This window comes from Narcine bancroftii, chromosome 10 (genome assembly GCF_036971445.1).
Source record: "Narcine bancroftii isolate sNarBan1 chromosome 10, sNarBan1.hap1, whole genome shotgun sequence".
Taxonomy (NCBI): domain Eukaryota; kingdom Metazoa; phylum Chordata; class Chondrichthyes; order Torpediniformes; family Narcinidae; genus Narcine; species Narcine bancroftii.
The window spans coordinates 52,560,850-52,632,938 of NC_091478.1; positions in this window are offsets into that span (position 1 = coordinate 52,560,850).

Genomic DNA, 72,089 nt, shown 5'->3' on the forward strand with positions numbered 1-72,089 from the left:
CACCACACTCTCTCGCAACACATGTCCTTCCACCACACTCCCTTCATCAAACTCCTTCTCCCACACTTCCTCGCACCACACGCTCTCCTACCACACGCCCTTACATCAAACGCCCTACCCCCACACGCCATCCCACCAAACTCCCTTCACAACGTTTCTTCTCCCACACTTCCTCAGACCATACGCCTTCCCACCACACACCCTCACACCACTTTTTCTTCCCAACACTCCTTCTCTCACACTCCTCCCCACACTTCCATTCCCCAGAAGTCCTCCCACCACACCCACATCACCACAGTCCCTTCACCAGACTGCTTGTCGCACATTCCCTTGCAACACACTCCTCCCACACTCCTCCCCACACTACATTTCCCCACATTCCCTCACACCACACGGCCTCCCACAACACTCACTTCACCACATTCTTTCTCGCATAGTACCTCGCACCACATCCCCTGACACCTCACGCCCTCCCACCACAGTGTCTTCACCGCACTCCATCTCCCACACGAGCTCGCATCACACATCATCCCACCACGTGCCCTCCCACGACACTTTCTCCACCAAATCCGTCTCCCACACTCCATCACACCACATGCACTCCCACTACAGTCCTTCCCACCACACACCCTTAACCGCCCTCCTTCTCCCGCACTCCACCCCCACACTAAATAACACCATTTTTGTTCACACCACACACCCTCCCACCACACTCCCTTCATCACACACCTTCTCCCATACTCCCTCGCACCACACGCCCTCCCAACACACTCCCTTCATCACACTCCATCTCTCACACTTCCTCCCACCACACGCTTTCCCACCACACTCCATTCACTACACTCATTCTCCCAAACTTCCTCGACTCACACATCCTCCCACCACATGACCTCCCACCACACTTCCTATATTAAACTCCTTCTCGCACACTCCCTCGCACCACACGCACTCCCTTCACTGTTCCTCCCACCACAAACTATTCAACGCACTCCTTCTCCCACGCTAACTTTCACCACACTCATTCGCACCACACGCCCTCCCACCACACTCCCTTCATCACACTCCTTCTCCCACACTTCCTCAAACCACACACCCTCCTACCATATGCCCTTCCACCACATGCCCTCCCACCAAACTCCCTCCGCCACACACCTGCTCCCATACTCCCTCATACCTCACGCCCTCCCACCAAACTCCATTCATCACGCTCCTTCTCCCACACGTCCTCGCACCACATGCCCTCCCACCAAAATCCCTTCATGACATTCCTTCTCCCATCCTCCCTCACTCCACATGCCCTCCATCCGCATTCACTCCCAATGCACTCGCACCACACGCACTCCCAGCATACTCCCATCACCAGACACCTTCTCCCACACTTCCTTGCACCACACGCCCTCCCACCACACTCAGTTCACACTACTTCTCCTATACTCCCTCGCTCCACATGCCCTCCGAAAGGATGCGCTCCCACCACACTTACTGCACCACACTTCTCCTTCCACACTCACTCGCACATCATGCCCTCCCAGCACACGCCCTCCCACCAGACTCCGTTCATCACACTCCTTCTCCTAAACGCCCTCGCACCACACACCCTCCCACCACACTCCCTTCACCATACTCCTTCTCCGAAACTCACTCGCACCAGATGCCCTCCCACCACACTACCTTCACTACAATCCTTCTCCCACACTACTTCGCATTACACTTCCTCCACCAAACTGCTAATCCCACACTCCATCGCATCTATCATACTCCCGCTACAATCCCTCCCACCACACACCCTTCACCACACTGCTCCCACAGTCACATGCACCACAAGTCCTCCTAACACACGCTCTCCCACAACACTTCCTATACCAAATTCCTTCTCCCACACTCCCTCACAACATACGCATTCCCACCATAGTCCTACCTAATACACACCATTCACCGCCCTCCCACCACACTCCCTTCATCACATTTCTAATCCCACACTTACACGCACCACACACCGTCCCCCACACTCCCTGCACCACAATCCTTCTCCCATACTAACTCACACCACACTCCTACCCACCACACGTACTCCCATCACACTTCCTCCATTAAACTCCTTCTCCCACACTCCCTCGCAGCACACGCACTCCCTCCACAGTCCCTCCCACCACAGACCCTTCGCCGAACTGCTTCTCCCACACTAACATTCACCACACTCAATTGCACCACATGCCCTCGAACTGCACTCCCTTCATCACATTCCTTCTCCCACAATCCCTCGCACCACAAGCACTTCCTCCACAGTCCCTCCCACCACACACCCTTCACCGCACTCCTTCTCCCATAATCCTCCCCTTACTAACTTTCACCACCTTACCTAGCACCACACGCCCTCCTACCACACTCACATTATCACACAACTTCTCCCACACTTCCTCACACCACACGCCCTCAGAGCACACGCCCTTCAGCCACACTCACTTCACAACACTACTTTTCCCATACTCCCTCGCTCCACATGCCCTCCGACTGTACGCGATCCCACCACACTCACTGCACCATTCTACTTCTCCCACACTCACTCGCACCACATGCCCTCCCAATACACGCCCTTCCACAAGACTCCCTTCATCACACTCCTTCTCGTAAACACCCTCGCAACTCACGCCCTCCCACCACACTACCTTCACCAGACACCTTCTCCCACACACCAGCACACCACAAGCCCTCCCACCACATTCCCTCACACCACATGCACTCCCACCACAAGCGCTCCCATCACACTCCCTTCAACACAATCCATCTCCCACACTCCCACGCAACACACGCCCTCCCACCACTCTAACTCGCACCACATGCCTTCCCACCACATGCTCTCCCAGAACACACCCTCCCACCACACTCCCTTCAGCACACTCCTTCTCCAACACATTCCCACACCACACGCCCTCCCACCACACTTCATCCACAATACTTCTCCCACACTCATTCGAACCACACGCTCTCCCACCACATGCCCTCCCACCACACGCCCTCCCAACAAACTCCTTCGCCACATTCCTTCGCCCACACTCCCTCGCACCATATGCCTTCCCATTACACGCCCACGCAGCACACACCCTCCAACCACCACACTCCTTCTCCCACTCTCCTCCTCCCACACTCCTCCCACACTACCTCTCACCTCACACACTCTCAACACACGCCCTTCCACCACACTCCCTTCAGCACACTCCTTCTCCAACACATACCCGCACTACACGCAATCCCACCATACTTCATCAACAATACTTCTCTCACACTCACTCGAACCACACGCTCTCCCACCACATGCCCTCCCACCACACGCAATCCCACCACACTACCTTTACTACACTCCTTCTCTCACACTCCCTCGCACCACACACACTCACTCCACAGTCACTCCCACCACACACTCATCACCGCACTCCTTCTCCCACACAAACATTCACCAGACACATTCTTACACACTCCAGCACACCACAGTACTTCCCACCACCCTCCCTTCACCACACTCCTTCTCCCACACTGCCTCACACAACACGCACTCACACCACACTCACTCGCACCACACGCACTCCCAGCACAAGCCCTTCCATCACACTCCCTTCAACACACTCCTTCTCCCATACTCCCACGCAACACACGCCCTCCCACCACTCTAACTCGCACAACATGCCTTCCCACCACATGCCCACCCAGCACACGCCTTCCCACCACCACCCTCCTTCTCCCCATTCCTCCCAACACAACATTTCTCCACACTCGCTCGCACAACACGTTCTTGCACCAGACGCCCTCCCACCACTCCCCCTCCCACCATATGCCCTCCCATCACACTACCTCAAACCAAACTCCCTTCACCACATTCTTTCTCAGCACTCCCTCGCAGCACATGCCTTTCGACCACACACCCTCCCACCACACTCACTTCACCACACTCCTTCTCCGAAACTCTTCACTACAATCCTTCTCCCACACTCCCTCGCATGACAAATCCTCACACCTCACGCCCTCCCACCACACTTCCTCCACCAAACTCCTACTCCCACACTCCATCGCATCTATCATACTCCCACTATAGTCCCTCCCACCACACACCCTTCAACACACTCCTTCTCCCACAGTCACACGCACCACAAGTCCTCCTAACACATGCCCTCCCACAACACTTCCTACACCAAACATCTTCTCCCACACTCCCTCACACCATTTGCATTCCCACCATAGTCCTACCTAACACACACCATTCACCGCACTCCTTCTCCCACACTTTCACCACATTCCCTCCCACCACACGCCCTCCCATCACACGCCCTCCCATCACACGTGCTCCCACCACACTTCCTCCGCCAAACTCATTCTCGCACAATCCCTGGCACCTCACGCACAATCCTTCTCCCACACTCCCTCGCATGACAAATCCTCACACCTCACGCCCTCCCACCACACTTCCTCCACCAAACTCCTACTCCCACACTCCATCGCATCTATCATACTCCCACTACAGTCCCTCCCACCACACTCCCTTCTTCACACTCCTTCTCCCACACTTCCTCACACCACACACCTTCCCACCATATGCCCTCCCACCACACTTCCTCCATCAAACTCATTCTCACACACTCCCTGGCAACTCACACACTCCCACTCCAGTCCCTCCCACCACACTCCCTTCATCACACTCATCCTCCCATACTCCCTTGCTCCACATGCCCTCCAACAGTACGCGATCCCACCAGACTCACTGCACCACACTCCTTCTCCCACACTCAATCGCACCACATGCCCTCCCAGCACAAGCCCTCCCACCAGAATCTCTTCATCACACTCCTTTTCCTAAACGCCCTCGCACCACACGCCCTCCCAGCACACTCCCTACACCAGACACCTTCTCCCACACTTCCTTGCACCACACGCGCTCCCACCACACTCAATGCAGCACCCTCCTTCGTCCACACACACTCGCTCCACAGGCCCTCCCAGCATACGCCCTCCCACCAGACTCCCTTCATCACACTCCTTCTCCTAAACGACCTCGCACCACACACCCTCCCACCACACTACCTTCACTACAATCCTTCTCCCACACTCACTCGCATCACAAATCCTCGCACCACACGCCCTCCCACCACATTTCCTCCACCAAACTCCTACTCCCACACTCCATCGCATCTATCATACTCCGACTACAGTCCCTCCCATCACACACCCTTCACCACACTCCTTCTCCCACAGTCACACGCACCACAAGTCCTCCTATCACACGCCCTCCCACAACACTTCCTACACCAAACTCCTTCTCCCACACTCCCTCACACCATACACATTCCCACGTTAGTCCAGCCTAATACACACCATTCACCGCACTCCTTCTTCCACACTTTCTCCACATTCCCTTGCACCACACTCCCTTCCACCACACTCCCTTCTTCACACTACTTCTCCCACACTTCCTCGCACCACACGCCTTCACACCATACGCTCTCCCACCACATTTCCTCCACCAAACTCATTCTCACGCACTCCCTGGCAACTCACACACTCCCACTCCAGTCCCTCCCACCACACTCCCTTCATCACACTCATCGTCCCATACTCCCTTGCTCCACATGCCCTCCGACAGTATGCGATCCCACCAGACTCACTGCACCACACTCCTTCTCCTACACTCACTCGCACCACACGCCCTCCCAGCACACGCCCTCCCACCAGAATCTCTTCATCACACTCCTTTTCCTAAACGCCCTCGCACCACACTCCCTCCCACCACACACCCTTCATCACATTCCTTCTCCCACACTTACATGCACCACACACCCTCCCCCACACTCACTGCACCACAATCCTTCTCCCATACTAACTCACACCACACGCCTACCCACCACATGTACTCCAACCACACTTCCTCCACTAAACTCCTCCCACACCCCCTCGCACCACATGCTCTCCTACCACACGCCCATCCATGAAATGCCCTACCCCCACACACCATCCCACCAAACTCTCTTCACCACGTTCCTTCGCCCACACTCCCTCGGACCATACGCCTTCCCACGACACGCCCTCACACCAATTTTTCTTCCCCACAGTCCTTCTCCCACACTCCTCCCGACAATTCCATTCCCCATAAGCCCTCCCACCACACGCACATCACCACAGTCCCTTCACCAGACTCCTTGTCGCACATTCCCTTGCAACACACGCCCTCCCATCACAGTCCATTCACCACACTCCTCCCACACTCCTCCCCACACTACATTTCACCACATTCCCTCACACCACACAGCCTCCCACAACACTCACTTGACCACACTCTTTCTCGCATAGTACCTCGCACCACATCCCTTGACACCTCACACATTCCCACCACAGTGTCTTCACCACTCTCCATCTCCCACACGAGCTCGCATCACACATCATACCACCACATGCCCTCCCACCACACTTTTTCCACCAAATCCTTCTCCCACACTCCCTCACACTACACACACTACCACTACAGTCCCTCCCATCACACACACTTCACCGCCCACCTTCTCCCGCACTCCACCCCCACACTAAATAACACCACTTTCGCTCGCACCACACAACCTCCCACCACACTCCCTTCATCACACTCCTTCTCCCAAACTTACTCGCACCACAAGTCCTCCAACCACACTTCCTCCACCAAACACCTTATCCCATACTCCCTCGCACCACACGCCCTCCACCACACTCCCTTCATCACACTCCCTCTCACACTTCCTCCCAACACACGCCTTCCCACCATACTCCCTTCTTCACACTCCTTCTCCCACACTTCCTCGCACCACACACCTTCCCACCATATGCCCTCCCACCACACTTCCTCCATCAAACTCATTCTCACACACTCCCTGGCAACTCACACACTCCCACTCCAGTCCCTCCCACCACACTCCCTTCATCACACTCCTCCTCCCATACTCCCTTGCTCCACATGCCCTCCGACAGTACGCGATCCCAACAGACTCACTGCACCACACTCCTTCACCCACACTCAATCGCACCACATGCCCTCCAGCACACGCCCTCCCACCAGACTCCCTTCATCACACTCCTTTTCCTAAACGCCATCACACCACACGCCCTCCCACCACCCTCCCTTCACCACACTCCTACTCCCACACTGCCTCACACAACACGACCTCCCACCAATGCCGTCCCATCACACTCCCATCAACACACTCCCTCTCCCACACAACACACGCCCTCCCACCATTCTAACTCGCACCACATGCCTTCCCACCACATGTCCTCCCAGCACACGGCCCCCACGACCTTCTTTCCATTCCTCCTAACAACATTTCTCCACACTCGCTCGCACGACACGTTCTTGCACCAGGCGCCCTCCCACCACGCCCCCTCCCACCATATGCCCTCCCACCACACTCTCTCAAACCAAACTCCCTTCACCACATTCCTTCTCCCACACTCCCTCGCACAACACACACTTCCTCCAGTCCCTCCACCACACACCCTTCACCGAACTGCTTCTCCCACACTAACATTCACCACATTCAATCACACCACACGCCCTCGCACTACACTCCCTTCATCACACTCTTTCTCCCACACTTCCTCGCACCACACACCCTCCAACCACACTTCCTCCACCAAACTCCTTCTCCCATACTCCCTCGCACCACACGCCCTCCCACCAAACTCCCTTCATCACACTCCTTCACCTAAGTGCCCTCGCACCACACACCCTCCCACCACACTCACTTCATGACACTTCATCTCCCATCCTCCATCACTCCACACGCCCTCCGTCCGAATTCACTCCCAACGCACTCCCTTCACCACACTCCTTCTCCAAAACTCACTCGCACCAGACACCCTCCCACCACACTACAACCCTTCTCCCACACTCCCTCGCATCACAAATCATCCCACCACATGTCCTCCCACCACAAAACCTCCACCAAACTCCTACTCCCACACTCCATCGCATCTATCATACTCCCACTACAGTCCCTCCCACCACACACCCTTCACCACACTCCTTCTCCCACAGTCAAACTCACCACAAGTCCTCCTAACACATGCCCTCCCACAACACTTCCTACACCAAACTCCTTCTCCCACACTCCCTCACACCATACACATTCCCACCATAGTCCTACCTAATACACACCATTCACCGCACTCCTTCTTCCACACTTTCACCACATTCCCTTGCACCACACTCCCTCCCACCACACTCCCTTCATCACATTCCTTCTCCCACACTTACACGAACCACACTCCCTGCACCACAATACTTCTCCCATACTAAATGACACCACACGCCTATCCACCACACATACTCCCACCACACTTCCTCCACTAAACTCCTCCCATACTCCCTCGCACCAAACGCACTCCTGCCACAGACCCTCGCACCACACACCCTTCACCGCACTGCTTCTCCCACGCTAACATTCACCACACTCAATCGCACTACACGCCCTCACACTGCACTCCCTTCCTCACATTCCTTCTCCCACAAACCCTCATACCACACGCACTTCCTCCACAGTCCCTCCCACCACACACCCTTCGCCGAAGTGCTTCTCCCACACTAACATTCACCACACTCAATCACACCACACGCCCTCGCACTACACTCCCTTATCACACTCTTTCTCCCACACTTCCTCGCACCACACGCCCTCCAACCACACTTCCTCCACCAAACAAATTCTCCCATACTCCCTCACACCACACGCGCCCCCGCCACAGTCCCTCTCACCACACACCCTTCACCGCACTCCTTCTCCCATAATCCTCTCCTTACTAACTTTCACCACATTACCTCGCACCACATGCCCTCCTACCACACTCACATTATCACACAACTTCTCCCACACTTCCTCACACCACACGCTCTCATAGCACAAGCCCTCCCATCACACACCCTTCAACAAACTCCTTCTCCCACACTCCCACGCAACACACGCCCTCCCACCACTCTAACTCACACCACATGCCTTCCCACCACATGCCCTCCCAGCACACGCCCTCCCACCACCACCCTCCTACTCCCCCATTCTTCCCAACACAACATTGCTCCACACTCGCTCGCACGACGCGTTCTTGCACCAGACGCCCTCCCACAACACCCCCTCACACCATATGCCCTCCCACCACACACCCTCAAACCAAACTCCCTTCACCACATTTTTTCTCACACACTCCCTCGCACCACGTGCCTTTGCACCGCACGCCATCCCAGCACACGCCCTCCCTCCACCACCATTCGTCTCCCACAATCCTCCCCACACTACCTTTCTCCACACTTCCTCGAACGATATGCCCTCTCAACAAACGCCCTCACACCACACTCCCTTCACCACACAACTTCTGCTCACACTACATTTCACCACACTCATTCGCACCACACGCCCTCCCACCACACACCTTCCCACCACACTCCCTTCACTCCACTCCACACACACTCCTCACCACACTAACTTTCACCACACTCCCACGCACCAAATGCCCTCTCACCACAAAAACTTCATCACACTCTTCGTCCCACACTTCCTCGCACCACACACCCTCCCACCATACGCCCGCCCACCACACATCCTCCACCAAACTCATTCTCACACACTCCCTGGCACCTCACACACTCCCACTACAGTCCCTCCCACCACACCCCCTTCATCACACTCCTTCCCACATACTACCTCGCTCCACATGCCCTCCGAAAATACGCGATCCCACCAGACTCACTGCACCACATTCCTTCTCCCAGACTCACTCGCACCACACGCCCTCCCAGCACTCGCCATCCCACCAGAATCTCTTCATCACACTCCTTTTTCTAAACACTCTCGCACCACACGCCCTCTCACCACACTCCATTCCACACTCCAGCACACCACACTCCCTCCCAACACACTCCCTCACAACACACGCACACCCAGCACAAGCCGTCCCATCACACTCCCTTCAAAACACTCCTTCTCCCACACAACACATGCCCTCCCACCACTCTAACTCGCACCACATGCCTTCCCACCACATGCCCTCCCACAACACTACATTCACTACACTCAAACTCCCAAAATTCCTCGCATCACACTTCCTCCAACCACACACCCTCCCATCACACTTCCTCTACTAAACTCCTTCCCGCACACTCCACGCACCACATGCACTCCCTTCAGAGTCCCTCCCACCACACACCCTTCATCACACTCCTTCTCCCACACTCTCTCGAACAACCCGCCCTCCTACCACGTCCTTCCACCACACGCCCTCTAACCAAACTCCCTCCGCCACACACCTGCCCCCATATTCCCTCGCAGCTCACGTCCTCCAACCAAACTCCCTTCATCACGCTCCTCTCACACTTCCTCGCAACACACGCCCTCCTACCACATGTCCTTCCACCACAAACCCTCCCACCAAACTCCCTCCGCAACACACCTGTTCCCATACTCCCTCGCACCACTCTCCCTCCCATCAACCTCACTTCATCACACTCCTTCTCCTTAACGCCCTCGCACCACAGGCCCTCCCACCACACTCCCTTCACCAGACACCTTCTCCCACAATTCCTTGCACCACATGCCCTTCCACCACACTCAGTTCACAACACTACTTCTCCTATACGCCCTTGCTCCATATGCCTTCCGACAGTACGCGCTTCCACCACACTCACTGCACCACACTCCTCCTTCCACACTCACGAGCACATCATGCTGTCCCAGCACACGCCATCACACCAGACTCCCTTCATCACACTCCTTCTCCGAAACGCCCTCGCACCCCACGCCCTCCCGCTACACTCCTTTCATCAGACACCTTCTCCCACACTCCAGCACACCACACGCCCTCCCACCACGCTCCCTATACCACACTCCTACTCCTTAACGCCCTCGCACCACACGTCCTCCCACCACACTCCCTTCACCAGACACCTTCTCCCACACTTCCTTGCACCACACGCCCTCCCACCACACTCAGTTCACACCTTCCCTCACTCCACACGTCCTCCGTCCGCATTCACTCCCACCAGACTCCCTTCATCACACTCCTTCTTCTAAACGACCTCGCACCACACACCCTCCCACCACACTACCTTCACTACAATCCTTCTCCCACACTCCCTCGCATCACAAATCCTCCCACCACACGCCCTTCCACCACACTTCCTCCACCAAACTCATTCTCGGAAAATCCCTGGCACCTCACGCACTCCCACTACAGTCCCTCCCACCGCACTCCCTTCTTCACACTTTCACCACATTCCCTTGCACCACACTCCCTCCCACCACACTCCCTTCATCACATTCCTTCTCCCACACTTACACGAACCACACACCCCCCCCCACACTCCCTGCACCACAATACTTCTCCCATACTAACTTACATCACACGCCTATCCACCACACGTACTCCCACCACACTTCCTCCACTAAATTCATCCCACACTCCCTCGCGCCAAACGCACTCCCGCCACAGACCCTCGCACCACACACCCTTCATCACACTCCTTCCCACATACTACCTCGCTCCACATGCCCTCCGAAAGTACGCGATCCCACCAGACTCACTGCACCACACTCCTTCTCCCAGACTCATTCGCACCACACGCCCTCCCAGCACACGCCACCCCACCAGAATCTCTTCATCACACTCCTTTTTCTAAACACTCTCGCACCACACGCCCTCCCACCACACTCCCTTCCACACTCCAGCACACCACATTCCCTCCCAACACACTCCCTCACAACACACGCACTCCCACCACAAGCCGTCCCATCACACTCCCTTCAAAACACTCCTTCTCCCACACAACACATGCCCTCCCACCACTCTAACTCGCACCACATGCCGTTCCTCCACATGCCCTCCCACAACACTACATTCACTACACTCAAACTCCCAAAATTCCTCGCATCACACTTCCTCCAACCACACACCCTCCCATCACACTTCCTCTACTAAACTCCTTCCCGCACACTCCACGCACCACATGCACTCCCTTCAGAGTCCCTCCCACCACACACCCTTCACCGCACTCCTTCTACCACGCTAACTTTCACCACATACATTCGCTCCACACCACACACCCTTCATCACACTCCTTCTCCCACACTCTCTCGAACAACCTGCCCTCCTACCACGTCCTTCCACCACACGCCCTCTAACCAAACTCCCTCCGCCACACACCTTCCCCCATATTCCCTCGCAGCTCACGTCCTCCAACCAAACTCCCTTCATCACGCTCCTCTCACACTTCCTCGCAACACACGCCCTCCTACCACATGTCCTTCCACCACAAACCCTCCCACCAAACTCCCTCCGCAACACACCTGTTCCCATACTCCCTCGCACCACACTCCCTCCCATCAACCTCACTTCATCACACTCCTTCTCCTTAATACCCTCGCACCACACGCCCTCCCACCACACTCCCTTCACCAGACACCTTCTCCCACACTTCCTTGCACCACATGCCCTCCCACCACACTCAGTTCACAACACTACTTCTCCTATACGCCCTTGCTCCATATGCCTTCCGACAGTACGCGCTTCCACCACACTCACTGCACCAAACTCCTCCATCCACACTCACGAGCACATCATGCTGTCCCAGCACACGCCATCACACCAGACTCCCTTCATCACACTCCTTCTCCGAAACGCCCTCGCACTCCACGCCCTCCCGCTACACTCCTTTCATCAGACACCTTCTCCCACACTCCAGCACACCACACGCCCTCCCACCACGCTCCCTATACCACACTCCTTCTCCTAAACGACCTCGCACCACACACCCTCCCACCACACTCCATTCACCACTCTACTTCTCCAAAAATCAATCGCACCAGACACCCTCCCACCACACTACCTTCACTACAATCCTTCTCCCACACTCCCTCGCATCACAAATCCTCCCACCACACTTCCTCCACCAAACTCATTCTCGGAAAATCCCTGGCACCTCACGCACTCCCACTACAGTCCCTCCCACCGCACTCCATTCTTCACACTTTCACCACATTCCCTTGCACCACACTCCCTCCCACCACACTCCCTTCATCACATTCCTTCTCCCACACTTACACGAACCACACACCCTCCCCCACACTCCCTGCACCACAATACTTCTCCCATACTAACTTACATCACACGCCTATCCACCACACGTACTCCCACCACACTTCCTCCACTAAACTCCTCCCACACTCCCTCGCACCAAACGCACTCCCGCCACAGACCCTCGCACCACACACCCTTCACCGCACTGCTTCGCCCACGCTAACATTCACCACACTCAATCGCACCACACGCCCTCGCACTGCACTCCCTTCATCACATGCATTCTCCCACAATCCCTCGCACCACACGCACTTCCTCCAGAGTCCCTCCCACCACACACCCTTCACCGCACTCCTTCACCCACACTTTCACCACATTACTTCGCACCACACTCCCTCCCACCACACTCCCTTCATCACATTCCTTCTCCCACACTTACATGCACCACACACCCTCCCCCACACTCCCTGCACCACAATGCTTCTCCCATACTAACTCACACCACACGCCTACCCACCACACGTACTCCCACCACACTTCATCCACTAAACTCCTCCCACACACCCTCGCACCACACACACTCCCTCCACAGAACCTTCACCACACTCCTTCTCCCACAGTCAAACTCACCACAAGTCCTCCTAACACACGCCCTCCCACAACACTTCCTACACCAAACTCCTTCTCCCACACTCCCTCACACCATACACATTCCCACCATAGTCCTACCTAATACACACCATTCACCGCACTCCTTCTTCCACACTTTCACCACATTTCCTTGCACCACACTTCCTCCCACCACACTCCCTTCATCACATTCCTTCTACCACACTTACACGAACCACACTCCCTGCACCACAATACTTCTCCCATACTAAATGACACCACATGCCTATCCACCACACATACTCCCACCACACTTCCTCCACTAAACTCCTCCCATACTCCCTCGCACCAAATGCACTCCTGCCACAGACCCTCGCACCACACACCCTTCACCGCACTGCTTCTCCCACGCTAACATTCACCACACTCAATCGCACTACACGCCCTCACACTGCACTCCCTTCCTCACATTCCTTCTCCCACAAACCCTCATACCACACGCACTTCCTCCACAGTCCCTCCCACCACACACCCTTCGCCGAAGTGCTTCTCCCACACTAACATTCACCACACTCAATCACACCACACGCCCTCGCACTACACTCCCTTATCACACTCTTTCTCCCACACTTCCTCGCACCACACGCCCTCCAACCACACTTCCTCCACCAAACAACTTCTCCCATACTCCCTCACACCACACGCGCCCCCGCCACAGTCCCTCTCACCACACACCCTTCACTGCACTCCTTCTCCCATAATCCTCTCCTTACTAACTTTCACCACATTACCTCGCACCACATGCCCTCCTACCACACTCACATTATCACACAACTTCTCCCACACTTCCTCACACCACACGCTCTCATAGCACAAGCCCTCCCATCACACACCCTTCAACAAACTCCTTCTCCCACACTCCCACGCAACACACGCCCTCCCACCACTCTAACTCACACCACATGCCTTCCCACCACATGCCCTCCCAGCACACGCCCTCCCACCACCACCCTCCTACTCCCCCATTCTTCCCAACACAACATTGCTCCACACTCGCTCGCACGACGCGTTCTTGCACCAGACGCCCTCCCACAACACCCCCTCACACCATATGCCCTCCCACCACACACCCTCAAACCAAACTCCCTTCACCACATTTTTTCTCACACACTCCCTCGCACCACGTGCCTTTGCACCGCACGCCATCCCAGCACACGCCCTCCCTCCACCACCATTCGTCTCCCACAATCCTCCCCACACTACCTTTCTCCACACTTCCTCGAACGATATGCCCTCTCAACAAACGCCCTCACACCACACTCCCTTCACCACACAACTTCTGCTCACACTACATTTCACCACACTCATTCGCACCACACGCCCTCCCACCACACACCTTCCCACCACACTCCCTTCACTCCACTCCACACACACTCCTCACCACACTAACTTTCACCACACTCCCACGCACCAAATGCCCTCTCACCACAAAAACTTCATCACACTCTTCGTCCCACACTTCCTCGCACCACACACCCTCCCACCATACGCCCGCCCACCACACATCCTCCACCAAACTCATTCTCACACACTCCCTGGCACCTCACACACTCCCACTACAGTCCCTCCCACCACACCCCCTTCATCACACTCCTTCCCACATACTACCTCGCTCCACATGCCCTCCGAAAATACGCGATGCCACGAGACTCACTGCACCACATTCCTTCTCCCAGACTCACTCGCACCACACGCCCTCCCAGCACTCGCCATCCCACCAGAATCTCTTCATCACACTCCTTTTTCTAAACACTCTCGCACCACACGCCCTCTCACCACACTCCATTCCACACTCCAGCACACCACACTCCCTCCCAACACACTCCCTCACAACACACGCACACCCAGCACAAGCCGTCCCATCACACTCCCTTCAAAACACTCCTTCTCCCACACAACACATGCCCTCCCACCACTCTAACTCGCACCACATGCCTTCCCACCACATGCCCTCCCACAACACTACATTCACTACACTCAAACTCCCAAAATTCCTCGCATCACACTTCCTCCAACCACACACCCTCCCATCACACTTCCTCTACTAAACTCCTTCCCGCACACTCCACGCACCACATGCACTCCCTTCAGAGTCCCTCCCACCACACACCCTTCATCACACTCCTTCTCCCACACTCTCTCGAACAACCCGCCCTCCTACCACGTCCTTCCACCACACGCCCTCTAACCAAACTCCCTCCGCCACACACCTGCCCCCATATTCCCTCGCAGCTCACGTCCTCCAACCAAACTCCCTTCATCACGCTCCTCTCACACTTCCTCGCAACACACGCCCTCCTACCACATGTCCTTCCACCACAAACCCTCCCACCAAACTCCCTCCGCAACACACCTGTTCCCATACTCCCTCGCACCACTCTCCCTCCCATCAACCTCACTTCATCACACTCCTTCTCCTTAACGCCCTCGCACCACAGGCCCTCCCACCACACTCCCTTCACCAGACACCTTCTCCCACAATTCCTTGCACCACATGCCCTTCCACCACACTCAGTTCACAACACTACTTCTCCTATACGCCCTTGCTCCATATGCCTTCCGACAGTACGCGCTTCCACCACACTCACTGCACCACACTCCTCCTTCCACACTCACGAGCACATCATGCTGTCCCAGCACACGCCATCACACCAGACTCCCTTCATCACACTCCTTCTCCGAAACGCCCTCGCACCCCACGCCCTCCCGCTACACTCCTTTCATCAGACACCTTCTCCCACACTCCAGCACACCACACGCCCTCCCACCACGCTCCCTATACCACACTCCTACTCCTTAACGCCCTCGCACCACACGTCCTCCCACCACACTCCCTTCACCAGACACCTTCTCCCACACTTCCTTGCACCACACGCCCTCCCACCACACTCAGTTCACACCTTCCCTCACTCCACACGTCCTCCGTCCGCATTCACTCCCACCAGACTCCCTTCATCACACTCCTTCTTCTAAACGACCTCGCACCACACACCCTCCCACCACACTACCTTCACTACAATCCTTCTCCCACACTCCCTCGCATCACAAATCCTCCCACCACACGCCCTTCCACCACACTTCCTCCACCAAACTCATTCTCGGAAAATCCCTGGCACCTCACGCACTCCCACTACAGTCCCTCCCACCGCACTCCCTTCTTCACACTTTCACCACATTCCCTTGCACCACACTCCCTCCCACCACACTCCCTTCATCACATTCCTTCTCCCACACTTACACGAACCACACACCCCCCCCCACACTCCCTGCACCACAATACTTCTCCCATACTAACTTACATCACACGCCTATCCACCACACGTACTCCCACCACACTTCCTCCACTAAACTCATCCCACACTCCCTCGCGCCAAACGCACTCCCGCCACAGACCCTCGCACCACACACCCTTCATCACACTCCTTCCCACATACTACCTCGCTCCACATGCCCTCCGAAAGTACGCGATCCCACCAGACTCACTGCACCACACTCCTTCTCCCAGACTCATTCGCACCACACGCCCTCCCAGCACACGCCACCCCACCAGAATCTCTTCATCACACTCCTTTTTCTAAACACTCTCGCACCACACGCCCTCCCACCACACTCCCTTCCACACTCCAGCACACCACATTCCCTCCCAACACACTCCCTCACAACACACGCACTCCCACCACAAGCCGTCCCATCACACTCCCTTCAAAACACTCCTTCTCCCACACAACACATGCCCTCCCACCACTCTAACTCGCACCACATGCCGTTCCTCCACATGCCCTCCCACAACACTACATTCACTACACTCAAACTCCCAAAATTCCTCGCATCACACTTCCTCCAACCACACACCCTCCCATCACACTTCCTCTACTAAACTCCTTCCCGCACACTCCACGCACCACATGCACTCCCTTCAGAGTCCCTCCCACCACACACCCTTCACCGCACTCCTTCTACCACGCTAACTTTCACCACATACATTCGCTCCACACCACACACCCTTCATCACACTCCTTCTCCCACACTCTCTCGAACAACCTGCCCTCCTACCACGTCCTTCCACCACACGCCCTCTAACCAAACTCCCTCCGCCACACACCTTCCCCCATATTCCCTCGCAGCTCACGTCCTCCAACCAAACTCCCTTCATCACGCTCCTCTCACACTTCCTCGCAACACACGCCCTCCTACCACATGTCCTTCCACCACAAACCCTCCCACCAAACTCCCTCCGCAACACACCTGTTCCCATACTCCCTCGCACCACACTCCCTCCCATCAACCTCACTTCATCACACTCCTTCTCCTTAATACCCTCGCACCACACGCCCTCCCACCACACTCCCTTCACCAGACACCTTCTCCCACACTTCCTTGCACCACATGCCCTCCCACCACACTCAGTTCACAACACTACTTCTCCTATACGCCCTTGCTCCATATGCCTTCCGACAGTACGCGCTTCCACCACACTCACTGCACCAAACTCCTCCATCCACACTCACGAGCACATCATGCTGTCCCAGCACACGCCATCACACCAGACTCCCTTCATCACACTCCTTCTCCGAAACGCCCTCGCACTCCACGCCCTCCCGCTACACTCCTTTCATCAGACACCTTCTCCCACACTCCAGCACACCACACGCCCTCCCACCACGCTCCCTATACCACACTCCTTCTCCTAAACGACCTCGCACCACACACCCTCCCACCACACTCCATTCACCACTCTACTTCTCCAAAAATCAATCGCACCAGACACCCTCCCACCACACTACCTTCACTACAATCCTTCTCCCACACTCCCTCGCATCACAAATCCTCCCACCACACTTCCTCCACCAAACTCATTCTCGGAAAATCCCTGGCACCTCACGCACTCCCACTACAGTCCCTCCCACCGCACTCCATTCTTCACACTTTCACCACATTCCCTTGCACCACACTCCCTCCCACCACACTCCCTTCATCACATTCCTTCTCCCACACTTACACGAACCACACACCCTCCCCCACACTCCCTGCACCACAATACTTCTCCCATACTAACTTACATCACACGCCTATCCACCACACGTACTCCCACCACACTTCCTCCACTAAACTCCTCCCACACTCCCTCGCACCAAACGCACTCCCGCCACAGACCCTCGCACCACACACCCTTCACCGCACTGCTTCGCCCACGCTAACATTCACCACACTCAATCGCACCACACGCCCTCGCACTGCACTCCCTTCATCACATGCATTCTCCCACAATCCCTCGCACCACACGCACTTCCTCCAGAGTCCCTCCCACCACACACCCTTCACCGCACTCCTTCACCCACACTTTCACCACATTACTTCGCACCACACTCCCTCCCACCACACTCCCTTCATCACATTCCTTCTCCCACACTTACATGCACCACACACCCTCCCCCACACTCCCTGCACCACAATGCTTCTCCCATACTAACTCACACCACACGCCTACCCACCACACGTACTCCCACCACACTTCATCCACTAAACTCCTCCCACACACCCTCGCACCACACACACTCCCTCCACAGAACCTTCACCACACTCCTTCTCCCACAGTCAAACTCACCACAAGTCCTCCTAACACACGCCCTCCCACAACACTTCCTACACCAAACTCCTTCTCCCACACTCCCTCACACCATACACATTCCCACCATAGTCCTACCTAATACACACCATTCACCGCACTCCTTCTTCCACACTTTCACCACATTTCCTTGCACCACACTTCCTCCCACCACACTCCCTTCATCACATTCCTTCTACCACACTTACACGAACCACACTCCCTGCACCACAATACTTCTCCCATACTAAATGACACCACATGCCTATCCACCACACATACTCCCACCACACTTCCTCCACTAAACTCCTCCCATACTCCCTCGCACCAAATGCACTCCTGCCACAGACCCTCGCACCACACACCCTTCACCGCACTGCTTCTCCCACGCTAACATTCACCACACTCAATCGCACTACACGCCCTCACACTGCACTCCCTTCCTCACATTCCTTCTCCCACAAACCCTCATACCACACGCACTTCCTCCACAGTCCCTCCCACCACACACCCTTCGCCGAAGTGCTTCTCCCACACTAACATTCACCACACTCAATCACACCACACGCCCTCGCACTACACTCCCTTATCACACTCTTTCTCCCACACTTCCTCGCACCACACGCCCTCCAACCACACTTCCTCCACCAAACAACTTCTCCCATACTCCCTCACACCACACGCGCCCCCGCCACAGTCCCTCTCACCACACACCCTTCACCGCACTCCTTCTCCCATAATCCTCTCCTTACTAACTTTCACCACATTACCTCGCACCACATGCCCTCCTACCACACTCACATTATCACACAACTTCTCCCACACTTCCTCACACCACACGCTCTCATAGCACATGCCCTCCACCCACACTCACTTCACAACACTACTTCTCCCATACTCCCTCGCTCCACATGTCCTCCGACCATACGCGATCCCACCACACTCACTGCACCACACTACTTCTCCCACACTCACTCACACCACATGCCCTCCAAACACACGCCCTCACACAAGACTCCCTTCATCACACTCCTTCTCCTAATCGCTCTCGCAACACACGCCGTCCCACCACACTCCCTTCACCAGACACCTTCTCCCACACTCCAGCACACCACACGCCCTCCCACCAAACTTCCTCGCGCCACACGGCCTCCTACCACATGCCTTTCCACCACACGCACTCCCACCAAACTCCCTCTGCCACACACCTGTTCCCATACTCCTTCGCACCACACGACCTCCCACCAAACTCCCTTCATCACACTCCTTCTCCTAAACGCCCTTGCACCACACGCCCTCCCACCACACCTTCTCCCACACTCCAGCACACCACACGCCCTCCCACCACACACACTCACACCATACGCCCGCCCACCACACATCCTCCACCAAACTCATTCTCACACACTCCCTGGCACCTCACACACTCCCACTACAGTCCCTCCCACCACACCCCCTTCATGCCACTCCTTCCCACATACTACCTCGCTCCACATGCCCTCTTAAAGTACGCGATCCCACCAGACTCACTGCACCACACTCCTTCTCCCAGACTAACTCGCACCACACGCCCTCCCAGCACACGCCATCCCACCAGAATCTCTTCATCACACTCCTTTTTCTAAACACTCGCACCACACGCCCTCTCACCACACTCCATTCCACACTCCAGCACACCACACTCCCTCCCAACACACTCCCTCACAACACACGCACTCCCACCACAAGCCGTCCCATCACACTCCCTTCAAAACACTCCTTCTCCCACACAACACATGCCCTCCCACCACTCTAACTCGCACCACATGCCTTCCCACCACATGCCCTCCCACAACACTACATTCACTACACTCAAACTCCCAAAATTCCTCGCATCACACTTCCTCCAACCACACACCCTCCCATCACACTTCCTCTACTAAACTCCTTCCCGCACACTCCACGCACCACATGCACTCCCTTCAGAGTCCCTCCCACCACACACCCTTCACCGCACTCCTTCTACCACGCTAACTTTCACCACATACATTCGCTCCACACCACACACCCTTCATCACACTCCTTCTCCCACACTCTCTCGAACAACCCGCCCTCCTACCACGTCCTTCCACCACACGCCCTCTAACCAAACTCCCTCCGCCACACACCTGCCCCCATATTCCCTCGCAGCTCACGTCCTCCAACCAAACTCCCTTCATCACGCTCCTCTCACACTTCCTCGAAACACACGCCCTCCTACCACATGTCCTTCCACCACAAACCCTCCCACCAAACTCCCTCCGCAACACACCTGTTCCCATACTCCCTCGCACCACTCTCCCTCCCATCAACCTCACTTCATCACACTCCTTCTCCTTAACGCCCTCGCACCACACGCCCTCCCACCACACTCCCTTCACCAGACACCTTCTCCCACAATTCCTTGCACCACATGCCCTTCCACCACACTCAGTTCACAACACTACTTCTCCTATACGCCCTTGCTCCATATGCCTTCCGACAGTACGCGCTTCCACCACACTCACTGCACCACACTCCTCCTTCCACACTCACGAGCACATCATGCTGTCCCAGCACACGCCATCACACCAGACTCCCTTCATCACACTCCTTCTCCGAAACGCCCTCGCACCCCACGCCCTCCCGCTACACTCCTTTCATCAGACACCTTCTCCCACACTCCAGCACACCACACGCCCTCCCACCACGCTCCCTATACCACACTCCTACTCCTTAACGCCCTCGCACCACACGTCCTCCCACCACACTCCCTTCACCAGACACCTTCTCCCACACTTCCTTGCACCACACGCCCTCCCACCACACTCAGTTCACACCTTCCCTCACTCCACACGTCCTCCGTCCGCATTCACTCCCACCAGACTCCCTTCATCACACTCCTTCTTCTAAACGACCTCGCACCACACACCCTCCCACCACACTACCTTCACTACAATCCTTCTCCCACACTCCCTCGCATCACAAATCCTCCCACCACACGCCCTTCCACCACACTTCCTCCAACAAACTCATTCTCGGAAAATCCCTGGCACCTCACGCACTCCCACTACAGTCCCTCCCACCGCACTCCCTTCTTCACACTTTCACCACATTCCCTTGCACCACACTCCCTCCCACCACACTCCCTTCATCACATTCCTTCTCCCACACTTACACGAACCACACACCCTCCCCCACACTCCCTGCACCACAATACTTCTCCCATACTAACTTACATCACACGCCTATCCACCACACGTACTCCCACCACACTTCCTCCACTAAACTCCTCCCACACTCCCTCGCACCAAACGCACTCCCGCCACAGACCCTCGCACCACACACCCTTCATCACACTCCTTCCCACATACTTCCTCGCTCCACATGCCCTCCGAAAGTACGCGATCCCACCAGACTCACTGCACCACACTCCTTCTCCCAGACTCATTCGCACCACACGCCCTCCCAGCACACGCCATCCCACCAGAATCTCTTCATCACACTCCTTTTTCTAAACACTCTCGCACCACACGCCCTCCCACCACACTCCCTTCCACACTCCAGCACACCACATTCCCTCCCAACACACTCCCTCACAACACACGCACTCCCACCACAAGCCGTCCCTTCACACTCCCTTCAAAACACTCCTTCACCAACACAACACATGCCCTCCCACCACTCTAACTCGCACCACATGCCTTCCCACCACATGCCCTCCCACAACACTACATTCACTACACTCAAACTCCCAAAATTCCTCGCATCACACTTCCTCCAACCACACACCCTCCCATCACACTTCCTCTACTAAACTCCTTCCCGCACACTCCACGCACCACATGCACTCCCTTCAGAGTCCCTCCCACCACACACCCTTCACCGCACTCCTTCTACCACGCTAACTTTCACCACATACATTCGCTCCACACCACACACCCTTCATCACACTCCTTCTCCCACACTCTCTCGAACAACCTGCCCTCCTACTACGTCCTTCCACCACACGCCCTCCAACCAAACTCCCTCCGCCACACACCTGCCCCCATATTCCCTCGCAGCTCATGTCCTCCAACCAAACTCCCTTCATCACGCTCCTCTCACACTTCCTCGCAACACACGCCCTCCTACCACATGTCCTTCCACCACAAACCCTCCCACCAAACTCCACCACACTCCCTCCCAACACACTCCCTCACAACACACGCACTCCCACCACAAGCCGTCCCATCACACTCCCTTCAAAACACTCCTTCTCCCACACAACACATGCCCTCCCACCACTCTAACTCGCACCACATGCCTTCCCACCACATGCCCTCCCACAACACTACATTCACTACACTCAAACTCCCAAAATTCCTCGCATCACACTTCCTCCAACCACACACCCTCCCATCACACTTCCTCTACTAAACTCCTTCCCGCACACTCCACGCACCACATGCACTCCCTTCAGAGTCCCTCCCACCACACACCCTTCACCGCACTCCTTCTACCACGCTAACTTTCACCACATACATTCGCTCCACACCACACACCCTTCATCACACTCCTTCTCCCACACTCTCTCGAACAACCTGCCCTCCTACCACGTCCTTCCACCACACGCCCTCTAACCAAACTCCCTCCGCCACACACCTGCCCCCATATTCCCTCGCAGCTCACGTCCTCCAACCAAACTCCCTTCATCACGCTCCTCTCACACTTCCTCGCAACACACGCCCTCCTACCACATGTCCTTCCACCACAAACCCTCCCACCAAACTCCCTCCGCAACACACCTGTTCCCATACTCCCTCGCACCACACTCCCTCCCATCAACCTCACTTCATCACACTCCTTCTCCTTAATGCCCTCGCACCACACGCCCTCCCACCACACTTCCTTCACCAGACACCTTCTCCCACACTTCCTTGCACCACACACCCTCCCACCACACTCACTTCACAACACTACTTCTCCCATACTCCCTCGCACCACCTGCCCTCCGACAGTACAAGCTCCCACCACACTCACTGCACCACACTCCTCCTTCCACACTCACTCGCACATCATGCACTCCCAGCACACGCACTTCCACCAGACTCCCTTCATCACACTCGTTCTCCTAAACACCCTCACACCACACACCCTCCCAACACACTCCCTTCACCACACTCCTTCTCTGAAACTCACTCGCACCAGAGGCCCTCCCACCACACTACCTTCACTACAATCCTTCTCCCACACTCCCTCGCATCACAAATCCTCCCACCACACGCCCTCCCACCACACTTCCTCCACTAAATTCCTACTCCCACACTCCATTGCATCTATCATACTCCCACTATAGTCCCTCCCACCACACACCCTTCACCGCACTCCCTCTCCCACAGTCACACGCACCACAAATCCTCCTAACACACGCCCTCCCACAACACTTCCTACACCAAACTCCTTCTCCCACACTCCCTCACTCCATATGCATTCCCACGATAGTCCTACCTAATACACACCATTCACCGCACTCCTTCTTCCACACTTTCACCACATTCCCTTGCACCACATTCCCTCCCACCACACTCCCTTCATCACATTCCTTCTCCCACACTTACACGAACCACACACCCTCCCCCACACTCCCAGCACCACAATACTTCTCCCATACTAACTCACACCACACACCTATCCACCACACGTACTCCCACCACACTTCCTCCACTAAACTCCTCCCACACGCCCTTGCACCAAACGCACTCCCGCCACAGACCCTCGCACCACACACCCTTCGCCTAAATGCTTCTCCCACACTAACATTCACCACACTCAATCACACCACACGCCCTCGGACTACACTCCCTTCATCACACTCTTTCTCCCATACTCCCTCACACCACACGCGCCCCCACCACAGTCCCTCTCACCACACACCCTACACCGCACTCCTTCTCCCATAATCCTCTCCTTACTAACTTTCACCACATTACCTCGCACCACATACCCTCCTACCACACTCACATTATCACACAACTTCTCCCACACTTCCTCACACCACACGCTCTCATAGCACATGCCCTCCACCCACACTCACTTCACAACACTACTTCTCCCATACTCCCTCGCTCCACATGGCCTCCGACCGTATGCGATCCCACCACACTCACTGCACCACTCTACTTCTCCCACACTCACTCACACCACATGCCCTCCAAACACACGCCCTCACACCAGACTCCCTTCATCACACTCCTTCTCCTAAACGCCCTTGCACCACACGCCCTCCCACCACACCTTCTCCCACACTCCAGCACACCACACGCCCTCCCACCACACACACTCACACCACACGCACTCCCAGCACAAGCCCTCCCATCACACACCCTTCAACAAACTCCTTCTCCCACACTCCCACGCAACACACGCCCTCCCACCACTCTAACTCACACCACATGCCTTCCCACCACATGCCCTCCCAGCACACGCCCTCCCACCACCACCCTCCTACTCCCCCATTCTTCCCAACACAACATTGCTCCACACTCGCTCGCACGACGCGTTCTTGCACCAGACGCCCTCCCACAACACCCCCTCCCACCATATGCCCTCCCACCACACTCCCTCAAACCAAACTCCCTTCACCACATTTTTTCTCACACACTCCCTCGCACCACGTGCCTTTGCACCGCACGCCATCCCAGCACACGCCCTCCCTCCACCACCATCCGTCTCCCACAATCCTCCCCACACTACCTTTCTCCACACTTCCTCGAACGATATGCCCTCTCAACAAACGCCCTCACACCACACTCCCTTCACCACACAACTTCTGCTCACACTACATTTCACCACACTCATTCGCACCACACGCCCTCCCACCACACACCTTCCCACCACACTCCCTTCACTCCACTCCACACACACTCCTCACCACACTAACTTTCACCACACTCCCACGCACCAAATGCCCTCTCACCACAAAAACTTCATCACACTCTTCGTCCCACACTTCCTCGCACCACACACCCTCCCACCATACGCCCGCCCACCACACATCCTCCACCAAACTCATTCTCACACACTCCCTGGCACCTCACACACTCCCACTAAAGTCCCTCCCACCACACCCCCTTCATCACACTCCTTCCCACATACTACCTCGCTCCACATGCCCTCTTAAAGTACGCGATCCCACCAGACTCACTGCACCACACTCCTTCTCCCAGACTCACTCGCACCACACGCCCTCCCAGCACACGCCATCCCACCAGAATCTCTTCATCACACTCCTTTTTCTAAACACTCTCGCACCACACGCCCTCTCACCACACTCCCTTCCACACTCCAGCACACCACACTCCCTCCCAACACACTCCCTCACAACACACGCACTCCCACCACAAGCCGTCCCATCACACTCCCTTCAAAACACTCCTTCTCCCACACAACACATGCCCTCCCACCACTCTAACTCGCACCACATGCCTTCCCACCACATGCCCTCCCACAACACTACATTCACTACACTCAAACTCCCAAAATTCCTCGCATCACACTTCCTCCAACCACACACCCTCCCATCACACTTCCTCTACTAAACTCCTTCCCGCACACTCCACGCACCACATGCACTCCCTTCAGAGTCCCTCCCACCACATACCCTTCACCGCACTCCTTCTACCACGCTAACTTTCACCACATACATTCGCTCCACACCACACACCCTTCATCACACTCCTTCTCCCACACTCTCTCGAACAACCCGCCCTCCTATCACGTCCTTCCACCACACGCCCTCTAACCAAACTCCCTCCGCCACACACCTGCCCCCATATTCCCTCACAGCTCATGTCCTCCAACAAAACTCCCTTCATCACGCTCCTCTCACACTTCCTCGCAACACACGCCCTCCTACCACATGTCCTTCCACCACAAACCCTTCCACCAAACTCCCTCCGCAACACACCTGTTCCCATACTCCCTTGCACCACTCTCCCTCCCATCAACCTCACTTCATCACACTCCTTCTCCTTAACGCCCTCGCACCACATGCCCTCCCACCACACTCCCTTCACCAGACACCTTCTCCCACACTTCCTTGCACCACATGCCCTTCCACCACACTCAGTTCACAACACTACTTCTCCTATACGCCCTTGCTCCATATGCCTTCCCACAGTACGCGCTTCCACCACACTCACTGCACCACACTCCTCCTTCCACACTCACGAGCACATCATGCTCTCCCAGCACACGCCATCACACCAGACTCCCTTCATCACACTCCTTCTCCGAAACGCCCTCGCACCCCACGCCCTCCCGCTACTCTCCTTTCATCAGACACCTTCTCCCACACTCCAGCACACCACACGCCCTCCCACCACGCTCCCTATACCACACTCCTTCTCCTTAACGCCCTCGCACCACACGCCCTCCCACCACACTCAGTTCACACCTTCCCTCACTCCACACGTCCTCCGTCCGCATTCACTCCCAACACACTCCCTTCACCACACTCCTTCTTCTAAACGCCCTCGCACCACACACCCTCCCAGTACACTCCCTACGCCAGACACCTTCCCCCACAATTCCTTGCCCCACACGCCCTCCCACCAGACTCCCTTCATCACACTCCTTCTCCTAAACGACCTCGCACCACAAATCCTCCCACCACACGCCATTCACCACACTTCCTCCACCAAACTCATTCTCGGAAAATCCCTGGCACCTCACGCACTCCCACTACAGTCCCTCCCACCGCACTCCCTTCTTCACACTCCTTCTCCCACCGCACTCCCTTCTTCACACTCCTTCTCCCACACTTCCTCGCACCACACGCCCTCCCACCATACGCCCTCCGACCACACTTCCTCCACCAAACTCATTCTCACACACTCTGGCAACTAACAAATTCCGACTCCAATCCCTTCCACCACACTCCCTTCATCACATTCATTCTCCCATACTCCCTTGCTCCACATGCCCTACGACACTACGCGATTCCACCAGACTCACTGCACCACACTCCTTCTCCCATCCTCACTCGCAGCACACGCCCTCCCAGCACACGCCCTCCCACCAGAATCTCTACATCACACTCCGTTTCCTAAAAACCCTCGCACCACACGCCCTCCCACCACACTCCCTCACAACACATGCACTCCCACCACAAGCCGTCCCATCACACTCCCTTCAAAACACTCCTTCTCACACACAACACATGCCCTCCCACCACTCTAACTCGCACCACATGCCTTCCCACCACATGCCCTCCCACAACACTACATTCACTACACTCAAACTCCCAAAATTCCTCGCATCACACTTCCTCCAACCACACACCCTCCCATCACACTTCCTCTACTAAACTCCTTCCCGCACACTCCACGCACCACATGCACTCCCTTCAGAGTCCCTCCCACCACATACCCTTCACCGCACTCCTTCTACCACACTAACTTTCGCCACATACATTCGCTCCACACCACACACCCTTCATCACACTCCTTCTCCCACACTCTCTCGAACAACCCGCCCTCCTATCACCTCCTTCCACCACACGCCCTCTAACCAAACTCCCTCCGCCACACACCTGCCCCCATATTCCCTCACAGCTCATGTCCTCCAACAAAACTCCCTTCATCACGCTCCTCTCACACTTCCTCGCAACACACGCCCTCCTACCACATGTCCTTCCACCACAAACCCTTCCACCAAACTCCCTCCGCAACACACCTGTTCCCATACTCCCTTGCACCACTCTCCCTCCCATCAACCTCACTTCATCACACTCCTTCTCCTTAACGCCCTCGCACCACATGCCCTCCCACCACACTCCCTTCACCAGACACCTTCTCCCACACTTCCTTGCACCACATGCCCTTCCACCACACTCAGTTCACAACACTACTTCTCCTATACGCCCTTGCTCCATATGCCTTCCCACAGTACGCGCTTCCACCACACTCACTGCACCACACTCCTCCTTCCACACTCACGAGCACATCATGCTCTCCCAGCACACGCCATCACACCAGACTCCCTTCATCACACTCCTTCTCCGAAACGCCCTCGCACCCCACGCCCTCCCGCTACTCTCCTTTCATCAGACACCTTCTCCCACACTCCAGCACACCACACGCCCTCCCACCACGCTCCCTATACCACACTCCTTCTCCTTAACACCCTCGCACCACACGCCCTCCCACCACACTCAGTTCACACCTTCCCTCACTCCACACGTCCTCCGTCCGCATTCACTCCCAACACACTCCCTTCACCACACTCCTTCTTCTAAACGCCCTCGCACCACACACCCTCCCAGTACACTCCCTACGCCAGACACCTTCCCCCACAATTCCTTGCCCCACACGCCCTCCCACCAGACTCCCTTCATCACACTCCTTCTCCTAAACGACCTCGCACCACAAATCCTCCCACCACACGCCATTCACCACACTTCCTCCACCAAACTCATTCTCGGAAAATCCCTGGCACCTCACGCACTCCCACTACAGTCCCTCCCACCGCACTCCCTTCTTCACACTCCTTCTCCCACCGCACTCCCTTCTTCACACTCCTTCTCCCACACTTCCTCGCACCACACGCCCTCCCACCATACGCCCTCCGACCACACTTCCTCCACCAAACTCATTCTCACACACTCTGGCAACTAACAAATTCCGACTCCAATCCCTTCCACCACAGTCCCTTCATCACATTCATTCTCCCATACTCCCTTGCTCCACATGCCCTATGACACTACGCGATTCCACCAGACTCACTGCACCACACTCCTTCTCCCATCCTCACTCGCAGCACACGCCCTCCCAGCACACGCCCTCCCACCAGAATCTCTACATCACACTCCGTTTCCTAAAAACCCTCGCACCACACGCCCTCCCACCACACTCCCTACCCCAGACACCTTTTCCACACTCCAGCACACCACACGCCCTCCCACCACACTCCCTCATAACACATGCACTCCCACCACAAGCCGTCCCATCACACTCCCTTCAAAACACTCCTTCTCACACACAACACATGCCCTCCCACCACTCTAACTCGCACCACATTGCTTCACACCACATGCCCTCCTACAACACTACATTCACTACACTCATTCTCCCAAAATTCCTCGCATCACACATCCTCCTACCACACGCCTTCCCATCACACTTCCTCCACTTAACTCCTTCTCGCAGACTCCCTGCACCACATGCACTCCCTTCACAGTCCCTCCCACCACACACCCTTCAGCACACTCCTTCTTCCACGCTAACTTTAACCACATACATTCGCTCCACACGCCCTCCCACCACACACCCTTCATCACACTCCTTCTCCCACACTCCCTCGAACAACCCGCCCTCCTACCACATGTCCTTCCACCACACGCTCTCTCACCAAACTCCCTCCGCCACACACCTGCCCCCATATTCCCTCGCAGCCCACGCCCTCCAACCAAACTCCCTTCATCACTCTCCTCTCACACTTCCTCGCAACACACGCCCTCCTACCACATGCCCTTCTACCACAAACCCTCCCACCAAACTCCCTCCGCCACACACCTGCTCCCATTCTCCCTCACACCACACTCCATCCCATCAACCTCATTTCATCACACTCCTTCTCCTTAACGCCCTCGCACCACACGCCCTCCCACCACACTCCCTTCACCAGACACCCTCTCCCACACTTCCTTGCACCACAAGCCATCCCACTACACTCAGTTCACAATACTACTTCTCCCATCCTCCCTCACTCCACACGTCCTCTGTCTGCATTCACTACCAATGCACTCCCTTCACCACACTCCTTCTCCTAAACGCCCTCACACCACACACCCTCCCAGTACACTCCCTACGCCAGACACCTTCCCCCACAATTCCTTGCCCCACACGCGCTCCCACCACACTCACTGCACCACACTCCTTCTTCCACACTCACTCGCACCACAGGCCCTCCCAGCACACGCCCTCCCACCAGACTCCCTTCATCACACTCCTTCTCCTAAACGACCTCGCACCACACACCCTCCCACCACACTCCATTCATCACTCTCCTTCTCCAAAACTCACTCGCACCAGACGCCCTCCCAGCACATTACCTTCACTACAATCCTTCTCCCACACTCCCTTGCATCACAAATCCTCCCACCGCACGCCCTCCCTCCACACTTCCTCCACCAAACTCATTCTCGGAAAATCCCTGGCACCTCACGCACTCCCACTACAGCCCCTCCCACCACACTCCCTTCTTCACACTCCTTATGCCACACTTCCTCGCACAACACACCCTCCGACCACACGCCTTCACACCACATTTCATTTACCAAACTCATTCTCACACACTCTGGCAACTAACACACTCCCACTCCAGTCCCTCCCACAACACTCCCTTCATCACATTCGTTCTCCCATACTCTCTTGCTCCACATGCCCTTCGACAGTACGCTATCCCACCAGACTCACTGCACTACACTCCTTCTCCCACACTCACTCGCACGACACGCCCTCCCACCACACTCCCTCACACCACACGCACTCCCACCACAAGCCGTCCCATCAAACTCTGTTCAACACGTTCCTTCTCCCACACAACACACGCCCTCCCACCACTCTAACTCGCACCACATGCCTTCCCACCACACGCCCTCCCACCACACTTCCTCTACTAAACTCCTTCTCGCACACTCCCTGAACCACACGCACTCCCTTCACAGTCCCTCCCACCACAAACCCTTCACCGCACTCCTTCTCCCACGCTAACTTTCACCACACTCATTCGCACCACACGCCCTCCAACCACACACCCTTCATCACACTCCTTCTCCCACACATCCTCGAACCACACGCCCTCCTACCACATGTCCTTCCACCACACGCCCTCCCACCAAACTCCCTCCTCCATATACCTGCTCCCATACTCCCTCGCACCACACGCCCTCCCACCATATACCCATCACCAGACACCTTCTCCCATACTTCCTTGCACCACACGCCCTCCCACCACACTCAGTTCACAACACTACTTAACCCATACTCCCTCGCTCCACATGCCCTCCGACAGTATGCGCTCCCACCACACTCAATGCACCACACTCCTTCTTCCACACTCACTCACACCACATGCCCTCCCAGCACACGCCCTCCCACCAGCCTCCCTTCATCACATTCCTTCTCCTAAACACCCACACACCAGACGCCCTCCAACCACACTTCCTCCACCAAACAACTTCTCCCACACTCCCTCACACCACACGCGCCCCCACAACAGTCCCTCTCACCACACACGCTTCACCGGACTCCTTCTCCCACAATCCTCCCCTTTCTAACTTTCACCACGTTATCTCGCACTACATGCCCTCCTACCACACTCACTTTGTCACGCAACTTCACACACATTTCCTCACACCATGCCCTAATAGCACACGCCCTCCACCCACACTCACTTCACAACACTACTTCTCCCATACTCCCTCGCTCCACATGTCCTCCGACAGTACGCGATCCCACCACCCTCACTGCACCACACTACTTCTCCCACACTCACTCGCACCATATGCCCTCCCAACACACGCCCTCACACCAGACTACCTTCATCACACTCCTTCTCCAAAATGCCCTCGCACCACACGCCCTCCCACCACACTCCCTTCACCAGACACCTTCTCCCACACTGCCTCACACAACATGCCCTCACACCACACTCCCTCACACCACACGCGCTCCCAGCACAAGCCCTCCCATCACACTCCCTTCAACACACTCCTTCTGCCACACTCCCACGCAACACACGCCCTCCTACCACGCTAACTCGCACCACTTGCCTTCCCACCACATGCCCTCCCAGCACACGCCCTCCCACGACCACCCTCCTACTCCACCATTCCTCCAAACTCAACATTTCTCCACACTCGCTCGCACGACATGTTCTTGCATCAGACGCCCTCCCACCACATCCCCTCCCACCATACGCCCTCCCACCACACTCCCTCAAACCAAACTCCCTTCACCACATTCCTTCTCCCACACTCCCTCACACTACACCCACTTCCTCCACAGTCCCTCCCACCACACACCCTTCACCGAACTGCTTCTCCCACACTAACATTCACCACACTCCCTCCCACCACACTCCCTCCCACCACACTCCCTCCCACCACACTCCCTTCATCACATTCCTTCTCCTACACTTACACGCACCACACTCCCTGCCCCACACTCCCTGCACCACAATCCTTCTCCCATACTATCTCACACCACACGCCCACCCACCACACGTACTCCCAGCACACTTCCTCCACTAAACTTCTTCTCCCACACTCCCTCGCACTACACGCACTCCCTCCACAGTCCCTCGCACCACACACCCTTCACCGCACTGCTTCTCCCACACTAACATTCTCCACACTCAATCGCACCACACACCCTCGCACTACACTCCCTTCATCACATTCCTTCTCCCACACTTCCTCGCACCACACGCCCTCCAACCACACTTCCTCCACCAAACACCTTCTCCCATATTCCCTCACACCACACGCGCCCCCACCACAGTCCCTCTCACCACACACACTTCACCGCACTCCTTCTCCCACAATCCTCCCCTTACTAACTATCACCACATTACCTCGCACCACACGCCCTCCTACCACACTCACTTTATCACACAACTTCACCCACACTTCCTCACACCACACGCTCTCATAGCACACGCCCTCCGCCCACAATCACTTCACAACACTACTTCTCCCATACTCCCTCGCTCTACATGCCCTTCAACAGTACGCGATCCCACCATACTCACTGCATCACACTCCTTCTCGCACACTCACTCACCCCACATGACCTGCCACCACACTCCCTTCTCCCACACTCCAGCACACCACATGCCCCCCACCACCCTCCCTACACCACACTCTTTCTCCCACACTGCCTCATACAACACGACCTCCACCACACTCCCTCACACCACACGCACTCCCAGTAGAAGCCCGCTCATCACACTCCCTTCAACACACTCTTTCTCCCACACTCCCACGCAACACATGCCCTCCCACCACTCTAACTCGCACCACGTGCCTTCCCACCACATGCCCTCCCAGCACACGCCCTCCCACCACCACCCTCCTTCTCCCCAATCCTCCCAACACTACATTTCTCCACACTCGCTCGCACGACACGTTCTTGCACCAGACGCCCTCCCACCACATCCCCTCCCACCATACGCCCTCCCACCACACTCCCTAAAACCAAACTCCCTTCACCACATTCCTTCTCACACACTCCCTCGCACCACATGCCTTTCCACCGAGCGCCCTCCCAGCACACGCCCTCCCACCACCACCCTCCGTCTCCCACAATCCTCCCCACACTACATTTCCCCACACTCCCTCGCACGACATACCCTCTCAACATACGCCATCACACCACAGTCCCTTCACCATACAACTTCTCACACACTCCTTCCCACACTACCTTTCACCGCACTCCCTCGCACCACACACTCTCCCACCATACTCCATTCATCACACTTCTCCCACACATTCTCGGACCACACGCCCTCCCACCACACGACGTTCAGCACAATCCTTCTCCCACACTCATTTGCACCTCACGCACTCCCACCACACACCTTCCCACCACACTCCCTTCACTCCACTCCATTTATACTCCTCACCACACTAACTTTCACCACACTCCCACGCACCAAACGCCCTCTCACCACAAATATTTCATCACATTCTTTGTCCCACACTTCTTCGCACCACAAGCCCTCCCACCACACTCCCTTCTTCACACTCCTTCTCTCACACTTCCTCACACCACACGCCCTCCCACCACATGCCCTTCCACTACACTTCCTCCACCAAACTCATTCTTGCACACTCCCTGGCACCTCACGCACTCCCACTACAGTCCCTCCTACCACACTCCCTTCATCACACTCCTTCTGCCACACTTCCTCACACAACACACCTTCCCACCACACGCCTTCACACCACGTTTCATTCACCACACTCCTTCTTCCACACTCTTCCCCAACTTCCATTCCCCACAAGCCCTCCCACCACAAGCCCTCCCACCACACACCCTCCACCACACTCCCTTCACCACACTCCTTGTCCTACATTCCCTTGCACCACACCCCCTCCCACCACACGCCCTCCCACCACAGTCCCTCCACCACACTCCATCTCCCACACTCGCCCGCATCACATATCCTCCCACCACATGCACTTCCACAACACTTCCTCCAACACATTCCTTCTACCACACTCCCTCGCAGCACACTCCGTTCCACCGCACTCCCTTCAACACACCCCTTCTCCCACACTCACTCGCACCACACATCCTCCCAAAACACGGTCTCCCAAAACACGGCCTCCCACCACACTTCCTCCACAAAACCCCTTCTCCCACACTCCCTCACACCACACGCATTCCCACCACACAGCCTTCATCACATTCCTTCTCCCACAGCAACTCAGACCAAACGCCCATCCACCACACGCCCTCCCACCACACATGCTTCACTACACTCCTTCTCCCAAAATCCCTCACATCACACATCCTCCCACCACACTCACTTCATCACACACCTTCTCACACACTTCCTCGCCCCACACGCCCCCCCATCACACTTCCTCCACCAAACTCCTTCTCCCACACTCACACAAACCACACGCACTCACACCACAGTGTCTCCAACCATACGCCCTCGCACCACACGCCCTCCCACCACACTCCCTTCACCAGACACCTTCTCCCACACTGCCTCACACAACATGCCCTCACACCACACTCCCTCACACCACACGCGCTCCCAGCACAAGCCCTCCCATCACACTCCCTTCAACACACTCCTTCTGCCACACTCCCACGCAACACACGCCCTCCTACCACGCTAACTCGCACCACTTGCCTTCCCACCACATGCCCTCCCAGCACACGCCCTCCCACGACCACCCTCCTACTCCACCATTCCTCCAAACTCAACATTTCTCCACACTCGCTCGCACGACATGTTCTTGCATCAGACGCCCTCCCACCACATCCCCTCCCACCATACGCCCTCCCACCACACTCCCTCAAACCAAACTCCCTTCACCACATTCCTTCTCCCACACTCCCTCACACTACACCCACTTCCTCCACAGTCCCTCCCACCACACACCCTTCACCGAACTGCTTCTCCCACACTAACATTCACCACACTCCCTCCCACCACACTCCCTCCCACCACACTCCCTCCCACCACACTCCCTTCATCACATTCCTTCTCCTACACTTACACGCACCACACTCCCTGCCCCACACTCCCTGCACCACAATCCTTCTCCCATACTATCTCACACCACACGCCCACCCACCACACGTACTCCCAGCACACTTCCTCCACTAAACTTCTTCTCCCACACTCCCTCGCACTACACGCACTCCCTCCACAGTCCCTCGCACCACACACCCTTCACCGCACTGCTTCTCCCACACTAACATTCTCCACACTCAATCGCACCACACACCCTCGCACTACACTCCCTTCATCACATTCCTTCTCCCACACTTCCTCGCACCACACGCCCTCCAACCACACTTCCTCCACCAAACACCTTCTCCCATATTCCCTCACACCACACGCGCCCCCACCACAGTCCCTCTCACCACACACACTTCACCGCACTCCTTCTCCCACAATCCTCCCCTTACTAACTATCACCACATTACCTCGCACCACACGCCCTCCTACCACACTCACTTTATCACACAACTTCACCCACACTTCCTCACACCACACGCTCTCATAGCACACGCCCTCCGCCCACAATCACTTCACAACACTACTTCTCCCATACTCCCTCGCTCTACATGCCCTTCAACAGTACGCGATCCCACCATACTCACTGCATCACACTCCTTCTCGCACACTCACTCACCCCACATGACCTGCCACCACACTCCCTTCTCCCACACTCCAGCACACCACATGCCCCCCACCACCCTCCCTACACCACACTCTTTCTCCCACACTGCCTCATACAACACGACCTCCACCACACTCCCTCACACCACACGCACTCCCAGTAGAAGCCCGCTCATCACACTCCCTTCAACACACTCTTTCTCCCACACTCCCACGCAACACATGCCCTCCCACCACTCTAACTCGCACCACGTGCCTTCCCACCACATGCCCTCCCAGCACACGCCCTCCCACCACCACCCTCCTTCTCCCCAATCCTCCCAACACTACATTTCTCCACACTCGCTCGCACGACACGTTCTTGCACCAGACGCCCTCCCACCACATCCCCTCCCACCATACGCCCTCCCACCACACTCCCTAAAACCAAACTCCCTTCACCACATTCCTTCTCACACACTCCCTCGCACCACATGCCTTTCCACCGAGCGCCCTCCCAGCACACGCCCTCCCACCACCACCCTCCGTCTCCCACAATCCTCCCCACACTACATTTCCCCACACTCCCTCGCACGACATACCCTCTCAACATACGCCATCACACCACAGTCCCTTCACCATACAACTTCTCACACACTCCTTCCCACACTACCTTTCACCGCACTCCCTCGCACCACACACTCTCCCACCATACTCCATTCATCACACTTCTCCCACACATTCTCGGACCACACGCCCTCCCACCACACGACGTTCAGCACAATCCTTCTCCCACACTCATTTGCACCTCACGCACTCCCACCACACACCTTCCCACCACACTCCCTTCACTCCACTCCATTTATACTCCTCACCACACTAACTTTCACCACACTCCCACGCACCAAACGCCCTCTCACCACAAATATTTCATCACATTCTTTGTCCCACACTTCTTCGCACCACAAGCCCTCCCACCACACTCCCTTCTTCACACTCCTTCTCTCACACTTCCTCACACCACACGCCCTCCCACCACATGCCCTTCCACTACACTTCCTCCACCAAACTCATTCTTGCACACTCCCTGGCACCTCACGCACTCCCACTACAGTCCCTCCTACCACACTCCCTTCATCACACTCCTTCTGCCACACTTCCTCACACAACACACCTTCCCACCACACGCCTTCACACCACGTTTCATTCACCACACTCCTTCTTCCACACTCTTCCCCAACTTCCATTCCCCACAAGCCCTCCCACCACAAGCCCTCCCACCACACACCCTCCACCACACTCCCTTCACCACACTCCTTGTCCTACATTCCCTTGCACCACACCCCCTCCCACCACACGCCCTCCCACCACAGTCCCTCCACCACACTCCATCTCCCACACTCGCCCGCATCACATATCCTCCCACCACATGCACTTCCACAACACTTCCTCCAACACATTCCTTCTACCACACTCCCTCGCAGCACACTCCGTTCCACCGCACTCCCTTCAACACACCCCTTCTCCCACACTCACTCGCACCACACATCCTCCCAAAACACGGTCTCCCAAAACACGGCCTCCCACCACACTTCCTCCACAAAACCCCTTCTCCCACACTCCCTCACACCACACGCATTCCCACCACACAGCCTTCATCACATTCCTTCTCCCACAGCAACTCAGACCAAACGCCCATCCACCACACGCCCTCCCACCACACATGCTTCACTACACTCCTTCTCCCAAAATCCCTCACATCACACATCCTCCCACCACACTCACTTCATCACACACCTTCTCACACACTTCCTCGCCCCACACGCCCCCCCATCACACTTCCTCCACCAAACTCCTTCTCCCACACTCACACAAACCACACGCACTCACACCACAGTGTCTCCAACCATACGCCCTCGCACCACACGCCCTCCCACCACACTCCCTTCACCAGACACCTTCTCCCACACTGCCTCACACAACATGCCCTCACACCACACTCCCTCACACCACACGCGCTCCCAGCACAAGCCCTCCCATCACACTCCCTTCAACACACTCCTTCTGCCACACTCCCACGCAACACACGCCCTCCTACCACGCTAACTCGCACCACTTGCCTTCCCACCACATGCCCTCCCAGCACACGCCCTCCCACGACCACCCTCCTACTCCACCATTCCTCCAAACTCAACATTTCTCCACACTCGCTCGCACGACATGTTCTTGCATCAGACGCCCTCCCACCACATCCCCTCCCACCATACGCCCTCCCACCACACTCCCTCAAACCAAACTCCCTTCACCACATTCCTTCTCCCACACTCCCTCACACTACACCCACTTCCTCCACAGTCCCTCCCACCACACACCCTTCACCGAACTGCTTCTCCCACACTAACATTCACCACACTCCCTCCCACCACACTCCCTCCCACCACACTCCCTCCCACCACACTCCCTTCATCACATTCCTTCTCCTACACTTACACGCACCACACTCCCTGCCCCACACTCCCTGCACCACAATCCTTCTCCCATACTATCTCACACCACACGCCCACCCACCACACGTACTCCCAGCACACTTCCTCCACTAAACTTCTTCTCCCACACTCCCTCGCACTACACGCACTCCCTCCACAGTCCCTCGCACCACACACCCTTCACCGCACTGCTTCTCCCACACTAACATTCTCCACACTCAATCGCACCACACACCCTCGCACTACACTCCCTTCATCACATTCCTTCTCCCACACTTCCTCGCACCACACGCCCTCCAACCACACTTCCTCCACCAAACACCTTCTCCCATATTCCCTCACACCACACGCGCCCCCACCACAGTCCCTCTCACCACACACACTTCACCGCACTCCTTCTCCCACAATCCTCCCCTTACTAACTATCACCACATTACCTCGCACCACACGCCCTCCTACCACACTCACTTTATCACACAACTTCACCCACACTTCCTCACACCACACGCTCTCATAGCACACGCCCTCCGCCCACAATCACTTCACAACACTACTTCTCCCATACTCCCTCGCTCTACATGCCCTTCAACAGTACGCGATCCCACCATACTCACTGCATCACACTCCTTCTCGCACACTCACTCACCCCACATGACCTGCCACCACACTCCCTTCTCCCACACTCCAGCACACCACATGCCCCCCACCACCCTCCCTACACCACACTCTTTCTCCCACACTGCCTCATACAACACGACCTCCACCACACTCCCTCACACCACACGCACTCCCAGTAGAAGCCCGCTCATCACACTCCCTTCAACACACTCTTTCTCCCACACTCCCACGCAACACATGCCCTCCCACCACTCTAACTCGCACCACGTGCCTTCCCACCACATGCCCTCCCAGCACACGCCCTCCCACCACCACCCTCCTTCTCCCCAATCCTCCCAACACTACATTTCTCCACACTCGCTCGCACGACACGTTCTTGCACCAGACGCCCTCCCACCACATCCCCTCCCACCATACGCCCTCCCACCACACTCCCTAAAACCAAACTCCCTTCACCACATTCCTTCTCACACACTCCCTCGCACCACATGCCTTTCCACCGAGCGCCCTCCCAGCACACGCCCTCCCACCACCACCCTCCGTCTCCCACAATCCTCCCCACACTACATTTCCCCACACTCCCTCGCACGACATACCCTCTCAACATACGCCATCACACCACAGTCCCTTCACCATACAACTTCTCACACACTCCTTCCCACACTACCTTTCACCGCACTCCCTCGCACCACACACTCTCCCACCATACTCCATTCATCACACTTCTCCCACACATTCTCGGACCACACGCCCTCCCACCACACGACGTTCAGCACAATCCTTCTCCCACACTCATTTGCACCTCACGCACTCCCACCACACACCTTCCCACCACACTCCCTTCACTCCACTCCATTTATACTCCTCACCACACTAACTTTCACCACACTCCCACGCACCAAACGCCCTCTCACCACAAATATTTCATCACATTCTTTGTCCCACACTTCTTCGCACCACAAGCCCTCCCACCACACTCCCTTCTTCACACTCCTTCTCTCACACTTCCTCACACCACACGCCCTCCCACCACATGCCCTTCCACTACACTTCCTCCACCAAACTCATTCTTGCACACTCCCTGGCACCTCACGCACTCCCACTACAGTCCCTCCTACCACACTCCCTTCATCACACTCCTTCTGCCACACTTCCTCACACAACACACCTTCCCACCACACGCCTTCACACCACGTTTCATTCACCACACTCCTTCTTCCACACTCTTCCCCAACTTCCATTCCCCACAAGCCCTCCCACCACAAGCCCTCCCACCACACACCCTCCACCACACTCCCTTCACCACACTCCTTGTCCTACATTCCCTTGCACCACACCCCCTCCCACCACACGCCCTCCCACCACAGTCCCTCCACCACACTCCATCTCCCACACTCGCCCGCATCACATATCCTCCCACCACATGCACTTCCACAACACTTCCTCCAACACATTCCTTCTACCACACTCCCTCGCAGCACACTCCGTTCCACCGCACTCCCTTCAACACACCCCTTCTCCCACACTCACTCGCACCACACATCCTCCCAAAACACGGTCTCCCAAAACACGGCCTCCCACCACACTTCCTCCACAAAACCCCTTCTCCCACACTCCCTCACACCACACGCATTCCCACCACACAGCCTTCATCACATTCCTTCTCCCACAGCAACTCAGACCAAACGCCCATCCACCACACGCCCTCCCACCACACATGCTTCACTACACTCCTTCTCCCAAAATCCCTCACATCACACATCCTCCCACCACACTCACTTCATCACACACCTTCTCACACACTTCCTCGCCCCACACGCCCCCCCATCACACTTCCTCCACCAAACTCCTTCTCCCACACTCACACAAACCACACGCACTCACACCACAGTGTCTCCAACCATACGCCCTACCACCACACGCCCTCTAAACAAACTCCCTTCCCTCATTCCATCTCCCACACTCTCTCACACCACATGCCTTCCCACCACACTTCCTCCACCAAATACCTTCTCCCACACTCCCTCACACCATATGCGCTCCCACCACAGTGTCTTCCACCATACGCCCTCCCACCACACGCCCTCTAACCAAACTCCCTTCCCTCATTCCATATCCCACACTCACTCGCACAACACTCGTGAAGGGACTGTGGTGAGAGGGCATGTAGTGGGAGGGAGTGCGGTGCGAGGGACTTTGGGAGAAGGAGTCTGGTGAGCAGAGTGTTGTGAGAGGCCGTGTGGTGCTAGGGAATGTGGGGAAATGTAGTGTGGGTAGGAGTGTGGGAGAAGGAGTGTGGTGAAAGAAATGTGGTGTGTGCGCGTGTGGAGTGAGTTGGTTTGGGAGAAGGATTGTGGTGAAGGGAGTGTGGTGGGAGATAATGTGGTGCGTGTAGGTGTGGGTGAAGAAATGTGATGAAGGGAGTGCGGTGGGAGGGCGTGTGGTGGGAGGGAATGTGGTGAAAGATAGTGTGGGAGAAGGAGTACGGTGAAGGGTGTGTGGTGGGAGGGACTGTAATGGGAGTACATGTTGTGTGAGGGAGTGTGGGAGAAGGAGTTTGGTTGAGGAAGTGTGGTGGGAAGTCATGTGGTGGGAAGATGTTTGATGTGAGCAAGTGTGGGAGAAGTGGTGTGTGAAATGGATTATGGTGGAAGGTGTGTGGTGGGAGGGCGCATCCTGGTAGAGCGTGTGGTAGGAGGGCGTGTGGTGCGAGCAAGTGTGGGGGAGGGAGTGTGATGGAGGGTGTATGGTGGGAGGATGTGTGGTGAGAGTGAGTGTGGTGAATGTTACTGTGGGAGAAGGATTGCGGTAAAAGAGTGTGTGGTGGGAGGGATTGCAGAGGGAGTGCATGTTTTGCGAAGGAGTGTGGGAGAAGTAGTTTAATAGAGGAGTGTGTTGGGAGGGCGTGTGGTGGGAGGACGTGTGATGCAAGGGAGATTGGGAGAAGGAGTATAATGAAGGGAGTATGGTGGGAGGGCGTGTGGTGTGAGTTGGTTTGGGTGGATTGTGGTGAAGGGTGTGTGATGGGAGGGCACGTGGTTCGAGGAAGTGTGGGAGACGGAGTGTGCTGAAGGGAGTGTGTTGGAACGGCGTGTGGTGCAAGGGAGTGTGTTGAAAGATAGTGTGGGGAGGAGTGTGGATGGAGGAGAGTGTGAGAAGGTGTGTGGTGATGGGGAATGGATGCTGGGAGGTCGTGTGGTGCAAAGGCATGTTGAGCGAGGGAATGTGGGAGAAGGAATGTGGTGAAGCAAGTGTGGTGCGAGGGCGTGTGGTGGGAGGGGTGTGGTGTGAGTGTCTGTGGGAGGGGGAGTATGGTGAACGGAGTGTTGTCGGAGGCCGTGTGGTGCGAGGGAATGTGGGGAAATGTAGTGCGAGGGCGTGTGGCTGGAGGGTGTGTGGTGCGAGGGTATGTGGTGGGAGGGCTTGTGTGGAAACGTATTGTGGGGAAGAGTGTTGGACAAGGAGTGTGGTGAAATAAGTGTGGTGGGAAGATGTGTGATGCCAGGGAGTGTGGAAGAAGAAATGTGGTGAAGGGAGTTTGGTTTGAGGCCGTGTGGTGGGAGGTCATATGGTGGGAGGGCATGTGGTGGGAGGCAGTCTGGTGCGAATTTGAGTGTGAGAAAGAGTTCGGTGAAATGATTGTAGTGGGAGGGCGTGTGGTGGGAGGGAGTGTGGTGCGAGGGTATGTGGTGGGTGGCCATGTGGGTGAAAGAGTGTGATGGGCGGGCGAGTGGTATGAGGCCATCTTGTGTGAGTTTGTGCATGAGAAGGTGAAGTGTTTGTAGTGGGAGGGCATGAGATGTGAGGGAGTGTGGTGGAAAGGCATGTGGTGCGAAGGAGAGTGGGAGAAGGACTGTGATGAAGGGAGTGCGTGTGGTGTGAGGGAATGTGGTGAAAGTTAGTGTGGGGAGGAGTGTGGGAGAAGGAGTGCCGTGAAGGGTGTATGGTGGCAGGGACTGTCGTGGGAATGTGTGTGGTGTGAGGGAGTGTGGGAGAAGGAGTTTGGTGGAGGACGTGTGGTGGGAGGGCATGTGATGGGAGAATGTGTGATGCGAGCAAGTGTGGGAGAAGGAGTGTGGTGAAGGGACTATGGTAGAGGGCATGTGGTGGGAGGGAGTGCGGTGCGAGGGACTGTGGGAGAAGGAATCTGGTGAGCGTCGTGTTGTGAGAGGCCGTGTGGTGCTAGGGAATGTGGGGAAATGTAGTATGGGTAGGAGTGTGGGAGAAGGAGTATGGTGAAAAAAATGTGCTGTGTGCGCGTGTGGTGTGAATTGGTTTGGGAGAAGGATTGTGGTGAAGGGAGTGTGGTGGGAGCTCATGTGGTGCGTGTAGGTGTGGGCGAAGGAATGCGATGAAGGCAGTGAGGTTGGAGGGTGTGTGGTGGGAGAGAATGTGGTGAAAGTTAGTGTGGGAGAAGGAGTGCGGTGAAGGGTGTGTGGTGGGAGGGACTGTAATGGGAGTGCATGTTGTGTGAGGGAGTGTGGGAGAAGGAGTTTGGTTGAGGAAGTGTGGTGGGATGTCACGTGGTGGGAGGATGTTTGATGCGAGCGAGTGTGGGAGAAGGGGTGTGTGGAATGGTTTATGGTGGAGGGCGTGTGGTGGGAGGGCTCATCGTGGGAGGGCGTGTGGTAGGAGGGTGTATGGTGTGAGCAAGTGTGGGAGAAGGAGTGTGATGAAGGGTGTGTGGTGGGAAGACGTGTGGTGCGAGTGAGTGTGGTGAATGTTAGTGAGGGAGAAAGATTGTGGTGAAGTGTGTGCGGTGGGAGGGACTGCAGAGGGAGTGAGTGTTTTGCGAGGGAGTGTGGGAGAAGGAGTCTGCTGAGCGGAGTGTTATGGGAGGCCGTGTGGTGCTAGGGAATGTGGGGAAATGTAGTGTGGGTAGGAGTGTGGGAGAAGGATTGTGGTGAAGTGAGTGTGGTGGGAGGGCGTGTGGCGCAAGGTAGTGTGGGAGAAGAAATGGTGAAGGGAGTTTGGTTTGAGGGCGTGTGGTTGGAGGGCGTGTGGTGCGAAGGTATTTGGTAGGTATCCGTGTTGGAGAAAGAGTGTGTGGCGGGAGGTTGTATGGTGAGAGGGCGTGTGGTGGGAGGCTGTCTTTTGTGAGTTTGTGTGTGAGAAGGAAGTTGGTGAACTGTTTTTAGAGGGAGGGCGTATGGTGCGAGGGTATGTGGTGGATGGCCATGTGGGAAAAAGTGTGTGGTGAGTGGGCGTGTGTGCAAACGTATTTTGGAGAGGAATGTGGGAAAAGGAGTGTGGTGGAATGAGTGTAGTGGGAGGACGTGTGGTGTGTGGGCGTGTGGTATGAGGGGGTATGGGAGAAGGAGTTTGGTGGAGGAAGTGTGGTGGGAGGGAATGTGGTGGGAGGATGTGTGATGAGAGCGAGTGGGGAAGATGGAGTGTGGTGAAGGGACTGTGGTGGGACGGCGTGTGTTGGGAGGGGCTGTGGTGCGACAGTCTGTGGCAGAAGGAGTATTGTGAAGGGAGTGTGGTGGGAGGGCGTGTGGTGCAAGCGAGTGTAGGAGAAGAAATGTGGCGAAGGGAGTTCGGTTTGAGGGCACGTAGTAGGAGGGCACGTAGTGGGAGGGTGGGTGGAGGGAAGGTAGTGGTGCGAGGGAGTGTGGGAAAAAAATGTGGTGAAGGGAGTTTGGTTTTGGGTGTGTGGTGGGAGATCGTATGTTGGGAGGGCGTGTGATGGGAGGCCGTCTGGTGTGAGTTTGCGTGTGAGAAGGTGAAGTGTTTGAAGTGGCAGAACGTGTGGTTGGAGGACGTGTTTGTGGAGGGTGGCCGTGTGGGCGAAAGTATGTGGTGGGATGGCTTGTGTGGAAACATATTGTGGGGAGGAGTGTGGGACAAGGATTGTGGTGAAATAAGTGTGGTGGGAGGATGAGTGGTGGGATGGTGCGTGGTTGGATTGCCGGTTGTGTGAGGGAGTGTGTGAGAAAGATTTTGGTGGAGGAAGTGTGGTGGGAAGGCATGTGGTGCGAGGAAGTGTGGGAGGAGTGTAATGAAGGGAGTGTGGCAGGAGTGCATGTGGTGCGAGGAAGTGTGGGAGAAGGAGTGTGATGAAGGGAGTGCATGTGGTGTGAGGAAATGTGGTGAAAGTTAGTGTGGGAGAAGAAGGGCGGTGAAGGGTGTGTGTTGTCAGGGACTGTAGTGGGAATGCGTGTGGTGTGGGGGACTGAGTTTGGTGGAGGAAGTGTGGTGGGAGGGCGTGTGGTGCTAGTGAATGTGGAGAAATGTAGTGTGGGTAAAAGTGTGGGAGAAGGAGTGTGGTGAAAGAAATGTGGTGTGTGCGCGTGTGGTGTGAGTTGGTTTGGAAGAAGGATTGTGGTGAAGGGAGTGTGGTGGGAGGACATGTGGTGCGTGTAGGTGTGGGTGAAGGAATGTGATGAAGGGAGTGTGGTGGGATGGCGTGTGGTGGGTGGGCATGTGGTGGGTGGGAATGTGGTGAAATTTAGTGTGGGAGAAGGAGTGCGGTGAAGGGTGTGTTGTTGGAGGGACTAATGGGAATGCATGTTGTGTGAGCGAGTGTGGGAGAAGGAGTTTGGTTGAGGAAGTGTGGTGGGAAGTCATGTGGTGGGAGGATGTTTGATGCGAGCAAGTGTGGGAGAAGGGGTGTGTGGAATGGTTTATGGTGGAGGGTGTGTGGTGGGAGGGCGCATCGTGGGAGGGCGTGTGGTAGAAGGGCGTGTGGTGCGAGGAAGTCTGGGAGAAGGAGTATGATGAAGGGTGTGTGGTGGGAGGACGTGTGGTGCGAGTGAGTGTGGTGAATGTTAGTGTGGGAGAAAGATTGCGGTGAAGAGTGTGTGGTGGGAGGGACTGCAGAGGGAGTGCGTGTTTTGCGAGGGAATGTGGGAAAAGGAGTTTAGTAGAGAAAGTGTGTTGAGAGGGCATGTGGTGGGATGACGTGTGATGCAAGGGAGATTGGGAGAAGGAGTGTAGTGAAGGTAGTGTGATGGGAGAGCATGTGGTTCGAGGAAGTGTGGGAGACGGAGTGTGCTGAAGGTTGTGTGGTGGAAGGGCATGTGGTGCGAGGGAGTGTGTTGAAAGATAGTGTGGGGAGGAGTGTGGGAGGAGGAGAATGTGAGAAGGTGGGGGGTGTTTGCTGGGAGGTCGTGTGGTGCAAAGGCATGTTGAACGAGGGAATGTGGGAGAAGGAATGTGGTGAAGGGAGGGCATGTGGTGGGAGGGGTGTGGTGCGAGTATCTGTGGGAGGAGGAGTATGGTGAATGGAGTGTTGTGGGAGGCTGTGTGGTGCGGGGGAATGTGGGGAACTGTAGTGTGGGTAGGAGTGTGGGAGAAGGATTGTGGTGAAGTGAGTGTGGTGGGAGGGTGTGTGGCGCAAGGGAGTATGGGAGAAGAAATTGTGAAGGGAGTTTGGTTTGAGGCCGTGTGGCGGGAGGTCGTATGGTGGTAGGGTGTGTGGTGGGAGGCCGTCTGGTGGGAGTTTGTGTGTGAGAATGTGAAGTGTTTGTCGTGGGAGGGCGTGTGGTTGGAGGGCGTGTGGTGCGAAGATATTTGGTATGTGTCCATGTTGGAGAAAGAGTGTGGTGTGAGGGCTTGTGTGGAAATGTTTTGTGGGGAAGAGTGTGGGACAAGGAGTGTGGTGAAATAAGTGTGGTGGCAGGATGTGTGGTGCCAGGGAGTGTGGGAGAAGAAATGTGGTGAAGGTAGTTTGGTTTGAGGCCATGTGACGGCAGGTCGTATGGTGGGAGGGCGTGTGGTGGGAGGCGGTCTGGTGCAAATTTGTGTGTGAAAAGGTGAAGTGTTTGTAGTGGGAGGTCGTGTGGTTGAAGGGCATGTTGTGTGAAGGTATTTGGTAGGTGTCCGTGTTGGAGAAAGAGTGTGGTGTGAGGGCTTGTGTGTAAACGTATTGTGGGGAGGAGTGTGGGACAAGGAGTGTGGTGAAGTAAGTGGGGTGGGAGGACGTGTGGTGGGAGGGTGCGTGGTGCGAGGACGGGTGGTGGGAAGCCGAGTGGGTGGGCAAGTGGTGAGAGGGTGTGTCGTGTGAGGGAGTGTGGGGAGGAATGTGCTAGACGGAGGCTTGTGGTGGGAGGGCGTGTCATGGGACGGCGTGTGGTTGGAAGGCATGTGGTGCGAGGGAGTGTGGGAGAAAAAATATGGTGAAGGGAGTTTGGTTTGTGGGCGTTTGGTGGGAGGTCGTATGGTGGGAGGGTGTGTGGTGGGAGGGGGCGTGTGGTGCGAGGGTATGTCGTGGGTGGCCGTGTGGGAGAAAGAGTGTGGTGGGCGGGCCTGTGTGGAAACGTATTTTGGAGAGGAATGTGGGAAAAGGAGTGTGGCGGCAGGACGTGTGGTGTGAGGGCGCGTGGTGGGAGGGCGGGTGGTGTGAGGTTCTGTGGGAGAAGGAGTTTGGTGGAGGAAGTGTGGTGGGAGGGCGTGTAGGGCGAGGAAGTGTGGGAGAAGGAGTGTGATGAAGGGAATGCGGTGGGAGGGATTGTAGTGGGAGTGTGTGTGGTTTGAGGGAGTGTGGGAGAAGGAGTTTGGTGGAGGAAGTGTCGTGGGAGGGCATGGGGTGGAAGGATGTGTGATGCGAGCGAGTGGGGAAGATGGAGTGTGCTGAAGGGACTGTTGTAGGACGGCGTGTGTTGGGAGGGGCTGTGCTGCGACAGTCTGTGGCAGAAGGAGTGTTGTGAAGGTAGTGTGGTGGGAGGGTGTCTGGTGCAAGGGAGTGTAGGAGATGAAATGTGGTGAACGGAGTTTGGTTTGAGGGCATGTGGTGGGAGATCATATGGTGGCAGGGCGTGTGGTGGGAGGCCGTCTGGTGCAAGTTTGCGTGTGAGAACGTGAAGTGTTTGAAGTGGGAGAACGTGTGGTTGGAGGATGTGTGGTGCGAGTGTTTATGGAGGGTTGCCGTGTGGGAGAAAGTGTGTGGTGGAAGTGCTTGTGTGGAAACATATTGTCGGGAAGAGTGTGGGACAAGGAGTGTGGTGAAATAAGTGTGGTGGGAGGATGTGTGGTGGGAGGGCGCATCGTGGGAGGGCGGGTTGTGTGAGGTAGTGTGGGAGAAGGATTTTGGTTGAGGAAGTGTGGTGGGAAGGCATGTGGTGCGAGGAAGTGTGGGAGGAGTGTAATGAAGGGAGTGTGGTGGGAGTGCGTGTGGTGTGAGGAAGTGTGGGAGAAGGAGTGTGATGAAGGGAGTGCGTGTGGTGTGAGGAAATGTGGTGAAAATTAGTGTGGGGAGGAGTGTGGGAGAAGAAGTGCGGTGAAGGGTGTGTGGTAGGGCTGTAGTGGGAATGCGTGTAGTGTGAAGGAGTGTGGGGGACTGAGTTTGGTGGAGGAAGTGTGGTGGGAGGGCGTGTAGTGCGAGGAAGTGTGGGAGAAGGAATGTGATGAAGGGAATGTGGTAGGACGGACTGTAGTTGGACTGCGTGTGGTGTGAGGGAGTGTGGGAGAAGGAGTTTGGTGGAGGAAGTTTGGTGGGAGGGCATGTGTTGGGAGGATGTGTGATGCGAGCGAGTGGGGAAGATAGAGTGTGGTGAAGGGACTAAGGTGGGATGGCGTGTGTTGGGAAGGGCTGTGGAGCGACATTCTGTGGTAGAAGGAGTGTTGTGAAGGGAGTGTGGTGGGAGGGCGTGTGATGCAAGGGAATGTAGGAGATGAAATGTGGTGAAGGGAGTTTGGTTTGAGGGAGCGTGGTGGGAGGGCGTGTGGTGGGATGGTGGGTGGAGGGAAGGTAGTGTTGTGAGGGAGTATGGAAAAAAAAATGTGGTGAAGGGAGTTTGGTTTGTGGGCGTGTGGTGGGACATTGTCTGGTAGGAGGGCGTGTGGTGGGAGGCCGTCTCGTGCGAGTTTGCGTGTGAGAAGGTGAAGTGTTTGAAGTGGGAGAACGTGTGGTTGGAGGGTGTGTGGTGCAAGTGTTTGTGGAGTGTGTCTGTGTGGGAGAAAGTGTGTGGTGGGAGGGTTTGTGTGGAAACATATCGTGGGGAGGAGTGTGGGACAAGGAGTGTGGTGAAATAAGTGTGGTGGGAGGATGTGTGGTGGGAGGGCTTGTGGTGGGTGGGTGGGTTGTGTGAGGGAGTGTGGGAGAAGGAGTTTGGTGGAGGAAGTGTGGTGGGAAGGCGTGTGGTGCGAGGAAGTGTGGGAGGAGTGTAATGAAGGGAGTGTGGTGGGAGTGCGTGTGGTGCGAGGAAATGTAGGAGAAGGAGTGTGATGAAGGGAGTGCGTGTGGTGTGAGTAAATGTGGTTAAAGTTAGTGTGGGGTGGAGTGTGGGAGAAGGAGTGCAGTGAAGGGTGTGTGGTGGCAGGGACTGTAGTGGGAATGCGTGTGGTGTGATGGAGTGTGGGGGAAGGAGTTTGGTGGAGGAAGTATGGTGGGAGGGCGCTTGGTGGGAGGGCGTGGGGTGCGAGGGACTTTGGGAGAAGGAGTCTGGTGAGCGGAGTGTTGTGGGAGGCCGTGTGGTGCTAGGGAATGTGGGGAAATGTAGAGTGGGTAGGACTGTGGGACAAGGAGTGTGATGAAGGGAGTGTGGTGGGAGGGCGTGTTGTACGAGGAAGTGTGATGTAAGTTACTGTGTGGAGGAGTGTGGGAGAAGGAGTGCAGTGAAGGGTGTGTGGTAGAATGGACTGTAGTGAGTGTGCGTGTGGTGTGAAGGAGTGTGGGAGAAGTAGTGTGGTGAAGTGAGTTTGGTGGGGGGTGCATATGGTGCGAAGAGGAGTGTGAGAAGGAATGTGATGAAGGGAGTGTGGTATGAGGGCAAGTGTTGTGAGGGAGTGTCATGAAAATTAGTGTGGGGAGATGTGTGGGAAAAGGAGTGCAGTGAAGGGTGTGTGATAAGAGCCACTGTAGTGTGAGGTGCGAGGTAGTGTGGGAGAAGGAGTTTGGTGGAGGAAGTGTGGTGGGAAGGTTTGTGGTGGGAGGATGTATGATGCGAGGGAGTATAGGAGAAGGAGTGTAGTGAAGGGTGTGTGTGGGAGGGCGTGTGGTGGGAGGCCGTGTGGTGCAAGTGAATGTTTTGAGTAGGAGTGTGTTGAAGTGAGTGTGATGGGAGGGAGTGTGGTGAAAAGTAGTGTGGGGAGGAGTTTGGGAGAAGTAGTGTCGTGTGGCGGGCGGGTGAGTAGTTGAAGTGCATGTGGGGTGAGGGAGTGTGGTGGGAGGGCATTAGGTGGGAGGGCGTGTGGTGCGAGTGAGTGTGGGAGAAGGAGTGTGATGAAGGGAGTGTGGTGGGAGGGCGTGTGCTGCGAGTGAGTGTGGTGAAAGATAGTGTGGGGAGGAGTGTGGGAGAAGTAGTGTGGTGTGGTGGTAGGGTGAGTTGTTGGAGTGCGTGTGGGGTGATGGAGTGAGGTGGGAGGGCATGAGGTGGGAGGGTGTGTGGTGCGAGTGTGTGTGGGAGAAGGAGTGTGGTGAAGGGAGTATGGTGGCAGGGCGTGTGGTGCTATTAAATGTGGTAAAAGTGTGATGAAGGGAGTGTGGTGCGAGGTTCTGTGTTGGGAATGCGTGTTGTGTGAGGAAGTGTCGGAAAAGGAGTTTGGTGGAGGAAGTATGGTGTGAGGGCGTGTGGGGTGAGGAAGTGTGTGAGAAGGAGGGTAATGAATGCAGTGTGGTGGGAGGACGTGTGATGTGAGGGAGCATGGAAGAAGGATTGTAGTGAAGGGAGTTTCGTGAGAGGACGTGTGGTGTGTGAGTGTGGGAGAAGGATTGTGATGAAGGGAGCGCGGTGGGAGGGCATGTGGTGCGAGGAAGTGTAATGTAAACTAGTGTGTGGTGGAGTGTGGGAGAAGAAGTGCGGTGATGGGTGTGTGGTGGAAGGGACTGTGGTGAGAGTGCGGGTGGTGTGAAGGAGTGTGGGAGAAGTAGTGCGGTGAAGTGAGTTTGGTGAGGGGGCATGTGGTGCGAAGAGGTGTGGGAGAAGGAATGTGATTAAGGGAGTGTGGTGTGAGGGCGTGTGTTGTGAGGGAGCGTTGTGAAAGTTAGTGTGGGGAGATGTATGGGAAAAGGAGTGCGGTGAAGGGTGTGTTGTAGGAGCGACTGTAGTGTGAGACCGTGAGGTGTGAGGTAGTGTGGGAGAAGGATTTTGGTGGAGGAAGTGTGGTGGGAAGGCTTGTGGTAAGAGGATGTGTGATGCGAAGGAGTGTAGGAGAATGAGTGTAGTGAAAGGAGTGTGGTGGGAGGGAGTGTGGTGGGTGGGCATGTGGTGGGAGGGCGTGTGGAGCGCGAGAGTGTTGGAGAAGGAGTGTGTTTAAGGGAGTGTGGTGGGAGGGAAAGTGGTGAAAGGTAGTGTGTGGAGGAGAGTGGGAGAAGTAGTGTGGTGTGGTGGGAGGGTGAGTGGTTGGAGTGTGTGTGGGGTGAGGGAGTGTGGTGGGTGTGCATGAGGTGGGAGGTCGTGTGGTGCGAGTGAGTGTGGGAGAAGGAATGTGGTGAATGGAGTGTGGTGGGAGGGCGTGTGGTGGGTGGGCGTGTGGTGGGAGGGCGTGTGGTGGGTGGGCGTGTGGTGGGAGGGCGTGTGGTGCGCGAGAGTGTTGGAGAAGGAGTTTGTTTAAGGGAGTGTGGTGGGAGGGAAAGTGGTGAAAGGTAGTGTGTGGAGGAGTGTGGGAGAAGTAGTGTGGTGTGGTGGGAGGGTGAGTGGTTGGAGTGCGTGTGGGGTGAGGGAGTGTGGTGGGTGTGCATGAGGTGAGAGGTCATGTAGTGCGAGTGAGTGTGGGAGAAGGAATGTGATGAAGGGAGTGTGGTGGGAGGGCGTGTGCTGCGAGTGAGTGTGGTGAAAGATAGTGTGGGGAGGAGTGTGGGAGAAGTAGTGTGGTGTGGTGGTAGGGTGAGTTGTTGGAGTGCGTGTGGGGTGATGGAGTGAGGTGGGAGGGCATGAGGTGGGAGGGTGTGTGGTGCGAGTGTGTGTGGGAGAAGGAGTGTGGTGAAGGGAGTATGGTGGCAGGGCGTGTGGTGCTATTAAATGTGGTAAAAGTGTGATGAAGGGAGTGTGGTGCGAGGTTCTGTGTTGGGAATGCGTGTTGTGTGAGGAAGTGTCGGAAAAGGAGTTTGGTGGAGGAAGTATGGTGTGAGGGCGTGTGGGGTGAGGAAGTGTGTGAGAAGGAGGGTAATGAATGCAGTGTGGTGGGAGGACGTGTGATGTGAGGGAGCATGGAAGAAGGATTGTAGTGAAGGGAGTTTCGTGAGAGGACGTGTGGTGTGTGAGTGTGGGAGAAGGATTGTGATGAAGGGAGCGCGGTGGGAGGGCATGTGGTGCGAGGAAGTGTAATGTAAACTAGTGTGTGGTGGAGTGTGGGAGAAGAAGTGCGGTGATGGGTGTGTGGTGGAAGGGACTGTGGTGAGAGTGCGGGTGGTGTGAAGGAGTGTGGGAGAAGTAGTGCGGTGAAGTGAGTTTGGTGAGGGGGCATGTGGTGCGAAGAGGTGTGGGAGAAGGAATGTGATTAAGGGAGTGTGGTGTGAGGGCGTGTGTTGTGAGGGAGCGTTGTGAAAGTTAGTGTGGGGAGATGTATGGGAAAAGGAGTGCGGTGAAGGGTGTGTTGTAGGAGCGACTGTAGTGTGAGACCGTGAGGTGTGAGGTAGTGTGGGAGAAGGATTTTGGTGGAGGAAGTGTGGTGGGAAGGCTTGTGGTAAGAGGATGTGTGATGCGAAGGAGTGTAGGAGAATGAGTGTAGTGAAAGGAGTGTGGTGGGAGGGAGTGTGGTGGGTGGGCATGTGGTGGGAGGGCGTGTGGAGCGCGAGAGTGTTGGAGAAGGAGTGTGTTTAAGGGAGTGTGGTGGGAGGGAAAGTGGTGAAAGGTAGTGTGTGGAGGAGAGTGGGAGAAGTAGTGTGGTGTGGTGGGAGGGTGAGTGGTTGGAGTGTGTGTGGGGTGAGGGAGTGTGGTGGGTGTGCATGAGGTGGGAGGTCGTGTGGTGCGAGTGAGTGTGGGAGAAGGAATGTGGTGAATGGAGTGTGGTGGGAGGGCGTGTGGTGGGTGGGCGTGTGGTGGGAGGGCGTGTGGTGGGTGGGCGTGTGGTGGGAGGGCGTGTGGTGCGTGAGAGTGTTGGAGAAGGAGTTTGTTTAAGGGAGTGTGGTGGGAGGGAAAGTGGTGAAAGGTAGTGTGTGGAGGAGTGTGGGAGAAGTAGTGTGGTGTGGTGGGAGGGTGAGTGGTTGGAGTGCGTGTGGGGTGAGGGAGTGTGGTGGGTGTGCATGAGGTGAGAGGTCATGTAGTGCGAGTGAGTGTGGGAGAAGGAATGTGGTGAATAGAGTGTGGTGGGAGGACGTGTGCTGCAAGTGAGTGTGGTAAAAGATAGTGTGGGCAGGAGTGTGGGTGAAGTAGTGTGGTGTGGTGGTAGGGTGAGTTGTTGGAGTGCGTGTGGAGTGAGGGAGTATGGTGGGAGGGCATGAGGTGGGCGGGCGTGTGGTGCGAGTGAGTATGGAAGAAGGAGTGTGATGAAGGGAGTTTAGTGTGAGGTTCTGTGGTGGGAATGTGTGTTGTGTGAGGATGTGTCGGAAAAGGTGTTTGATAGAGGAACTGTGGTGGGAGGGCGTGTGCTGGGAGGACGTTTGATGCGAGGGAGTGTGGGAGAAAGAGTGTTGTGAAGTGAGTGTGGTGGGAGGACATGTGGTGGGAGGGAGTGTGGAGCGAGTGAGTGTGGGATAAGGAGTTTGGTGAAGGGAGTGTGATGGGAGGGCATGTGGTGCGAGGGAGTGCGGTGTAAGTTTGTGTGGGGAGGACTGTGGGAGACAGAAGACGTGAAGGGTGTGTGGGGCGAGTAAGTGTGTGAGGGGAGTGTGGGTGATGGAGTTTGGTGTAGGAAGTGTGGTGGGAGGGCATGTGAGGCGAGGAAGTATGTGAGAAGGAGGGTATTGAATGGAGTGTGGTGGGGGGACGTGTAATGAGAGGGAGAGTGAGAGAAGGAGTGTTGTGTAGGGAGATTGGTGGGAGCACGTGTGGTGGGAGGGCGTGTGGAGCGATTGAGTGTGGGAGAAGGAGTTTGGTGAAGGGAGTGTGATGGGAGGGCATGTAGTGCGAGGGAGTGCGGTGTCAGTTTGTGTGGGGAGGACTGTGAGAAAGAAGATGTGAAAGGTGTGTGGTGGGTGGGACTGAGTTGGGAGCATGTGTGGTGTGAGGGACTGTGGGAGAAGGAGTTTGGTGGAGCAAGTATGGTGGGTTGGTGTGTGTGGTGAGGAAGTGTGTGAGAAGGAGTGTAATGAAGGGAGAGTGGTGGGAGGATGTATGATGTGAGGGTGTGTGGGAAAAGGAGAGTAGTGAAGGGAGTTTGGTGGGAGGAAGTGTGGTGGGAGGATGTATGATGTGAGGGTGTGTGGGAGAAGGAGAGTAGTGAAGGGAGTTTGGTGGGAGGAAGTGTGGTGGGAGGGCTTGTGGTATGAGGGAGTGTGGTGAGAGGTAGTGTGATGAAGGGCGTGTGGTGGGAGGGACTGTGGTGGGAGTGCGTGTGGTGAGAGGGAATGTGAGAGAAAGAGTTTTGTGGTGGATGTGTGCTGTGAGGGCACATGGTGGGAGGACTTGTAATGTGAGGTATTGTGGGAGAAGGAGTGTATTGAAGGAATTGTGGTGGCTGGATGTGTGGTGGGAGGGCATGTGGTGCTAGTGAGTGTGGGAGAAGGAGTGTTGTGAAGGGAGTGTGGTGGCAGGGCGTGTGGTGCGAAGGAGTGTGATGTAAGTTAGTGGGTGGAGGAGTGTGGGAGAAGGAGTGCGGTGGATGGTGTGTGATGGGAGCGCGTATCCTGTAAGGGAATGTGGGAGAAGGTGTTTGGTGGAGGAAGTGTGGTGAGAGGGCGTGTGGGGCGAGGATGTGTGTGGGAGTGTTGGAGAAGGAATGTGATGAAGAGAGTGTGGTGGAATGGACTGTGGTGGGAATGCGTGCTGTGTGAGGAAGTGACGCAAAAGGAGGAACAGTAGTGGGAGAGCGTCTGTTGGGAGGACGTTTGATGCGAAGGAGGATGGCAGAAGGAGTGTAGTGAAGGGAGTGCGGTGGGATGGACAGTGGTGGGAGTGCTTATGGAGAGAGGGAGTGTGGGTGAATGAGTTTGGTGGAGGATTTGTGGTGGGAGGACATGTAATGTGAGGGAGTGTGAGAGAAGGAGTGTTGTGAAGGGAGTGTGGTGGGAGTACATGTGGTGGGAGGGCGTGTGGAGCGAGTGAGTGTGGGAGAAGAAGTTTGGTGAAGGGAGTGTGATGAGAGAGCATGTGGTGCGAGGGAGTGCGGTGTCAGTTTGTGTGGGGAGGACTGTGGTAGTCAGAAGACGTGAAGGGTGTGTGGTGGGAGGGACTGTGTTGGGAGCGTGTGTGGTGTGAGGGAGTGTGAGAGTTGGAGTTTGGTGGAGGAAGTGTGGTTGGAAGGTTTGTGGTGGGAGGACATGTGATGCGAAGGAGTGTAGTGTAGTGTAGGAGGTGTAGTGGGAGGGCGTGTGGTGGGAAGGTGTGTGGTGCGAGTGAATGTTGGGGAAGGATAGTGTTGAAGGGAGTTTGATGGGAGTGAGTGTGGTGAAGGGTAGCGTTGGGAGGAGTGTGGGAGAAGTAGTGTCGTGTGGTGGGCAGGTGAGTGGTTGGAGTGCGTGTGGGGTGAGGGAGTGTGGTGGGAGGACATGTGGTTGGAGGGCGTGTGGTGTAAATGAGTGTGGGAGAAGGAGTGTGATGAAGGGAGTGTGGTGGGAGGGCGTGTGCAGCGAGTGAGTGTGGTGAAAGATAGTGTGGGGAGGAGTGTGGGAGAAGTAGTGTGGGTTGTTGGGAGGGTGAGTTGTTGGAGTGCGTGTGGGATGAGGGAGTGTGGTGGGAGGGCATGTGGTGGGAATGCATGTTGTGTGAGGAAGTGTCGGAAAAGGAGTTTGATGGAGGAACTGTGGTGGGAGGGCGTGTGTTGGGAGGACGTTTGATGTGAGGGAGTGTGGGAGAAGGAGTGTGGAGCGAGTGAGTGTGGGATAAGGAGTATGGTGAAGGGAGTGTGATGGGAGTGCGTGTGGTGCGAGGAAGTGCGGTGTAAGTTGGTGTGGGGAGGACTGTGGGAGACCGAAGATGTGAAATGCGTGTGGTGGGAGGGACTGTGGTGGGAGCAAGTGTGGTGTGAGGGAGTGTGGGAGATGGAGTTTGGTGGAGGAAGTGTGGTGGGAGGGCGTGTGATGTGAGGGAGCGTGGGAGAAGGATAGTCGTGAACGGTGTTTCGTGGAAGGACGAGCGGTGGGTGGGCGTGTGGAGCGAGTGCGTGTGGGAGAAGTAGTTTGGTGAAGGGAGTGTGATGGGAAGGCATGGGTTGCAAGGGAGTGCAATGTAAGTTAGTGTGGGGAGGACTGTGGGATAAGGAAGATGAAAGGGGTGTGTGGTGGGAGGGACTGTGGTGGGAGCGTTTGTGGTGTGAGGGAGTGTGGGAGAAGGAGTTTGGTGGAGGAAGTGTGGTGGGAGGGCGTTTGGGGCGAGGAAGTGTGTGAGGAGTGTTCTCCCTATAACCATATAACCATATAACCACTTACAGCACAGAACAGGCCAGTTCGGCCCTACTAGTGTGATGAAGGGAGTGTGGTGGGAGGGCATGTGCTGCGAGTGAGTGTGGTGAAGGATAGTGTGAGGAGGAGTGTGGGAGAAGTAGTGTGGTGTGGTGGTAGGGTGAGTTGTTGGAGTGCGAGTGGGGTGAGGGAGTGTGGTGGGAAGGCATGAGGTGGGAGGACGTGTGGTCCGAGTGAGTTTGGGAGAAGGAGTGTGGTGAAGGGAGTGTGGTGGGAGGGTGTGTCATTCCAGTAAATGTGGGAGAAGACGTGTGACGAAGGGAGTGTGGTGCGAGGGTCTGTCTTGGGAATGCGTGTTGTGTGAGGAAGTGTCCGAAAATGAGTTTGGTGGAGGAAGTGTGGTGGGAGGGCGTATGGGGCGAGGAAGTGTGTGAGAAGGAGTGTTGAGAAGGGAGTGTGGTAGGAAAGCGTATGGAGCGAGTGAGTGTGGGAGAAGGAGTTTGGTGAAGGGAGTGTGATGGGAGGGCGTTAGTTGTGAGGGAATGCGGTAGCAGTTTGTGTGGGGAGGACTGTGGGAGACAAGACGTGAAGGGTGTGTGGTGGGAGGGATTGTGTGGGGAGCGTGTGTGGTGTGAGGGAGTGTTAGAGATGGAGTTTGGTGGAGGAAGTGTGGTGGGAAGGCTTGTGGAGGGAGGATGTGTGATGCGAGGGAGTGTAGGAGAAGGAGTGTAGTGTATGGAGTGTGGTGGTAGGGTGTATGGTGTGAATGAATGTTGGAGAAGGATAGTGTTGAAGGGAGTTTGGTGGGTGGGAGTGTGGGAGAAGTAGTGTCATGTGGTGGGCGGGTGAGTGGTTGGAGTGCGTGTGGGGTGAGGGAGTGCGGTGGGAGTGCATGAGGTTGGAGGGCGTGTGTTGTGAGTGAGTGTGTGAGGAGGATTGTAGTGAAGGGAGTGTGGTGGGAGTGTCTGTGGTTGGAATGCATGTTGTTTGAGGAAGTGTCGGAAAAGGAGTTTGATGGAGGAACTGTAGTGGGAGCACGTGTGTTGGGAGGACATTTGATGTGAGGGAGTGTGGGATAAGGAATTTGGTGAAGGGAGTGTGATGGGAGGGCGTGTGGTGCGAGGAAGTGCGGTGTAAGTTGGTGTGTGGAGGACTGTGGGAGACAGAAGACGTGAAGTGTGTGTGGTGGGAGGGACTGTGGTGGGAGCGAGTGTGGTGTGAGGGAGTGTGGGAGATGGAGTTTGGTGGAGGAACTGTGGAGGGAGGTGGTGTGGGGCGAGGAAGTGTCTGAGAAGGAGTGTAATGAAGGGAGTGTGGTGGAAGGACGTGTGATGTGAGGGAGCATGGGAGAAGGATTGTCATGAAGGGAGTTTCGTGGGAGGAGGAGTGGTGGGTGGGTGTGTGGAGAGAGTGAGTGTGGGAGAAGTAGTTTGGTGAAGGGAGTGTGATGGGAAGGCATGGGTTGCAAGGGAGTGCATTGTAAGTTAGTGTGGGGAGGATTGTGGGAGAAGGTAGACGAAAAGGGTGTGTGGTGGGAGTATTTGTGATGTGAGGGAGTGTGGGAGATGGAGTTTGGTAGAGGAAGTGTGGTGGGAGGACGTTTGGGGCGAGGAAGTGTGTGAGAAGGAGGGTGATGAAGGGAGTGTGGTGGGAGTGTGTGTGCTGTGAGTGAGTGTGGTGAAAGATAGTGTGGGGAGGAGTGTGGGAGAAGTAGTGTGGTGTGGTGGTAGGGTGAGTTTTTGGAGTGTGTGTGGAGTGTGGGAGTGTGGTGGGAGTGCATGAGGTGGGAGGGCGTGTGGTAAGAGTGAGTGTGGAAGAAGGACTGTGGTAAAGGGAGTGTGGTGCGAGGGTCTATCTTGGGAATGCGTGAGGTGTGAGGAAGTGTCGGAAAAGGAGTTTGGTGGAGGAAGTGTGGTCGGAGTGCGTGTGGGGCGAGGAAGTGTGTGAGAAGGAGGGTGATGAAGGGAGTGTGGTGGGAGTGTGTGTGCTGTGAGTGAGTGTGGTGAAAGATAGTGTGGGGAGGAGTGTGGGAGAAGTTGTGTGGTGTGGTGGTAGGGTGAGTTTTTGGAGTGTGTGTTGAGTATGGGAGTGTGGTGGGAGGGCATGAGGTGGGAGGGTGTGTGGTGCGAGTGAGTGTGGAAGAAGGACTGTGGTAAAGGGAGTGTGGTGCGAGGGTCTATCTTGGGAATGCGTGTGGTGTGAGGAAGTGTCGGAAAAGGAGTTTGGTGGAGGAAGTGTGGTCGGAGGGCGTGTGGGGCGAGGAAGTGAGTGAGAAGGAGTGTAATGAAGGGACTGTGGTGGCAGGGTGTGTGGTGCAAGTAAGTGAGGTAGAAGAAGTGTGATTAAGGGAGGGTGGTGCGAGGGTCTGTTTTGGGAATGCGTGTTGTATGAGGAAGTGTCGGAAAAGGAGTGTGGTGTGAGGGTGTGTAAGGCGAGGAAGTGTGTGAGATGGAGTGTAATGAATGGAGTGTGGTGGGAGGACGTGTGATGTGAGGGAGCATGGGAGAAGGATTGTAGTGAAGGGAGTTTCGTGGGAAGACGTGTGGTGGGTGGGCGTGTGGAGCGAGTGAAAATGGCAGAAAGATTGTGATGAAGGGAGTGTGGTGGGAGGGCGTGTGGTGTGAAGGAGTGTGGGAGACGTAATGTGGTGGAATGAGATTCGTGGCGGGGCTTGTGGTGCGGAGGAGTGGGAGAAGGAATGTGATGAAGGGAGTGTGGTGTGAGGGCGTGTTTTGTGAGGGATTGTCGTGAAAGTAAGTGTGGGGAGATGTGTGGGAAAAGGAGTGCAGTGAAGGGTGTGTGGTAGGAGCGACTGTAGTGTGAGACCGTGAGGTGTGAGGCAGTGTGGGAGAAGGAATTTGGTGGAGGAAGTGTGGTGGGAAGGCTAGTGCTGAGAGGACATGTGATGCGAGGGAGTGTAGGAGAATGAGTGTAGTGAAAGGAGTGTGGTGGGAGGGCGTGTGGTGCGCGAGAGTGTTGGAGAAGGAGTGTGTTTAAGGGAGTGTGGTGGGAGGGAGTGTGGTGAAAGTTAGTGTGTGAAGGAGTGTGGGAGAAGTATTGTGGTGTGGTGGGAGTGTGAGTGGTTGGAATGTGTGTGGGGTGAGGGAATGTGGTGGGTGTGCATGAGGTGGGAGGGCGTGTGTTGTGAGTGAGTGTGGGAGAAGGAATGGGGTGAATGGAGTGTGGTGGGAGGGCGTGTCGTGCTAGTAAGTGTGGGAGAAGGATTGTGAGGAAGGAAGAGAGGTGGGAGGGCGTGTGCTCCGAGTGAGTTTGCTGAAAGATAGTGTGGGGAGGAGTGTGCGTGAAGTAGTGTGGTGTGGTGGTAGGGTGAGTTGTTGGAGTGCGTGTGGAGTGAGGGAGTATGGTGGGAGGGCATGAGGTGGGTGGGCGTGTGGTGCGAGTGAGTGTGGGTGAAGGAGTGTGATGAAGGGAGTGAGGTGCGAGGGTCTGTGGTGGGAATGCGTGTTGTGTGAGGAAATGTCGGAAAAGGAGTTTGATGGAGGAACTGTGGTGGGAGGGTGTGTCTTGGGAGGTCGTTTGATGCGAGGGAGTTGGGAGAAGGAGTGTTGTGAAGGGCGTGTGGTGGGAGGGCGTGTGGTGCAAGTGAGTGTGGGATAAGGAGTTTGGTGAAGGGAGTGTGATAGGAGGTTGTGTGGTGCGAGGGAGTACGGTGTAAGTTTGTGTGGGGAGGACTGTGGGAGACAGAAGACGTTAAGGGTGTGTGTTGGGAGGGACTGTGGTTGGAGCATGTGTGGTGTGAGGAGTGTGGGAGATGGAGTTTGGTGGAGGAAGTGTGGTGGGTGGGCATGTGGGGCGAGGAAGTATGAGAGAAGGAGGGTGTTGAATGGAGTGTGGTGGGGAGACGTGTAATGAGAGGGAGTGTGGGAGAAGGAGTGTAGTGAAGGGAGTTTGGTGGGAGCACGTGTGGTAGGAGTGCGTGTGGAGCGATTGAGTGTGGGAGAAGGATTTTGGTGAAGGGATTGTGATGGGAGGGCGTGTAGTGCGAGGGAGTGCGGTGTCGGTTTGTGTCGGGAGGACTGTGGGAGACAGAAGACGTGAAGTGTGTGTGGTGGGAGGGACTGTGGTGGGAGCGAGTGTGGTGTGAGGGAGTGTGGGAGATGGAGTTTGGTGGAGCAACTGTGGAGGGAGGTGGTGTGGGGCGAGGAAGTGTCTGAGAAGGAGTGTAATGAAGGGAGTGTGGTGGAAGGACGTGTGATGTGAGGGAGCATGGGAGAAGGATTGTCGTGAAGGGAGTTTCGTGGGAGGAGGAGTGGTGGGTGGGTGTGTGGAGAGAGTGAGTGTGGGAGAAGTAGTTTGGTGAAGGGAGTGTGATGGGAAGGCATGGGTTGCAAGGGAGTGCATTGTAAGTTAGTGTGGGGAGGATTGTGGGAGAAGGTAGACGAAAAGGGTGTGTGGTGGGAGTATTTGTGATGTGAGGGAGTGTGGGAGATGGAGTTTGGTAGAGGAAGTGTGGTGGGAGGGCGTTTGGGGCGAGGAAGTGTGTGAGAAGGAGGGTGATGAAGGGAGTGTGGTGGGAGTGTGTGTGCTGTGAGTGAGTGTGGTGAAAGATAGTGTGGGGAGGAGTGTGGGAGAAGTAGTGTGGTGTGGTGGTAGGGTGAGTTTTTGGAGTGTGTGTGGAGTGTGGGAGTGTGGTGGGAGTGCATGAGGTGGGAGGGCGTGTGGTAAGAGTGAGTGTGGAAGAAGGACTGTGGTAAAGGGAGTGTGGTGCGAGGGTCTATCTTGGGAATGCGTGTGGTGTGAGGAAGTGTCGGAAAAGGAGTTTGGTGGAGGAAGTGTGGTCGGAGTGTGTGTGGGGCGAGGAAGTGTGTGAGAAGGAGGGTGATGAAGGGAGTGTGGTGGGAGTGTGTGTGCTGTGAGTGAGTGTGGTGAAAGATAGTGTGGGGAGGAGTGTGGGAGAAGTTGTGTGGTGTGGTGGTAGGGTGAGTTTTTGGATGGTGTGTGGAGTGTGGGAGTGTGGTGGGAGGGCATGAGGTGGGAGGGTGTGTGGTAAGAGTGAGTGTGGAAGAAGGACTGTGGTAAAGGGTGTGTGGTGCGAGGGTCTATCTTGGGAATGCGTGTGGTGTGAGGAAGTGTCGGAAAAGGAGTTTGGTGGAGGAAGTGTGGTCGGAGGGCGTGTGGGGCGAGGAAGTGAGTGAGAAGGAGTGTAATGAAGGGACTGTGGTGGCAGGGTGTGTGGTGCAAGTAAGTGTGGTAGAAGAAGTGTGATTAAGGGAGTGTGGTGCGAGGGTCTGTTTTGGAAATGCGTGTTGTATGAGGAAGTGTCGGAAAAGGAGTGTGGTGTGAGGGTGTGTAAGGTGAGGAAGTGTGTGAGAAGGAGTGTAATGAATGGAGTGTGGTGGGAGGACGTGTGATGTGAGGGAGCATGGGAGAAGGATTGTAGTGAAGGGAGTTTCGTGGGAAGACGTGTGGTGGGTGGGCGTGTGGAGCGAGTGAGTATGGCAGAAAGATTGTGATGAAGGGAGTGTTGTGGGAGGGCGTGTGGTGTGAAGGAGTGTGGGAGACGTAATGTGGTGGAATGAGATTCATGGCGGGGCTTGTGGTGCGGAGGAGTGGGAGAAGGAATGTGATGAAGGGAGTGTGGTGTGAGGGCGTGTTTTGTGAGGGATTGTCGTGAAAGTAAGTGTGGGGAGATGTGTGGGAAAAGGAGTGCAGTGAAGGGTGTGTGGTAGGAGCGACTGTAGTGTGAGACCGTGAGGTGTGAGGCAGTGTGGGAGAAGGAATTTGGTGGAGGAAGTGTGGTGGGAAGGCTAGTGCTGAGAGGACATGTGATGCGAGGGAGTGTAGGAGAATGAGTGTAGTGAAAGGAGTGTGGTGGGAGGGCGTGTGGTGCGCGAGAGTGTTGGAGAAGGACTGTGTTTAAGGGAGTGTGGTGGGAGGGAGTGTGGTGAAAGTTAGTGTGTGAAGGAGTGTGGGAGAAGTATTGTGGTGTGGTGGGAGTGTGAGTGGTTGGAATGTGTGTGGGGTGAGGGAATGTGGTGGGTGTGCATGAGGTGGGAGGGCGTGTGTTGTGAGTGAGTGTGGGAGAAGGAATGGGGTGAATGGAGTGTGGTGGGAGGGCGTGTCATGCTAGTAAGTGTGGGAGAAGGATTGTGAGGAAGGAAGAGAGGTGGGAGGGCGTGTGCTCCGAGTGAGTTTGCTGAAAGATAGTGTGGGGAGGAGTGTGCGTGAAGTAGTGTGGTGTGGTGGTAGGGTGAGTTGTTGGAGTGCGTGTGGAGTGAGGGAGTATGGTGGGAGGGCATGAGGTGGGTGGGCGTGTGGTGCGAGTGAGTGTGGGTGAAGGAGTGTGATGAAGGGAGTGAGGTGCGAGGGTCTGTGGTGGGAATGCGTGTTGTGTGAGGAAATGTCGGAAAAGGAGTTTGATGGAGGAACTGTGGTGGGAGGGTGTGTCTTGGGAGGTCGTTTGATGCGAGGGAGTTGGGAGAAGGAGTGTTGTGAAGGGCGTGTGGTGGGAGGGCGTGTGGTGCAAGTGAGTGTGGGATAAGGAGTTTGGTGAAGGGAGTGTGATAGGAGGTTGTGTGGTGCGAGGGAGTACGGTGTAAGTTTGTGTGGGGAGGACTGTGGGAGACAGAAGACGTTAAGGGTGTGTGTTGGGAGGGACTGTGGTTGGAGCATGTGTGGTGTGAGGAGTGTGGGAGATGGAGTTTGGTGGAGGAAGTGTGGTGGGTGGGCATGTGGGGCGAGGAAGTATGTGAGAAGGAGGGTGTTGAATGGAGTGTGGTGGGGAGACGTGTAATGAGAGGGAGTGTGGGAGAAGGAGTGTAGTGAAGGGAGTTTGGTGGGAGCACGTGTGGTTGGAGTTCGTGTGGAGCGATTGAGTGTGGGAGAAGGATTTTGGTGAAGGGATTGTGATGGGAGGGCGTGTAGTGCAAGGGAGTGCGGTGTCGGTTTGTGTTGGGAGGACTGTGGGAGAAAGAAGACGTGAAGGGTGTGTGGTGGGAGGGACTGAGTTGGGAGCGTGTGTGGTGTGAGGTAGTGTGGGAGAAGGAGTTTGGTGGAGGAACTGTGGAGGGAGGTGGTGTGGGGCGAGGAAGTGTCTGAGAAGGAGTGTAATGAAGGGAGTGTGGTGGAAGGACGTGTGATGTGAGGGAGCATGGGAGAAGGATTGTCGTGAAGGGAGTTTCGTGGGAGGAGGAGTGGTGGGTGGGTGTGTGGAGAGAGTGAGTGTGGGAGAAGTAGTTTGGTGAAGGGAGTGTGATGGGAAGGCATGGGTTGCAAGGGAGTGCATTGTAAGTTAGTGTGGGGAGGATTGTGGGAGAAGGTAGACGAAAAGGGTGTGTGGTGGGAGTATTTGTGATGTGAGGGAGTGTGGGAGATGGAGTTTGGTAGAGGAAGTGTGGTGGGAGGGCGTTTGGGGCGAGGAAGTGTGTGAGAAGGAGGGTGATGAAGGGAGTGTGGTGGGAGTGTGTGTGCTGTGAGTGAGTGTGGTGAAAGATAGTGTGGGGAGGAGTGTGGGAGAAGTAGTGTGGTGTGGTGGTAGGGTGAGTTTTTGGAGTGTGTGTGGAGTGTGGGAGTGTGGTGGGAGTGCATGAGGTGGGAGGGCGTGTGGTAAGAGTGAGTGTGGAAGAAGGACTGTGGTAAAGGGAGTGTGGTGCGAGGGTCTATCTTGGGAATGCGTGTGGTGTGAGGAAGTGTCGGAAAAGGAGTTTGGTGGAGGAAGTGTGGTCGGAGTGTGTGTGGGGCGAGGAAGTGTGTGAGAAGGAGGGTGATGAAGGGAGTGTGGTGGGAGTGTGTGTGCTGTGAGTGAGTGTGGTGAAAGATAGTGTGGGGAGGAGTGTGGGAGAAGTTGTGTGGTGTGGTGGTAGGGTGAGTTTTTGGATGGTGTGTGGAGTGTGGGAGTGTGGTGGGAGGGCATGAGGTGGGAGGGTGTGTGGTAAGAGTGAGTGTGGAAGAAGGACTGTGGTAAAGGGTGTGTGGTGCGAGGGTCTATCTTGGGAATGCGTGTGGTGTGAGGAAGTGTCGGAAAAGGAGTTTGGTGGAGGAAGTGTGGTCGGAGGGCGTGTGGGGCGAGGAAGTGAGTGAGAAGGAGTGTAATGAAGGGACTGTGGTGGCAGGGTGTGTGGTGCAAGTAAGTGTGGTAGAAGAAGTGTGATTAAGGGAGTGTGGTGCGAGGGTCTGTTTTGGAAATGCGTGTTGTATGAGGAAGTGTCGGAAAAGGAGTGTGGTGTGAGGGTGTGTAAGGTGAGGAAGTGTGTGAGAAGGAGTGTAATGAATGGAGTGTGGTGGGAGGACGTGTGATGTGAGGGAGCATGGGAGAAGGATTGTAGTGAAGGGAGTTTCGTGGGAAGACGTGTGGTGGGTGGGCGTGTGGAGCGAGTGAGTATGGCAGAAAGATTGTGATGAAGGGAGTGTTGTGGGAGGGCGTGTGGTGTGAAGGAGTGTGGGAGACGTAATGTGGTGGAATGAGATTCATGGCGGGGCTTGTGGTGCGGAGGAGTGGGAGAAGGAATGTGATGAAGGGAGTGTGGTGTGAGGGCGTGTTTTGTGAGGGATTGTCGTGAAAGTAAGTGTGGGGAGATGTGTGGGAAAAGGAGTGCAGTGAAGGGTGTGTGGTAGGAGCGACTGTAGTGTGAGACCGTGAGGTGTGAGGCAGTGTGGGAGAAGGAATTTGGTGGAGGAAGTGTGGTGGGAAGGCTAGTGCTGAGAGGACATGTGATGCGAGGGAGTGTAGGAGAATGAGTGTAGTGAAAGGAGTGTGGTGGGAGGGCGTGTGGTGCGCGAGAGTGTTGGAGAAGGACTGTGTTTAAGGGAGTGTGGTGGGAGGGAGTGTGGTGAAAGTTAGTGTGTGAAGGAGTGTGGGAGAAGTATTGTGGTGTGGTGGGAGTGTGAGTGGTTGGAATGTGTGTGGGGTGAGGGAATGTGGTGGGTGTGCATGAGGTGGGAGGGCGTGTGTTGTGAGTGAGTGTGGGAGAAGGAATAGGGTGAATGGAGTGTGGTGGGAGGGCGTGTCGTGCTAGTAAGTGTGGGAGAAGGATTGTGAGGAAGGAAGAGAGGTGGGAGGGCGTGTGCTCCGAGTGAGTTTGCTGAAAGATAGTGTGGGGAGGAGTGTGCGTGAAGTAGTGTGGTGTGGTGGTAGGGTGAGTTGTTGGAGTGCGTGTGGAGTGAGGGAGTATGGTGGGAGGGCATGAGGTGGGTGGGCGTGTGGTGCGAGTGAGTGTGGGTGAAGGAGTGTGATGAAGGGAGTGAGGTGCGAGGGTCTGTGGTGGGAATGCGTGTTGTGTGAGGAAATGTCGGAAAAGGAGTTTGATGGAGGAACTGTGGTGGGAGGGTGTGTCTTGGGAGGTCGTTTGATGCGAGGGAGTTGGGAGAAGGAGTGTTGTGAAGGGCGTGTGGTGGGAGGGCGTGTGGTGCAAGTGAGTGTGGGATAAGGAGTTTGGTGAAGGGAGTGTGATAGGAGGTTGTGTGGTGCGAGGGAGTACGGTGTAAGTTTGTGTGGGGAGGACTGTGGGAGACAGAAGACGTTAAGGGTGTGTGTTGGGAGGGACTGTGGTTGGAGCATGTGTGGTGTGAGGAGTGTGGGAGATGGAGTTTGGTGGAGGAAGTGTGGTGGGTGGGCATGTGGGGCGAGGAAGTATGTGAGAAGGAGGGTGTTGAATGGAGTGTGGTGGGGAGACGTGTAATGAGAGGGAGTGTGGGAGAAGGAGTGTAGTGAAGGGAGTTTGGTGGGAGCACGTGTGGTTGGAGTTCGTGTGGAGCGATTGAGTGTGGGAGAAGGATTTTGGTGAAGGGATTGTGATGGGAGGGCGTGTAGTGCAAGGGAGTGCGGTGTCGGTTTGTGTTGGGAGGACTGTGGGAGAAAGAAGACGTGAAGGGTGTGTGGTGGGAGGGACTGAGTTGGGAGCGTGTGTGGTGTGAGGTAGTGTGGGAGAAGGAGTTTGGTGGAGGAAGTGTGGTGGGAGGGTGTGTGGGGTGAGGAAGTGTGTGAGAAGGAGTGTAATGAAGGGAGTGTGGTGGGAGGACGTGTGGTGGGAGGGCTTGTGATATGAGGGAGTGTGGTGAGAGGTAGTGTGGGAGATGGAGTGTGATGAAGGGAGTGTGGTTGAAGGGTGTGTGGTGGGAGGGACTGTGGTGGGAGGTCATGTGGTGAGAGGGAATGTGAGAGAAAGAATTTTGTGGTGGATGTGTGCTGGGAGAGCATATGGTGGGAGGACGTGTAATGCGAGGTATTGTGGGAGAAGGTGTAGTGAAGGGATTGTGGTGGGTGGACGTGTGGTGGGAGGGCACGTGGTGCAAGTGAGTGTGGGAGAAGGAGTGTTGTGAAGGGAGTGTGGTGGCAGGGCGTGTGATGCGAGGGAGTGTGATCTAAGTTAGTGTGTGGAGGAGTGTGAGAGAATGAGTACGGTGAAGGGTGTGTGTTGGGAGGGTCTGTGGTGGGAGCGTGTGCCCTGTAAGGGAGTATTGCAGAAGATGTTTGGTGGAGGAAATGTGTTGGGAGGGTATGTGGGGCAAGGAAGTGTGTGGGAGTGTGGGAGAAGGAGTGTAGTGAAGGGAGTGTGGTAGGAATGCGCATGGTGCGAGTTAGTGTGGGAGAAGGATTGTGATGAAAGGAGTGTGGTGGCAGGGACTGTGTTGTGTGAGAAAGTGTAGCAAAAGGAGTTTGATGTAAGTGAGTGTGTGGAGGAGTGTGGGAGAAGGAGTATGGTGAAGCGTGTGTGGTGGAATGGAATGTGGTGGGAGTGCATGTTGTGTGAACGAGTCTGGGAGAAGTAGTGTGGTCAATTGAGTTTGGTGGGGGGGCATGTGCTGCGAAGAGGAGTGGGGGAAGAAATGTGATGAAGGCAGTGTGGTGGGAGCGCGTGTGCTGCGAGTGAGTGTGGTGAAAGTTAGTGTGGGGAGATGTGTGGGAAATGGAGTACGGTGAAGGGTGTGTGGTAGAAGCGACTGTAGTCTGAGACCGCGAGGTGTGAGTTAGTGTGGGAGAAGGAGTTTGGTGGAGGAAGTGTGGTGGAAAGCTTGTGGTGGGTGGACGTGTGATGCGAGGGAGTGTAGGAGAAGGGGTGTAATGAAGGGTGTGTGGTTGGAGGGCGTGTGGTGGGAGGCCGTGTGGTGTGAGTGAGTTTTGGAGAAGGAGTGTGTTGAAGGGAGTGTGGTGCGAGGAAGTGTGGGAGTAGGAATGTGATGAAGGGAGTGGGGTGGGAGTGTGTCTGCTGCGAGGGAGTGTGGTGAAATGTAGTGTGGGGAGGAGTGTGGGAGAAGGAGTGTGGTGTTGGGACGCCATGTCCTGGGAGGGTGTGTGGTGGGAAGGTGTAAGTTGCAAGGGAGTTTGTGAGACGAAAAGTTGTGAAAGGAGTTGGGTGGGAGGGCGTGTGATGGGAGGGCGTATAGTGGAGGGCGTCTGGTGGGAAGGCATGTGGTTGCAGGGCATTTGGAGAAGGAGTGTGGTGAAGGAAGTGCGCAGGGAGGGCATGTGGTGTGAGTGAGTGTGGTAGAAGCAGAGTAATGAAGGGAGTGTGGTTGGAGTGCATGTTGTTGGAGGGCGTGTGAAGCGAGGAAATGTTGGAGAAGGAGTGTGATGAAGGGAGTGTGGTTGGAGGGCATGTCGTGCAAGGAGTGTGGGAGAAGGATTGTGGTGAAAGGAGTGTGATGGGAGGGTGTGTGGTGGGAGTGCGTGTGGTGTGAAGGAGTGTTCTTGGAGGGTGTGTTGTGTAAGTGAGTGTGGGAGAAGTAGTGTGGTGAATGGAGTGTCGTGGGAGGGTTTGTGGTGGGAGGGCATGTGGTGGGAGAAATGTGGTGGGAGGGCGTGTTGTGCGAGGGCATGTGGGAGATGGAGTGTGATGAAGGGAGTGTGGTTGGAGGGCATGTCGTGCAAGGAGTGTGGGAGAAGGATTGTGGTGAAAGGAGTGTGATGGGAGGGTGTGTGGTGGGAGTGCGTGTGGTGTGAAGGAGTGTTCTTGGAGGGTGTGCTGTGTAAGTGAGTGTGGGAGAAGTAGTGTGGTGAATGGAGTGTCGTGGGAGGGTTTGTGGTGGGAGGGCATGTGGTGGGAGAAATGTGGTGGGAGGGCGTGTTGTGCGAGGGCATGTGGGAGATGGAGTGTGATGAAGGGAGTGTGGTGGGAGGGCGTGTGCTGCAAGGGAGTGTGGTGAAAGGTAGTGTGGGGAGGAGTGTGGGAGCAGTAATGTGGTGTGGTGGGAGGGTGAGTTGTTGGAGTGCATGTGGAGCGAGGGAGTATGGGAGAAGTAGTGTGGTGCAGTGAGTGTGGTTGGAGGGCGTGTGGTTGGAGGGCGTGTGGTGCAAGGAAGTGTGGTGAAGGAGTGTGATGAAGGGAGTGTGGTGGGAGGGTGTGTGGTGTGTGGAGTGTGTGAGAAAGAGAATCTTGAAGGGTCTGTGGTGGGAATGCATGTGGTGTGAGGGAGTGTGTTTGATGGAGGTACTGTGGTGGGAGGGCGTGTGTTGGGAGGACGTTTGATGTGAGGGAGTGTGGGAGAAGGAGTGTTGTGAAGGGAGTGTGGTGGGAGGGCGTGTGGTGTGAGGGAGTTTTGTGTATGTTAGTGTGAGGAGTGTGGGAGGAGTGCAGTGAAGGGTGTGTGGTGGATGGGACTGTGGTGGGAGTGCGTGTGGTGAGAGGGAATGTGGGAGAAGGAGTTTTGTGGTGGATGTGTGCTGCGAGGACGCAGGGTGGGAGGACATGTAATACAAGGTATTGTGGGAGCAGGAGTGTAGTGAACGGATTTTGGTGGGTGGACGTGTGTTGGGAGGGCGTGTGGTGCGAGTGAGTGGGGGAGAAGGAGTGTTGTAAAGGGAGTGTGGTGGCAGGGCGTGCAGTGTGAGGAAGTGTGATGTAAGTTACAGTGTGGAGGAGTGTGGGAAAAGGAGTGCAGTGAAGGGTGTGTGGTGGGAGTGCGTGTGGAGTGAAGGAGTCTGGGAGGAGTAGTGTGGTGAAGTGAGTTTGGTGGGAGGGCATGTGCTGCGAAGCGGATTAGGAGAAGGAGTGTGATGAAGGGAGCGAGGTGTGAGGGTCTGTGTTGTGAGGGAGTGTCATGAATGTGTGGGGAGAAGTGTGGGAGGAGTGCAATGAAGGGTGTGTTGTGGGAACGACTGTAGTGGGAGTACGTTAGGTGCGAAGGAGTGTGGGAGAAGGAGTGTAGTGAAGGAAGTGTGGTGGGAGGGCGTGTGGTCAGATGGCGCGTGGTGCAAGTGAGTGTTGGAGAAGGAGTGTGGTGAAGGGAGTTTGGTGGGAGGGCGTGTGATAGGAGGGCGTATGGTGGGAGGGCGTGTGGTGGGAGCGCATGTGGTGGGAGGGCGTATGGAGAAGGAGCGTGGTGAAGGGAGTGCGCTGGGTGGGTGTGTGGTGAGAGGTAGTATGGAGAACGACTGTGATGAAGGGATTGTGGTGGGAGGGAATGAGGTCGGAGGGTGTGTGGAGCGAGTGAGTATGGGAGAATTAGTGTGGTTAAGTTAGTCTGGTGGGAGGGCGTGTGTGGAAGGAGTGTGGTAAAAGGCGTGTGGTGTGAGGGTGTGTGGTGGGAGGGCATGTGATTTGAGGGAATGTGGAAGACGGAGTATGGTGAAGTGAGTGTGGTGGGAGGGCATTTGGTGGGAGGACGTGTGGTGCGTGTTAGTGTGGTTGGAGGGCGTGTGTTGCGAGTGAGTGTGGGAGAAGGAGTGTTGTGAAGGGAGTGTGGTGGGAAGGCATTTGGTGGGAGGACATGTGGTGCATGTTAGTGTGGTTGGAGGGCTTGTGTTGCGACAGAGTGTGGGAGAAGGTGTGTGGTGAAGGCAGTGTGATGGGAGGGCATGTGGTGTGACTGCGTGTGGTGTGAAGGAGTGTTCTGGGAAGGCGTGTGGTGCGAAGGAGTGTGGTGAAGTTAGTGTGGTGGGAGGGCGTGTGGTGGGATTGCGTGTGCTGCAAGGGAGTGTGGTGAAAGTTAGTGCAGGGAGGAGTGTGGGAGAAGTAGTGTGATGTGGTTGGAGGGTGAGTGGTTGGAGTGCATCTGGTGCGAGGGAGTATGGGAGAAGTAGTGTGGTGAAGTGAGTGTGGTGGTACGGCGTGTGGTGTTCGGGAGTGTGGGAGAAAGAGTTTGATGGAGGAACTGTGGTGGTAGGGCATGTGTTGGGATGACGCTTGATGCAAGGGAATGTGGGAGAAGGAGCGTAGTGAAGGGAGTGCGGTGGGAGGGAGAGTGGTGGGAGTGCTTGTGGAGAGAGGGAGTGTGGAGGAATGAGTTTGGTGGAGGATTTGTGGTGGGAGGACGTGTAATGTGAAGGAATGTGGGAGAAGGAATGTTGTGAAGGGAGTGTGGTGGGAGGACATGTGGTGGGAGGGTGTGTTGTGCGAGACCACAGTCCTCCCCACACTAACTTACACCACGCTCCCGAGAAACACACGCCCTCCAATCACACTCCCTTCACAAC